The sequence below is a fragment of the Erpetoichthys calabaricus genome, chromosome 14 (genome assembly GCF_900747795.2).
Source record: "Erpetoichthys calabaricus chromosome 14, fErpCal1.3, whole genome shotgun sequence".
Lineage (NCBI taxonomy): Eukaryota > Metazoa > Chordata > Cladistia > Polypteriformes > Polypteridae > Erpetoichthys > Erpetoichthys calabaricus.
In genome coordinates this window covers 99,107,108-99,179,196 of record NC_041407.2, presented here as the reverse complement: position 1 = coordinate 99,179,196, position 72,089 = coordinate 99,107,108, and the positions used below count along the sequence as shown (strand labels likewise).

General features: G+C 47.0%; 1 protein-coding gene across 1 annotated transcript; it reads right to left on the bottom strand.

The window, feature by feature from the left end:
• Nucleotides 1-27,499: 27,499 nt before the first annotated feature.
• rapgefl1 (Rap guanine nucleotide exchange factor (GEF)-like 1) lies at nucleotides 27,500-62,237 on the bottom strand. The gene is made up of 15 exons (XM_051936216.1): nucleotides 61,077-62,237; nucleotides 56,737-56,877; nucleotides 56,276-56,451; nucleotides 53,075-53,172; nucleotides 52,623-52,735; nucleotides 50,374-50,541; nucleotides 49,975-50,072; nucleotides 49,763-49,885; nucleotides 47,089-47,267; nucleotides 46,889-46,979; nucleotides 46,755-46,805; nucleotides 46,313-46,400; nucleotides 45,494-45,558; nucleotides 37,889-37,943; nucleotides 27,500-28,417 (listed from the first exon to the last, which is right to left on the bottom strand). The coding sequence occupies exons 1-15, from the start codon at nucleotides 61,543-61,545 to the stop codon at nucleotides 28,293-28,295; spliced, it is 2,040 nt and encodes a 679-aa protein (XP_051792176.1). The 5' UTR covers nucleotides 61,546-62,237; the 3' UTR covers nucleotides 27,500-28,292.
• Between the last annotated feature and the right edge of the window lie 9,852 nt (nucleotides 62,238-72,089).

The window sequence follows — 72,089 nt, the reverse complement described above, 5'->3', positions numbered from 1 at the left end:
TTTCTCAAATGAGACCCTCCACCTGTGCCCTTGACCCAATACCAACAAATTTTTTCAAAGAAGTATCGGACGTGCTTAGTGATAATGTCCTTGACATAGTAAATTCGTCATTAGATATGGGGGTCTTCCCAGACTGTCTTAAGACTGCGGTAGTTAAACCCCTACTTAAGAAAAATAATCTCGATCCCTCTGCTCTTGAAAATTATAGACCCATCTCTAACCTGCCTTTCTTAAGTAAAATTCTAGAGAAGGCAGTCATTATACAGTTAAATGAGCACCTCAATAAACATGCTATTCTTGATAAATTTCAGTCAGGTTTTAGAACAAATCACAGCACAGAAACTGCACTCGTTAAAGTAGTAAATGACTTGCGGGTAAATGCAGACAGAGGCCATTTATCTGTTCTCATCCTCTTAGATCTGAGTGCCGCATTTGACACCATTGATCATAATATTCTTAAGAATCGCCTTAGTCAATGGGTAGGCCTCTCTGGCAGTGTCTTAAATTGGTTTGAATCCTACCTGGCAGGGAGAAAATTCTTTGTTAGTTGTGGTAATTATAACTCAAAGACACATGATATTCTATATGGTGTTCCACAAGGCTCTATCCTGGGTCCACTGCTCTTCTCAATCTACATGCTTCCATTAGGTCAGATTATCTCAGGGCACAACGTGAGCTACCACAGCTATGCTGATGACACACAGCTGTATTTATCAATAGCACCTGATGACCCCAAATCTTTTGATTCGCTAACACAATGTCTTACTTGTATCTCAGAATGGATGAATAGTAACTTTCTCAAATTAAATAAAGAAAAAACCGAAATCTTAGTGATTGGCAATAATGGACACAATGAGGCTATTAGAAATAAACTGGATGCATTAGGATTAAAAGTCAAATCGGAGGTAAAAAGCTTAGGGGTAACCGTTGATTGTAATCTGAATTTTAAATCGCATATTAATCAGATCACTAGGACAGCATTTTTTCACCTAAGAAACATAGCAAAAGTTAGACCTCTTATATCATCGAAAGATGCAGAGAAATTAGTTCATGCGTTTGTTTTCAGTCGGCTAGATTACTGTAACGCACTCCTCTCAGGACTACCCAAAAAAGACATCAATCGTTTGCAATTAGTGCAGAATGCAGCTGCTAGAATCCTTACCAGGAAAAGAAAATCCGAACACATTTCTCCAGTTTTGATGTCACTACACTGGTTACCTGTGTCATTCAGAATTGACTTTAAAATTCTGCTTATGGTTTATAAAGCTTTAAATAATCTCGCCCTGGCTTATATATCGGAATGTCTGACACCTTATATTCCAAATCGTAACCTCAGATCCTCAACTGAATGTCTCCTTAGAATTCCAAGAGCAAAACTTAAAAGAAGTGGTGAGGTGGCCTTCTGCTGTTATGTACCTAAAATCTGGAATAGCCTGCCAGTAGGAATTCGCCAGGCTAATACAGTGGAGCACTTTAAAAAACTACTGAAAACACATTACTGTAACATGGCCTTCTCATAACTTCACTGTAATTTAATCCTGATACTCTGTATATCTAATTTATTATAATAACTATTCATTCAAAATCTGTACTAACCCCTGCTCTCTCTTCTGTTTCCTTTTCCGGTGTCCTGTTGGTGGTGGCGTGCGCCACCACCATCTACCCAAAGCACCATGATGTTCCAACAATGATGGATGGATTAAAAGCCAGAAGTCTGTATGACCATCAGCATCAAGTGACTCCGTGAAAAGCCCGAACTACAAAGAGGACTATTTCATTTATGTTAGGTAGAATGCCCAGAGGGGACTGGGCGGTCTCGTGGCCTGGAACCCCTACAGATTTTATTTTTTTCTGCAGCCTTCTGGAGTTTTTTTTTGTTTTTTCTGTCCACCCTGGCCATTGGACCTTACTCCTTTCTATGTTAATTAATGTTGTCTTATTTTAATTTCTTATTTTGTCTTTTATTTTTCTTCTCTTCATTATGTAAAGCACTTTGAGCTACTTTTTGCATGAAAATGTGCTATATAAATAAATGTTGTTGTTGTTGTTATATGGAGAAGGTGGATCAAGCCTATCGTCCCCACATAGAAGTGGGAAAAGATGAAGAGGAGGAACAAGAAGAAGTCTTGGTGGAAGTAAGAACCCTAGCAGCAGAGTTCTGATCGGACTTCACTTTGTTAAGAACAGACTTTGAAAGACCAAACAAGGCATTATACTAGTCTATAGATGTAATAACCATACGGGATAACCAGTTTGAATCTGTTAAAGTCAAAAATGGTCGAAATCAGGCTAAAGTTCATAAATAATAAACTTTATACTAAAATGTGGAACAAATGACAGAGATGAATCAAATTAACACTCGGCTGAAGTCTGAACAAGGATACCATCAACATGGCCGGATTAAGGTGGGTGCTAATGATGCTGCAGCATTAGGCCCAATCCTTAAATAGGCCCAGATGAAAATAGACAAGAATTTTCCGGAAGCTGAACAGTTTTCCTTTTCTATTTTAACCTCAAAATAATTCTTAGAATGAAATTTGGAGTCCGAGTTTCGGATGCCTAGACACAGCATTACTTATTATACAGTTACTATTGTTCTTTGCGCTGTGACGTAACTATAACGTCGTTGTGTTCATTGTTAACCGAAGATTTCAAGTTAATGCTATCAATTTTACGTTAAACAGTTTACTTAGTAATTTAGCTGCGTTTTTTGCAATATCTTGGGGATTCTTGCCACTTTATTATTGTTCGGTAAGTGCCACGTAGTAAGTTTTTCACCTTGAAAGTTAGTTGTGCAGTAAAAATGGATGGCTATTTAAATGGTTATCTGTAAAGGTAAAACTAAAAGCCGGCCCATGGGCCAGGCATGGATGTTTAGAATTTTTTAAATCCTCAACAGGATTCTGGTCTATTATGAAATTTAAATCGTGGACAAATTTTTACCCCTGAACTGAGTCACTTTGACCCAATGTCTCTGCAAATTCATTTTTTCTTACTCTGTTTTCGTAAATGAATTTCAAAATTCTGTGTATTTCATTGTTAGGTTTTCACGTGACGTTACATAGTTTGATGTTAATTTTCGAGTTGTTGCAATACTACGTCATTATTATTATTAATGTTCAATAAAGGCTGGCTGGTTGGGTCACAAGCAATTAAGGCTCCTTGGTTGGTCTGAGTGCACATGTACAGTGAGTGTCGAATGCACATGCACCAATGCCAAGAAAAAATAGGCCTTTTTTGCGCTGCAGCATCAGGCCCAATTTCGTCTTAATCCAGCCCTGACCATCAACTAATAATGTAAAATGACCCATCTTAGCCAACTGAGACTTTTTCACAGTCAGTTGTTTCACTATTTAATTTTTAAAAACTGTATGTCGCAACTTGAAAACATTCAGACAAGCAATCCATATTACTAACCGAGAATGCTAAACCGGATGATGGACGCAGGCACATCCGGCAATGGGCCGTAGCTGCAAAAAGACGTACTGCGCTAGCTGCAAAAAGACGTACTGCGCAGGCGCAAAAAGAGTCCGCGAGAGTCGGCTGAGGAGCCGAGAAAGGCGGACGAAAGAGGGCGAGAGAGGCGGATGAGGGGCCGCGAGAGGCGGACAAGACCACAGAAAAAAGGAGTGAGCACAGGAAAAATGGAGAAATGAGGAAACGCAGGCAAGCACGAAACACATTGCACACGAAACTAGACCCAAAAAAAAAAAAAAGACGCTCGCGCACAACAGCAAGGCACCCCCCCCCCCCCCCCCCCATACAGGCACCGGACGGGACACACACCAAGAGGGGGATTCAACAAGCCCATGGAACACAAAAAAAAGAACACAAAACCACCCCACAGACCCTACAAGCAAGGGACGGGACACACACAAACAGGGGGATTCAACAAGACACAGGAACACAAAAAGAAAGAAGACGCTCGCGCGACAACAATCCTCAACCCCCCCCCCCCCCACACACACACATCCATAAGAAGTGACACCCAAAGCCACATATTCTAAAGTGAACATCAACACCTTCACACTAGACAGCATAGGTGTCAGCATTGGTGGATCTCCTTACAATAAAGCACTATTAAGCGTTCAACTGCAGAAAAGGAAACATATTAACAGTGACTGCGATCCTCCTTATTACTTATCCATATTTCGCATGCTGAGAAAGAAACAAGTCATAAATACACGGTCACGGGTACAAAACGAAAAGGAAAGGATAACAGGAACAAACACACTAACACGAAAGAAACAACAAAATAGACGGCTATGCAGCATAGGTGGATCTCATTACAATAAGGCACTATTAACCGTTCAACCGCAGAAAAGGCTCCATATTAACAGTGAGTGCAATACTCCTTATTACTTATCCATATTTCTAAAAGAAAAAATGACTCGACTCCAAAAACGCAAAGCTCAACTAAAGCTTCTAACTAACGATGTACCTAAAAGTAAAACTTTATGAACTGCATTAGATCCTACAATAGTTCATTTAATATGCACAAATCTACATCCTAGATCCACATGACGCAAACTATCAATCAAAGTGCTGCATCGCAACAGGCACGGATTCAAAACGAAACACCTCCCGTCTCAAACATACGTTGATGGCAGCGAAGGCTACAACGGGCTTCTCACACAGCACAGGCAAATCGATTACAGCTCCAAAACAACACGTCCCAAATACTACACATGCAACAACGCGCCTCTCAAACGGCACAAGCAAAACATACACCAGGAAAATTCATTCGGATTAATGAATGTCATTTGCAATCATTGTCATTCAGTTCACTTCCCTGAAGAAACAACTGGCAATACAAGTTATACATTTACACGTTGTTGTCAAAAGGGTCAAATTAGACTGCCTTCTTTACATTCATATACTGAATATCTACAGAAGCTTATAACTGATGATGTACCTGAAAGTGAAATCTTTATCAACTACATTAGATCCTACAAATCGGAATCCACTATGAACATTAACGGTGGCACTGCACGTGACATCCGTCTTGAAAAAATGTTTATTGATGAATGTTCAATGGCATGAACAAACGTTTATGAATAATAATATTCGATTTGGAGGAAAGGTACTTTTATGAGGAGGAGATTTTAGACAGTGATTAGCTATTCTTCCAGATGCCATGCACTCACGTATTGTTCAGTGCACCTTAAAATACGCAGACAATTGGCATTGCTTTCAAAACATACAGTTAGTAAAAAAGATACGATGTCCAGAACCAGATCATAACAATTGCTTATTACAACTGAGAGATGGTACACTCACCAATACAGATGGACTTCAGCGACATATTATTACAATTCCTCAAGCCTTTATCTGCGACGACTTAGTTACAGAGAGATTTGGAACAGCAATCTCATTAGACCAAATGCCCCTTTTAACACAACGCACTATATTATGTCCAAAAAATATTAATGTGGAAAACATAAATACCCAAGTCATTCCATTACTTCCTGGAAAGACACAACTCTTTCTAAGCTCTGACAAACTTGACTCTGATCACAACAATAACCATCTTAAATGACCTTACAAGTTCTGCGCTGGAATTACCTTTTACACTTAAACGGCGTGTACAAAGAAATTTTCAAATAAACCTTTACACTGTGCCACACACTTTATTGTTTGCTTTCTATTTGCATCATCTACACCGTCACACTATTCTATATCTCATTCATACATCACGCTCTTTGTCATTCCCAACACCAGGGGTTGGCGAGCGAAGCGAGCAGGGGGCGGAGCCCCCTAGTAAGAACAGAAGGTGGAAGCAATGTGGATGTTTTTGCACATTTTTTCTTGTGCGGTTATAGGATTTCTCACACTATCCTGGTTTAAGTTCAAAGATGTATGCATGTCATAAATGGGCCAGTTTGAATATGAACAGTAATACTACTAATAATAATGCATTTTATTTGAATAGTACCTTTCCCATGCTCAAATTCATAATAAAGAACAACAGCAGCATATGCAACGTTAGGTACAAATAATACAGTATGTGATGGTGCACGTTGGCGGGCATCCCAGTCAGGATGGGGCAAGGTTCCTTACCTGGATGGAAGGCCAGCCCTACAATGGTACAAGAAACCGAGTGAAGATCATCCTTCCTCAGAAGATGCCAGTGTGGCAGTGGGTACACTGGTATTCCAGCAGAGTTGAACCAAGGAACAATACCCAACCAACATGCCAGTGTAGTTGAAGGTCAGGAGGAGACGACCTGGCAGGATTCCATGCTCTCCCAACACACTAGGTGAAAGCCTCCCTTGGCGACACTACCTATTACAGGCATGCTAGCAACAGGACAGCATTGTTGGGTGCCGGGAGTGCTGCCAGGGGGTGCTGCAGGGATTCGTCATCCCTAATTGACCCAGAATTGCTCCTATTGGGCTATATCCTAGCACTTGCAGTACCCCCAGGTCCAAGATAAACGAGAACACTCAACTCTATCCAGGCAAGCCCTGACTCACTAAGAATGTGTACATGAAATCTGTGACTGAAAATACTGGAAAAATCATGTAATGTGACAGGGCCTTTAAGTGAAGTGGTAAACCCAGAGATAAACCAACAAAAACACGTGGACAATGTGCAAAGTCCACATTGTCGGTGACCTGACCAGGATCTGAGCTGCCCCTCCCTGACCTGTGAAACAGCAGCACTAACTGCTGCACCACAGTGCTACCATGTTATCTCATTTCAATCCAAAAAAACTCACAACGTTTACAGCTCAGTGAAGTGCCAGTCCTAAAACACCAAATGCTAAAGAAGACCCTGCCTTGTACATAATGCTGGACCTGTAGAGACATCTGGGAAAAGATTTAAATGCTATGATTCAACAATCCTGGGAAGAAACCAAGATATTCAATGCAGAAAAGCTCACTGGGTTTCCTAAAGTTGGCAAAAACAAAACACTTGGTGAGCGAACGATAAGTCGGAAATTGTGTAAGCGTTTCAATTTTATAACAATAAGGCTCAGTCATCCAAGACTGTTTTAACTTTGAGAACTGAGAAAAGCGCTATATAAATGTAACGAATTATTATTATTATTATTATTATTATTATTAACTGGCCTTCTACTCAGACAGATGCCATTTACCTAAAAAAGAGCAAAGTCACCAAAATAGTAAAACAAACACAAAGATCTAAATAAACCCGGATTTAACCACTCATTCTGTATTTCCTTTATCAGAAAAACCTCTCACACATCTGCTAGAATTTCACATTTCTTTAGCATAAATAAGTTGAAATGTGCCACTTGTCTTCTTATCCAAAATGGTTGCCATGATGTTACATGGAAGGCAATGGTGCACATGACATTTCAAAGCTGAGACTCAGTAGTTTGCAATGAGTTTCCAGTGACATTACTATCCAAATGTATTAGCGGAATAAGTTTGCTTTTGAACCCTGACTGTTTCCAACAATTGTTTTCTACTGTGGATTCAGGGCATAGATGGATAGATAGATATGAAAGGCACTATATAATAGATGGATATTATATTAGTTAGTTCTGGCGCCGCCGAGAGTGGCAGCCTTTTCAGCAGCTCCGTGTAATGTGAATTTCCCCTTGGGATTAATAAAGTATCTATCTATCTATCTATCTATCTATCTATCTATCTATCTATCTATCTATCTATCTATCTATCTATCTATCTATCTATCTATCTATCTATCGATAGCTAGAGCAATAGATGGATATAAATGGTACAATATAATAGATGGATACATAGGAAAGACACTATATAATAGGTAGGTAGATAGAAAGACAGATAGATAGGAAAGACAAAATATGATAGATTGATAGGTCAGGTTTTTAAGGCCAGCATTGATGTACAGAGCTGAGACACGGGCAGTAAAGGGAGTGCAGGAGAGAAAGCCAAGGGAGAGAAAGGCATCAGACCCGGAAAATATTTCTCAGGAGGAGGGATGGACATCCTGACCAGGAATTCCATACCCAGGTGGGAGGCCCCAGGGAATTGGAAGAGCATCCCATCCTGACCAGATATGTTTTAAGGATCTTCCCTGGTCAGGATAAAAGAAGAGGACAGGGAAGGACTATCTCTGAGGCGTATTTAATTACCCCAGGTGTTAGATGGTAGCAGCCCCCCATATTGGTGCCCATTTGGGAACCAGCAGGGAATGCTGGGAGTTGTAGTCCGGCAAAACAACCATTCTGGGGTCCATGGGTGTGGCAAGGGGGCGCTGCAGGGAAATGTGCACCCCAATTTATGGGACTTCCGTATGACCCAGAAGTACTTCCATCTGGCAGTAACCCTGGCACTGAAAGTATTCCCAGGTCATCAATAACAGGGACCGCACTCCCTTACCCAGGCGAGTCTCAGCTAGGAGGAAGGAAGGCAACGCTCGACTGGAGGAAGGCAGTGCAGTGGTGAGAAGGAGAGGAATTGTGTGGAGATTGTAAAAGTGATTACTTGAACCTGTGCTTTGTGTTTTTTGTCAACTTTTGAAGGTAATTGTAGTTAACAAACCATCTGCTGTTTGAACCCGGGACTGTGTTCATGTGATAGGGCTGACATCCCGGTTCCATCACAGGGCACTTATACAAAAGGTCAAGTTGAGGAGCATGCACTGGTACAACGCGTTGCCACACCCACCACATGACGAAACAGCTCAGGATCCTGGTTGGCAACCCCCCAGGCAGACACGCAGTCCAGTCCCACCCTCCAGAAATGACCCTCTATCTGCCGCAGCCAGGTGTTACGTGGGCGACCTCTTGGCCTGGTCCACCTGCTCGGGTCCTCAACAATGAGTCAGAACACCCTGAGGGAATCACACCACATGGCTGACGCTCCCTCATGATGCAGGTCATGTGCCTCATTCGGGACTCTGTGAGCAACACAAAGTCAAACCAGCAGGACCCAAGGATTCTATGAAGAGACACCAAAGGAGTCCAGACTTCGGCTCAGGTCACTGCATTGCGTCCATGTCTCACAACCATATAGCAAGACAGGAAGCACCAGGACTCTAAAGACTTGGACCGTCATCCTGTTGAAAAGATATCAGGAGTGCCCTTTCCAGTGACCTCAGGACCCCCCCATGCCCTCCCAATCCATCTACTGTCTTCATAGGAAGAATCACCAGAGACATGAATCTCACTGCCAAAGACACAAATAAAGAGTCTTAAATCTTAAGTATAGCTGTGATGGTCAGGTGTCCACAAACCTTTGTCCATACAGTGTATCTTTTCAGTCTCCTCAAGGATTCCAATTTATTTTGGACTCCTCGTAACTCCTTCAGCTCATAAAGAACAGACATCAGTGCTGGCAGCAAACGTCAACAAGCTGCTCCTCCGTTTGTCCAGCTCCAAACACTCACTTTCCTTCTTTCCTTGCAGTGGCCATTGTTCCTCACTCTATTGTGTCATCGTGTACTTTGTCCATTACCAGCTAACTCCTGCAGACACGAGCGTCCAAAGCTGCGTCCGGCGATCCACTATGATAAACTCAGACCTGCCATAGTAAGATGCGGAGTCCCCTGTCTGAGTCACTGGGGGTGTCACATCACACAGGTGACGGCACCAGGCAGACGGCTCAACTGTCTGTCTACACTTCGCTTTGATTTTCTTAAGATTATGCAAATGAAGGCTATGACTGGAAATCGTGGGAAAATTTATGTTGTGTGACGTCCGGCCAAAAAGAGGTGCATTTGCATATCTGACGCTGAGCCAAGTCCTTGTAAAGGACGCCTCTCGCCTCCTCTTCTCTCCTATTCATGCTTTTCATGCAGAGCACATCAAGGCGAAGCCAAGGCTTGGACGGCATCCAGTTTAGGGCGTCTGAAGATTCCATTTATGCAGTCACTGCTTGGTGTCGTTTCCTGGGCCTCATGGGATCACTAGAGGGATGCGATTGGAATGAGACAAACAACCTCCAAATCTGAAATCTCTGGGCTTGCAGTCTTCAGGTTAGAGAAGTATGGCGGTCCAAAGTGAAGGAGATCTAACACCTCGGGGTCTCGTTTGTGGGCGAGTTTGACAACAGATTGATTCAGCTTCGGCATGGTGGGTGTTTCACTAAAGTGGGACGTGTGCAGGTTAGGAGGCAATTATGAGGCTTACCAACAGACTGGGGCAGACAGTTGGTAGTACTTTGGGGGGTTAATCTTCTCATGTGGTTACAGTCAGCATGGTCAATCAACACTTTGATGGACTAGGACCTATCCAGGATTATGTCCTGCCTTGCACCCAATGCTGCTGGGACCCTAGTGACCCTTCATGGAGGTGGACAGTTGATAATAATCGGCAATCAGTGTGTCCCTGGTCTAAGCCTAAGATAATGGCCTTATATATGCATGTGCCCACTACAAGTGAACTTTTATGTTGCGTATTAGGAGCCCTTCACGTTCTGCACACTTCATCGTGTTGCAGGCTTCATTTTAAATGGACAAATCTGCCCATTAGATGTGTCCAGGACTTGACTGGACTCCTCCTGTGGCAGACTGAATTGTCATGAATGTGTGTCAAAGGGTCCCCTCCAAGTTCCTCCCAGGTATGTGATATCACCCTGAACTGAGACAGGGCAACTGACACTGCCCCTGCCGTTCCCTGGGCCATAAGAGCGTGACCACCCAGAAGAAGGCGGCACTTCCTATCTAAGCAACCCGAGCAAAAGAGCCCCACATCAGAACGAGTGTAAGAAGTTTATATGTTTAATATGTCACTGTGCTTTATACGAAAAATATTTTATAAATCTGCTTCTTCTCACATGTACAGCTAACACAAAGCCCGATTTAGCACACAGGGGTTCATCATTTAGAACTGCTAGGCAAGCATTAGAAGACAAGAAAGGGACAACTGCGAAATGGAAATTGTACTATTTCTGTGTGACAGAGTCAGCATGACATTGGATCTTCTTCTCCTTGTTTGGAATGGCATGACTCACCTAAGTGGGGGGCCTGCACATGAAGAAAGGGTATAAAACCTTGGAACATTGCCCAGCACACCTTTGAAGCCGACGGACGGATGGGAGATAACGTCATCCGATCCTGAAAATCCTTCCAGCGCAGCGATGAAAATGGCAGACTACACATTGAGCTCCCACTTCGGTGAAAAGTCTTGTCATTGGCTTCCTCGTCTGTTATGCCGCGTAAATCGTCATTAAAGAAAGCTAAGTTATTTATCCTATGTGATTTCTTACTGCCGTATCACTAAGGGAGGGGTATCACCTTTTAATATTATATCTATATCGTTTTGGGATAACTTAAGACGCCGCAATTAAAAAAGAACTTATTCCAACCAGGGAGCTAGTGCCCCCTGCTGGAAAACAACGAGTAAACAAGCCACTAAGAACGACTGAGCCACATTGCTATGGGGAGGCAGTTTCTGCTTTTTTTGAGTGTCTGCATGTGCTATTTTTGTTTAAAAACCTTAAGTAAACAGGGGGTGGATGGGTTGTCACCCCAACAATTTACTTGCGTATCAGCTTGTCATTCCCTCGGACGACCACACCATCTTTAAGAAAGTTTATATAGAAGGTGCCACAATTCACACTGCATGCCATGAGAAAAAAACAGCAAGGAACTCTCTGTAGACACCTATAAAAGAGTTGACAGCCATCAGAAAGGTTTACCTATTTATTAAAAAATCCAAAATTGAAATCTCTCATTCTGCCCCCTCGCTGTGGCACTCCAGATGTTGCTCAGGTATTTCCTGTTTGCTGTAATTCTCCTTGAGATGTTTCTAGAACTTGACTGGAGTCCACCTGTGGGCAAACTGAATTGACCGGACGTTATTTAGAAAGGCACACATGTGGCTGAGCGTATAGAAGACCCCACAATTCACACTGCATGACAGGACAGAAACCAGGCCATGAAGACCAAGGAACTGCTTGTTAACCTTCATGATCAGATTGCGACAAGGCAGAGATCAGCGTGAGGGCATCAAACCATCTGTAAAGCTTTGAGTCTTTCCAGTGGCCTCAAGAAGTTTGGGACCACCAGGAGTCTTTGCGGAGTTGGCCATTTGGTTACAACTGAGTAGCCAGGCAAGAAGAACCTCAGTTATGGAGGCGAACCAGACCCCTATGGCTACACCAGACCCCTAGGATTACACTAAGAATGCTTCAGAAGTTCTCTGAAGGGGCGGCATGGTGGCGCAGTGGGTAGCGCTGCTGCCTCGCAGTTGGGAGATCTGGGGACCTGGGTTCGATTCCCGGGTCCTCCCTGCGTGGAGTTTGCATGTTCTCCCCGTGTCTGCGTGGGTTTCCTCCGGGCGCTCCGGTTTCCTCCCACATTCCAAAGACATGCAGGTTAGGTGGATTGGCGATTCTAAATTGGCCCTAGTGTGTGCTTGGTGTGTGGGTGTGTTTGTGTGTGTCCTGCGGTGGGTTGGCACCCTGCCCAGGATTGGTTCCTGCCTTGTGCCCTGTGTTGGCTGGGATTGGCTCCAGCAGACCCCCGTGACCCTGTGTTCGGATTCAGCGGGTTGGAAAATGGATGGATGGAGTTCTCTGAAGGACCAAGGAACTGCTTGTAGACCCCTATGATCAAACTGTGGTGAGGCACAGATCAGGGCGAGGAGATCAAACCATCTGCAAAGCTTTGAGTCTTACCAGTGATCTCAAGAGGTTTGGGACCACCAGGACTCTTTGTAGAGTTGGCCATTCGGTTACAACTGAGTAGCCAGGCAAGAAGAACCTCAGTTGGGGAGGTGAACCAGACCCCAATGAAGTCCTCTGAAGCATCCAAGGAACTGCTTGTAGACCCCCTTGATCAAACTATCATGAGGCTGAGATCAGGGCAAGGACATCAAACCATCTGCAAAGCTCTGAGTCTTCGCAGTGGCCTCAAGAGGTTTGAGACCACCAGGACTCTTTGCTGAGTTGGCCATTCGGTTACAACTTAGTAGCCAGGCAAAAAGAACCTCGGTCAGGGAGGTGAACCAGACCCCTGTGGTTACACTAAAAGCACTTCAGAAGTCCTCTAAAGGACCAGGGAACTGCTTGAATAGAAAAATGTATCCTTGAAATTGGCAATCTTTACGTATTAGAAAAGAATTATAAGCACATGAAAAAAATAAATACTATATACTATAGTAAAGTAAGCTTTAAGATGTAAGAGTTAGGATTAATAAGACTTATACCTACATATTTTTATTATTCTGTATGAGCTAGAAACCAACAATAGTTCATTAAGCCAAAGGTTAGACGTGCAGGAGAGCTGGAGAAAGATGGGCCCCTCGCATAGAGAGAGAACGTGAACTCTGTGGCTGTAAATAATGGTAGTAAGGAAAGGCCTTGTCAAACACAAATGATGGACAGAGAGGGGTTTGACACTCCTCAGCTAAGAAATGTTGGTAGAGTTAATTAGAGGCAGGACTGGAGCAGTGAAATGCTAGGAGTCAGATGAGGATGAATAATGGCTTGTATGATAAGAATTGTAATAAATGTAAGAGATGCTCTATGGCTGCTCACTCATTGCCATCTGTAGTGAGTCTGTATGTGCGCCATACGATCCTGCTGCCTGTCCCGAGACTCCGAGTGCCTTCACTGGGGCTGAGAGTGTTGGTAGCAGCCTGTTTCTGCACTTGTAGACCCCCATGATCAAATTTTGGTGAGGGTGAGGAGATGAAACCATTTCTAAAGCTTGTCTTCTGAAGGACCAAGGAACTGCTTGTAGACCCCCATGATCAAACTGTGGTGAGGCAGAGATCAGGGCAAGGAAATGAAACCAATCGCAAAGCTTTTGAGTGTTCCAAGATTAACAGACCGACATGGAGATCATAGTGGGTGCTTATCACATGACAGCACATGCAAATGCACGCTAACTAATACAATTTGGAACAGTTTGACCTTTTAGTTTTGTCTTACGACTTTTATTTTTTTTTATAAACTTTAGGGGTGGGTGATTTTGGTCCTGATGATTTATTTACCTTCAGACCCCGGTGTGTTTCCTGACAACATGACACACTCCTCTCCTGGTCTCTGCTTTATCAGCCTTGGTGGTTCTCCTTCTTATTTACACAAACTTTCGATCTCCCAGTTTTGGCCTTCTGATCTCGACTCTTGGCCTTTTTCTTTCTTTCTTTCTTTCTTTCTTTCTTTCTTTCTTTCTTTCTTTCTTTCTTTCTTTCTTTCTTTCTTTCTTTCTTTCTTTCTTTGTCGTGCTGTTTCCACCATAATGCAGGAGAAATGAGTCACCCGAGCAGATGGAGCTCTCAGTCAGCTCGTCTGGCTAAGATGGTTGAAGTCCTGAGGTCACTCAGCCCGGGAGCTGAGGAGAAACAGCTCACGGTGGAAGTGATGGCCATGTAAAAAGAACCTGGGGGTCTCATTTATAAAACTGGATTCAACTGTGAAAATATGTGCAAGGCGAAAAAAAGAAAATGAGTATGGCCAAAAATTTTAAATCTTACACAATCTACCCTTTATCATTCACGATCACGTTGTAAATATGGATACGGTAAACGCCTGTCGAACGCCGCTCTGAAACATCCATATATGGCGTGTGCTATTGAACCTCATACATAGGCAATCACAATGTTGCAGAACTTCATTGGTCGGTAGAGCAGACACTCCCACCTGCTGCATCGAGACCCCGCCCCCTGTATTCAAAAGCATCTGGCTGTGCGTCACAACTGAGGGTGCAAGATCATGCGTGGCATTATAGCGCCTTTTCTCTGCGCTCTGGTGGTCAGGGAAAAGCATAAGATGCCAGCGTCTGAGCAAGTAGTCGCTCCCGTCTGTCAAACGTAATGAAGGGATTTCTGTCACAATGAATAGTTCAGGCCTTATGAAAAATGGAGGGTTCAGCCAGTTACTTTACCAACAAGCCAGCCACCACGTGCAGCACCGTCTTGTCTGATCAAAGCTACTTTGTCTCAAAATAAATGAATCACCGAGACATGACAGTTGTCAGTCACATCTGGGCATCACACATGACTTAGATAGATAGATAGATAGATAGATAGATAGATAGATAGATAGATAGATAGATAGATAGATAGATAGATAGATAGATAGATAGATAGATAGATACTTTATTAATCCCAATAGGAAATTCACATTCTCCAGCAGCAGCATACTGATACAATAAATAATATTAAATTAAAGACTGATAATAATGCAGGTGAAAAACAGACAATAACTTTGTATAATGTTAACATTTACCCCCTGGGTGGAATTGAAGAGTCGCATAGTTTGGGGGAGGAACGATCTCCTCAGTCTGTCAGTGGAGCAGGACGGTGACAGCAGTCTGTCGCTGAAGCTGCTCTTCTGTCTGGAGATGATCCTGTTCAGTGGATGTAGTGGATTCTCCATAATTGATAGGAGCCTGCTGAGCGCCCGTCGCTCTGCCACAGATGTTAAACTGTCCAGCTCCATGCCAACAATAGAGCCTGCCTTCCTCACCAGTTTGTCCAGACGTGAGGTGTCTTTCCTCTTTATGCTGCCTCCCCAGCACACCACCGCGTAGAAGAGGGCGCTCGCCACAACTGTCTGATAGAACATCTGCAGCATCTTATTGCAGATGTTGAAGGATGCCAGCCTTCTAAGGCAGTATAACCGGCTCTGTCCTTTCTTGCACAGCGCATCAGTATTGGCAGTCCAGTCTAATTTATCGTCCAGCTGCACTCCCAGGTATTTATAGGTCTGCACCATCTGCACACAGTCACCTCTGATGATCACTGGGTCTATGAGGGGTCTGGACCTCCTAAAATCCACCACCAGCTCCTTGGTTTGGCTGGTGTTCAGTTGTAGGTGGTTTGAGTCGCACCATTTATCAAAGTCCTTGATTAGATTCCTATACTCCTCCTCCTGCCCACTCCTGATGCAGCCCACGATAGCAGTGTCATCAGTGGCAGGACTCCGAGTTGTATTGGAAGTCTGATGTATATAGGCTGAACAGGACCGGGGAAAGTACAGTCCCCTGTGGCGCTCCTGTGCTGCTGACCACAATGTCAGACCTGCAGTTCCCGAGACGCACATACTGAGGTCTGTCTGTAAGATAGTCAACAACAACAAAAGTGAGTACACCACTAAATGAAAAATTGTCCCCAATTAGCCATTTTTCTCTCCCCGGTGTCATGTGACTCGTTAGTGTTACAAGGTCTCAGGTGTGTTACATTTGGTGTTCTCGCTCTCATACTGCTCACTGGAAGTTCAACACGGCACCTCATGGCAAAGAACTCTCTGAGGATCTAAAAACAAGAATTGTTGCGCTACATAAAGATGGCCTCGGCTATAAGAAGATTGCCAACACCCTGAAACTGAGCTGTAGCACGGTGGCCAGGACCATACAGCAGTGTAACAGGACAGGTTTCACTCAGAACAGGCCTCGCCATGGTTGACCAAAGAAGTTGAGTGCACGTGCTCGTCGTCATATCCAGAGATTGTCTTTTGAAATAGACGTATGAGTGCTGCCAGCATTGCTGCAGAGGTTGAAGGGGTGGGGGGGTCAGCCTGTCAGTGCTCAGACCATACGCCCGCCGCACACGGCATCAAATTGGTCGTCCCAGAAGGAAGCCTCTTCTAAAGATGATGCACAAGAAAGCCCGCAAACTGTTTGCTGAAGACAAGCAGGCTAAGGACATGGATTACTGGAACCTGTGGTCTGATGAGACCAAGATAAACTTAGTTGGTTCAGATGGTGTCAAGTGTGTGTGGCGGCAACCAGGTGAGGAGTACAAGGACAAGTGTGTCTTGACTACAGTCAAGCATGGTGGTGGGAGTGTCATGGTTTGGGGCTGCATGAGTGCTGCCGGCACTGGGGAGCTACAGTTTATTGAGGGAACCATGAATGCCAACATGTACTGTGACGTACTGGAGCAGAGCGTGATCCCATCTCTTCAGAAACTGGACCACAGGGCAGTATTCCAACATGATAACGACCCCAAACACACCTCCAAGACGACCACTGCCTTGCTAAATAAACTGAGGGTAAAGGTGCTGGACTGGCCAAGCATGTCTCCAGACCTAAACCCTACTGACCATCTGTGGGGAAGGTGGAGGAGCGCAAAGGTCTCTAACATCCACCAGCTCCGTGATGTCGTCATGGAGGAGTGAAAGAGGATTCCAGTGGCAACTTGTGAAGCTCTAGTGAACTCCATGCCCAAGAGAGTCAAGGCAGTGCTGGAAAATAATGGTGGTTACACAAAATATTAACACTTTGGGCACAATTTGGACATTTTTCACTTAGGGGTGTACTCACTTTTGTTGCAAGCGGTTTAGACATTAATGGTTGTGTGTTGAGTTATTTTGAGGGGACAGCAAATTTACACTGTTATACAAGCTGTACACGGACTACTTTACATTGGAGCAATGTGTCGTATCTTCAGTGTTGTCTCATGAAAAGATCTAATAAAATATTTACAAAAATGTGAGGGGTGTACTCACTTTTGTGAGACACACTCTCTCTCTCTCTCTCTCTCTATATATATATATATACTGTGGTGGGTTGGCACCCTGCCCAGGATTGGTTCCTGCCTTGTGCCCTGTGTTGGCTGGGATTGGCTCCAGCAGACCCTGTGACACCCTGTGTTCGGATTCAGCGGGTTGGATAATGGGTGGATGGATATATATATACTAGACTAGCTGTACTAGCTATATAATATAGACTAGCTGTACCCCGTGGCTTCGCCCACATAGTAATGAAACAGGACAAACTTTTTAAAATCAATAGACGTTGGCACTGTATCTGATCGTATTCAGCTCTGACGGGAAAGCGTTCCCCGCGTGGGAAGAAAAGCACATGGCCGTGATATCTCTGGCAATCAGCAGCTACCCTCTAAAACACACGGAGCCCTGATCTCTCTGTCTGAAACGTCAAACGTTACTCCTTAACAATCTGTAGATGATAATGTCAGCTGAACAAACAGGTATCGCTAGCTAAGCGGAGGCGAGGTGCGCTCCAACACGTGGCGAGACGCAGACCAACTCGAACAGAGGCTGGCGAGTGAACGAGGAAGGCCCCGCCCTCCTGCTCTCAGCCCACAGCCAGTCTTGTTGGATTTGCATAAATGAATCGGTACCGCAAGCGAACTATGGCACTTAGCGCGATGAGAGAAGTCGCAAAGTCAACCGGAAAGTTCAAGCCAGTTATACAAAACAACCAGATCTAAATCCGTTAAGTAATTCTCTCGTGAAAAGCGGACAAACCTACAAAGAGAATGCACTTGGACCACGAAATTTTTAAAACCGTTTCTTAGCGAGCACCTATGGGCCAAGGGTAACCTACATTCCAAATTTCAAGTCCCAAGTCCTCATGATTCGGGAAATTTCGTGATGAGTGAGTCAGTGGTATTTTGCTTTTATATGAATATAGATAGTTACATGTCAACTTCTTAATCAGCCACCAGATGGCGCTTCAGTAAACGTTCCGAGCGTCAACGGGATAACATACATGCAAGACCACAAGATTGTTACAGTCTTCTTTATATGAGTATTGTAATATTAATTAATGATAATATCCAAGTGACTATGGCATAACTTTATTTTGTTTGTTGATTAATCTGTCGAAAGCACCTTGAGTTGCAAGTAAATGTATGCTAAGGTGCTAAATAAATAACATGTATTATCATTATTATTATTATTATTACTAGCGGGCTCCGTAGCCCTGTTCAGTTCGCTTGCCCACCCCCAGGTTTGTTTTACCGGATATACAATTTAAAGAGATTGTTATTTTCATGGGATTTGTTACATATGCATTATTTTCACTTTTACTTTACAACTTTTGTAAAAACAATATTTGGAATTAACTTTTCTTCAAGATCGCATTGAATTTTGATTCCGTGTTTGGACTTTCATCGCGACAACACAACGTATCAGGTGAATATCGTTTCTTTCTCTCTAATAAATAAAACGACTTTCTCGAATGTTTGTCCATGCTCTTCGCTTTGTCCTTGATGTGTCGTCTAGAACGTATAAAATTATTATTATTTTTATTAATTTTTATTGTAATCATTCCATACAAATAGATCAATTTATAACCAAACAAAATTGAAGACAAATCAATCCCCACCCCTGAGAAGGAGAGCTTAGCTAAAGGAGAATTGCTTAGGGCTTTTTAATAAGACAACAATAAGCAAAAGAAAGGGAGAAATAAATATATATATAAATAAGAGATGGGGCAGGGTATTAAATGCGGTAATAGTTATTTCTCTTATTCTAACATAATATTGATTAGATCCTACCAGGTTTTGAAAAAAATTTGTACAGATCCTCTAACTGAGAATTTGATTTTTTCCAATTTCAAATAATATAAAACATCGGTTTCCCACTGACTTATCAGAGGAGAGCGTATAAAATTATTGTCCTGATAAAATTTATAAGAGCTGAGAGTGCACTAAGTGTGTCTGCCAAAAGCATTCACACGACTGAGGTTAGTTGACCGTCGTCTTGTTTGAAAAGAGTTGTAAGTAGGGCGTGACTTGAAAGAATCTCATGTTAAATGTTTCCGTCTCACGGGACTTCATACCGCAACAACGTTTTTGGAATCTTTTACTTCTCGCTGGCAACACGATCTACAAGTCTCCGGTTTAAAGTTTAAATCCGAACAATATATTCGATCTCTTTTCGCTGTTCCGTTATTTCACCGAGTAATAATTTCCATTTGTTTGCGCTAATGTGATCTTTCCTATCCTTTTTTGAACATATTAGAATTCTTTACGACGTTCTACTTTGTCATTTACTCTTTGTCCTTTATTTCTGGCCCCGTGCGTAGTTAAATCTCCTTCTTGCGGGATGTAGAACACCGCTCGCGCTGTGAATTGGGGGCGGGATGAACGCACGCTAAGGAGTTGCGGTCTGATCTTCTGCTGCTGCTGCTGCTGGCGATGTGCCTGTTCTGCTTGTCGCGCAGCACGTCGATCATTTAAAAGCTTGTACAGATGCTGGCCTTTTTTCTCACTGCTTTGTCTCGCGTGACGTCAAAGTGTCTTCCGAGAAGATCAACTCTCATCACCCTCCCAAGATTTTTTTTTATAATAGAGAGACGCAGCATTTTGGAGAAACTGGGAAATAGCGACACCGATCAAAGTTTCTCCAAAATGCTGCAGGAATCAGAGTCGCCAGAAATATACGTCCAACCCAAATCCCCCGTGTCGAGTTTAACTTTTATAAATCCTGACGTTCCTTCCGCACATTTCAAGTCTCCTTTTCTGCGTATGCGAGCTTTACAAACTAGGACTCTGATTACTCAACGTTGGGATTTGCCGCCGCGGGCCTCCACTGTTTTTATTTTTCTTCCTCCCACCCCTACCGCGGCTCGATTTATGTCCTGTCCCTGTGATTCAAGGACATTGTGCAAAACTAAAGTGACAGAACAAATGCAGGTCTCACCCATTATTGCCCCCCAGTTCCTTTCATCCATCCATCCATCCATTATCCAACCCGCTATAGCCTACCTATAGGGTCACGGGGTCTGCTGGAGCCAATCCCAGCTAGCACAGGGCGCAAGGCAGGAAACAAACCCCGGGCAGGGCGCCAGCCCACCGCAGCAGTTCCTTTCATTTTAGGCCAAAGTGGACTCGTGACTCCAGGGACTTTAGGACCGACCTACCCCTTCATTCTTACGGGGCTGAGATACGTGGGAACGAGCAAAGGGGTAACTTAACTGTTTCCCACGTCCTCTCTTTTTGACTCTCTTTATTTTTATTTCCCAGGCTCTGTTTCAGAATTCATTCAGCTAGCGGCCTGTGTGGGGCAGCAAAGTCAAACACACGGCAGCGCCGGCCATGCTGATCTCACAGTGATTCCAGTTTTTCTTCCCTAGGGTTTGATCTTTGATGCACAGGCGTGGACACGGAGATGTGCAGGCTGATGGACACATAGACACTCTGACGGATACACAGAGTCACACACACGGACACACAAAAACCCACCCGGTCGAGGGTCTGTCCTCTCACATAAAGGCGTCCATTTGTGTCAGACCCTCTGAGCAGCAAATCCAGCTGGTGTAGTGCGCCATTGCAGCTCGCTAAAGACATTTAAAGCAGGACATGGCAGACCACCTGCCAGCTAACTTGGTCACACTGTTCTGGCACAACATCAGGCAAATGGGAGATCGAGAGACTTGGTGTGCCGAATAGTGGTGGCTGCTGGAGGTGGTCACACAAGACCAGGGGTCTCCAACTCTGGTCCTGGAGGTCCGCAGTGGCTTCAGGTTTTCATTCTAACCCTTTTCTAAATTGGTGACCAGTTTTTGCTGCTAACTAACTCCTTTTCCTTTCATTTTAATTGACTTGTTTAAGATTTGTTCCCATGAATTTCTTTATCGTACCTCTGAGTTGCTTCATTTCTTTCCTTAAACGGCACCGAAACAGAAATGAATGTAAAGAATTATTATTATTATTATGTGTAGACAGTCACACAGACAAACACAAATAGTCACAAATGGACAGACAGACAGACAGAGAGACAAACATTTCATACCTGGACAGACAGACGTATACAGCGCTAAACACACACACAGCATCATACATGGACTGGCAGACGCAGACAGCATCATGCATGGAAAGACAGACAGACATACACGGAGTCATACATGGACAGACACACAGACACAAACAGAATCATACCTGCGCCAATAAACACACATGTAGACAGAGACACAGTCATACATGGACAGACAAACAGACTGAGAAACAAGCAGTCATACATGGACCATTAGATTCATGGACAAGCAGACAAACACAGAGTCATACACGGACGGATGGACAGATGGACAGACTGATACAGGCACAAACACACCCAGAGTCATACACAGACAAACACAAATAGTCACAGACAGACAAATAAACAGTCATACCTGGACAGACAGATACAGGAGCAAACATCCACGCAGCTAAACATGGTCAGATAGACAGACAGACAAATACAACCAGTCATATGTGGACAGACGGACAGCTACAGAGACAAAGACACACGGAATCCTTTTCCTTTCATTTTAATTGACTTGTTTAAGATTTGTTCCACTGTATTTCTTTATTGTTCCTCTGAGTTGCTTCATTTCTTTCCTTAAACGGCACCCAAACTGAAATGAAATGTGAAGTGAGGGAGCCAACAAAAGACCAACTAAGTCAGGGCCTCAAACGCCAACCAATTTCACTCCAACTGGTTGCTTAATGTTAGGGTTAGGGTTAGGGTTAGCTTGTTGCTGCTCTCATTGTGCAATAGCAGACATTTCTGAAAATTGTTGATTTTCTCTTTTCTAAGAGCTCTGGTCAGATGTTTTGAGGACCTGAGCAGATAAACATTCCTGAGACCTTCATCTTTCTTTATTTTCAGATATTGTATGATGGCCACAGTTTGCTGGTCGTGTTTTTGGCTCATTTTGTATCTCATGATTGTTTGGCTGCTAATTAAGGAAAAAGAAACAATTAAGGGGTCTGAGTCTTCAAGAGCAAATAGATTAAAATGAATTCAAAAAGAAGTTAATTAGCTGCAAAAACAGGTCACTAATTAAGAAAAGGGTTAGAATGAAAACCTGCAGCCACTGCGGCCCTCTGGGACTGGAGTTGGGGACCCCTGCACAATACACTGGAGGACAGTGGTGGACGGCTCTTGCTAACGGTCACCATTGCTCTTGTTTCGCTGTTGTTTTGTTGCTGTGGTGCCGTTCTGTTTCTCTGGCCTTCTCATTTGTTTCTTGTGATTTCAGTGATGGAGGTTGAAATGTCACTACAATGCTGGGTATTGCATTTTTTTCCTTCAGTATGTCACCAACACACAGGGACGGGCGGACAGACAGACAGACATAGAGACAAAGACACACAGGATCATATGTGGCCAGACAGACAGACACAAACAGTTATACTGTAAATAGACAGACAGACAGAGAGGGGAACAAATTCAAACTGTTGTACATCATGAACAGACAGACACAAACACACATGCAGACATACATAGACAGTCACACAGACAAACAGTTGTACATGGGCAGACAGACAGACAGTCATACATGGACCAACAACAACATGGACAGACAGACAGACAAAACCAGAGGCACACATGGATGGACAGACAGACAGACACAAAGACAAACAGAATCATGCCTGGGCCAACAAACACACACATAGACAGACAGACACACAGACAAGCACAGCCATACATTGGCAGACAGACAGACACACAGACAGATCAACAAACAGTCATACATGGACCAAAAGCTACATGGACAGACAGACAGATACAGACAAAAACACACACAGAGTCATACGCAGACAGACACACAGACAGACAAACACAAACAGTCATACGCGGACTGACAGACAGACAGAGAAACAAACAGTCATACATGGACCAACAGAGTCATACATGGATGGACAGACAGACAGACAAATGCAAACAGTCATGGATGGACAGACAGACAGCTACAGAGACAAAGACACACAGAATCCTACCTGGACAGACAGACAGACACACAGAGCCATACGTAGACAGTCACACAGACAAACACAAATAGTCACAAACAGACAGAGAGACAAACATTTCATACCTGGACGGACAGACAGGCGTATACAGCGCTAAACACACACAGCATCATACATGGACTGGCAGACACAGACAGTGTCATGCATGGAAAGACAGACAGACAGACACACACAATCATACCTGAGAATCATACCTGGGCCAATAAACACACATGTAGACAGAGACACAGTCATACATGGACAGACAGAGAAACAAGCAGTCATACATGGACCAAGAGATACATGGACAAGCAGACAAACAGAGTCATACACGGACGGACGGATGGACAGACAAACAGATACAGGCACAAACATACCTAGAGTCATACACAGACAGACACACAGACAAACACAAATAGTCACAGACAGACAGACAGAGAAACAAATAGTCATACCTGGACAGACAGATACAGGAGCAAACATCTACACAACTAAACATGGACAGACAGACAAATGCAACCAGTCATATATGGACACACGGACAGCTACAGAGACAAAGACACACAGAATCCTACCTGGACAGACAGACAGACACAAATAGTCACACACAGACAGACAGACATAGAGACAAACATTTCATACCTGGACAGACAGACATATACAGCGCTAAACACACAGCATCATACATGGACTGACAGACACACAAACATATCAAGAGACCAACACACATGCAGAAGTATGCAAGAACAGACTGATGGGTAAACACACACACACAGATGGACAGACAGACAGACGCCAACCTGCTCATCTATGGAGAGAGCTGCACACACAGAGCCCTACCCAGTTGGACTGACAGACAGCACACACATACGCACACACACACACACCCCTGTTGACAGCCGTCAATGAGACAGAACATTCCTGGGCAGCGAGGGGCGTTCCTCTGTGGCGTAGACGGCCTGTAGCCACACGTCGCTGGCTCATTTCCTGGTTGACGGTGCTCTCCGCCGTTTGTTTTCTTTGTGGCGGAGCCCTGCAGGCTAATGACCCCTTGGAGAAGGTTTAAGGACGCCTCCCACCTCCTGTCAGTCCCACTGATAATTCCGATCTTCCAAGTTACACCAATCCCCACCCCAATCCCAATGGCTTTCACTCCCTTTTATGTTTCATTCAGGGAAATCCACAGCACAAGAGCAGTGGGTGCAGGAGACCTCGCAGGAGTGTGGATGAGTGTTTATCACTGCGTCGTGACAGATCATGAAGGCATGAAGAAAACCGTTCTGCAAAGAAGGAATTGAGGAATGTGTTGAATTTACTCATAAAAATAACAAACATGAGAGGAGGAAACTCAGGAGGGGCAGGGAAGGTGGGCCACAGACAGTTAGGGGCAGCAGCTCTTGAGTGAAGATATAAGGTTACACTAAAAATACAAGAGCGTGGAGCTGGCTGTCTGCATTTAGGCTGCAGCGGTCTGAGGGGTCTGCCTTCTCTCTCCACTTCGATGGCAAAACAACATCAGCAAGACCTGCTTTTGAACCACGTTCACGCCATCCTTGTGTTCTGTAACGCTGTGCACTGTCTCTTGATGGGCTTTTCTTTTATGGCCCCTATGGAAGCGTTGACCACCTCAGAAGCTTTCACAACTTCTTAAGTTCTTCTTTCACAACTGAATAAGACCCTTTAATGGCAAGGTGAAGGCCAATCTCTACATGGTGGTCTACACAAACTACAAATCTAAAATACAAAAGAATTGACGGCCATCAGAAAGTTTTGCCTATTCATTAAAAAAATCCAAAACTGACATCTCTCATTCTGCCCCCTTGCTGTGGCACTCCAGATGTTGCTCAGGTGTTTCCTGTTTGCTCTAATTCTCCTTGGGATGTTTCAAGAACTTGACTGGAGTCCACCTGCGGGCAAACTGAATTGACCGGATGTCATTTAGAAAGGCACACGTGTGGTAGAGCGTACAGAAGACCCCACCAATTGACACTGCATGACAGGACAGAAACCAGGCCATAAAGACCAAGGAACCGCTTGTCAACCTCCATGATCAGATTGCGACAAGGCAGAGATCAGGGCAAGGAGATCAAACCACCTGCAAAAGCTTTGAATCTTCCGGTGGTCCCAAGAAGTTTGGGTCCACAAGAACTCTTTGCGGAATTGGCCATTTGGTTACAACTGAGTAGCCAGGCAAGAAGAACCTCGGTCAGGGAGGTGAACCAGACCCCTACGGTTACACTATGGGCGCTTCAGAAGTCCCCTGAAGGACCAAGGAAGTGCTTGTAGACCTCCATAATCAAACTGTCATGACGCTGAGATCAGGGCGAGGAGATCAAACCAACTCTAAAGCTTTTGAGTGTTCCGAGGCTAACAGACCAACATGGAGATCATAGTGGGTGCCTACCACATGACAGCACATGTGAATGCACAATAAACAATTTGACCCTTCTTCCCAGTGGACTCGAGAAGTTTAGGACCACCAGGACTCTTTGTGGAGTTGGCCATTCAGTTACAACTGAGTAGCCAGGCAAAAAGAACCTCGGTCAGGGAGGTGAACCAGACCCCTATGGTTACACCTAAGGGCACTTCGAAAGTCCTCTGAAGCACCAAGGAACTGCTTGTATAGAAAAATGTATTCTTAAAATTGGTCATCTCTGCATAGTAGAAAAGAATTATAAGCACATGAGAAAAGCGAAGACTATATTTTAGTAAGCATTAAGATGTAAGATGGTCACATCTAAGGGCGCTTTGCAAGTCCTCTGCTGAGGTGGAAGGACGGCCATCTCAGCAGCACTCCATCAATAAGGCATTTATGATAGAAGCCACTCTTGAGGTAAAGGTGGGTGACGCTTTAAAGGACTCGGAGAGCAAAAGAGTGTCCGGTCGCATGGGTCAGAACTAGAACTCTGGGTAAACCTCCAAGCGCTATGTGTGGCGTAGACCAGGCACTGCTGCTCAGCTGCTCAATGCCATCATTATAGCGACGCACTGTGGTGGCACCAGCAGACTATGGCGGTGCGTCTCAGCTTCAAGGACAGGTCTGAGGATGAATGCAATCAACCACTTGAAGAAAATCTGCTCCAGCATGCAGACCACCTCAGACTGGGGTGACGGTTCAACTCAGTGGTCACTGTAATACCCCCAACATAAAATAGAACAAAATATAAAAGACTCTGAGACAGGGGGTGTCCAACTCTGGTCCTGGTGGACTGCAGGTTTTCATTCTCACTCTTTTCCTAATCAGTGCCCAGTTTTCACTGCTAATGAACTCCTTTGCCCTTCATTTTCATAGCCCTGCTTTTAAAGATTCAGGCCTCTCAATTGATTTGTTTCTTCATTAAATGGCAGCCAAACAGAAATGAGGCGTGAGACGAGCCGACAGACGACCAGCCAAACTGGAATGTCAGACTCCAACCAGTTCCTTAATAAGAAGCCGATGCTTGCTGTTAATTATTGAATATCAGGACTTGTTGCTGCTCCCAGCAGACTGTTGATTTTTCTAAGACCACCGTCAAGATGTTTTGGTGACCTGAGCAGACCAACATGACCGAGACCTTCTCCTCTCTTTATTTTCAGGCGGCTCGTTTTGCGTCACCAGTACAACTCCAACACAGTGAGTCCTCCATAAAAAAAAAAACGCACCTGCCGCTTCCCGGGGTGGGCACAACATCAACATCGGCAACAGTGGCCTCTTTCCTATGCCACGTGTGATTTAGGAACAGATCTGTATTGCAGGGGCACCAACTTCCACCTGTGAACCACTGGCATGGCTACTCAATCAATCGTCTCAATGGCGCCTGGCCTCCAACTTTTGTGCTCAGTCACACTACTTGTGAAACCCCCTGGCACGAGATTAAAACGGGTGCCCGGCACGAGATTAAAACAAGTGCCCCTGGCACGAGATTAAAATGGGTGCCCCTGGCATGAGATGCCCACTCCCCCATGCCTTGTTGAGGAATCCCACCCATTGTACTCGAGTGCCACACATCTGGAGCTGCATGGGCTCAAATGTTGCTTGAACGACCCCAAGGCTGGCCATGCCAACCCTAACCCTCAACTTTCCGACTTGTGGCAGATGGCGGTTTAGTGTTTCAGAAACGTCGAAAGCAAGAAAGGACACGGAAGGCCACCGTGTTTGGACTCGACATTTTGTCTTTATTAAAACCCGTGTGGACGGAGTGGAGGAGGAGGAAGAGGCCGAGATCTGAATGAAAGGTAAAGAGGCGCCAACTCCGTGAGCCACCCGCCTGCCCTCCTCCGCCCTCATGTCCGACTGATTGTCCCACTTCAATGTCTAAAATGACCAGTAAACAAAATTAAAAAAAAAAAAAAAACAAACCAAAAACAATAACAGTTGAATATTTAAAGGCATCCACTTCAAGCATATTACAGCATTAATATTTACATCTTCAATATTTTTAGCCACTTGTTATCAAAACGTAATTTTACAAAAATCACTTTATATACCATCTTTTCATACATAAAATAAAGACTCCATCTTTGATTTTATTTACATATTTACATGACTATAATACAGGGGGGGTGTGGGGGGCTAACAACGAAGAGAGCAAAAAGCACACTGGCATTAACACAGACTGCCCCACAAGGCCTAAAGGACCCCCAACCACCACCACCACCCCCCACAACCCCCACCAGCCACTGGGTCACTATGGTGGTTGCTAAGTGCGGGCGAATGTACAAGGGGGCCTTCTGGGGGTCTCCTTATACATGCGGGACCACCACAGTTGAGATAGGGGGGCGTGGGGGGCTTGAGAGGTGTGGGGGGGGGTTCCGCTCTATGGGGGAATTCCACCCTGTGGAAACAAAGCTGTCTAGTTTTCAATTCACAGACAGGCAAAGAGCAAAATCAAATAAACTCAAACCGAAATAACGGTAATAAATACTCCAGTGAGAACCCTGATGTGATTCAAGCGTCTTTGGGCTCCAGTTTGCACGACATGGTGAACAGCAGATTCTGGTTGTCGATGACCTGCAGCTGTCGCACGTAGGCCTTCGTCTGCAAATGGGACGGCGACGACTCCGTGTCCAGGTCTTGGGAAGGAAAAGGAAGGGAAATGAGGAAGGGTGAGAAAAACTGGACGAAAATGATGACCACCCCACTGGTCACTCTGCTAGATAGTCTCCCACCACCCAGAACTTACTATAATAAAAGCTGGGTTGTCCCCACAGTGCCCCCCCCCCCCCGCTCAGCTAATCACTGCTTATCATGAACCTATCAGCAAAAGTTGAGTTTTGTTAGCCCCTCCAACATGCCCAAGGTTAGGACCCCACTCAAAAGAATGGGCCAGTCCATCAACACACACACACACACACACAGACAAACATGGAGCAAATTTATATTGGTCTATCTGTCCCACTGTATGTCTGTGAAATGTGGAGGGTAACCAGAGACCCCCGGAAGGAATTTGAGAAAACACAAAGTGAACCTGTAAACCCCCAATGACAAAGCACTGCAGCAGCAAGGATTCAAGACCGGCGGAGGAGCAAGTCCACCTGAGGCCCGGGTGTCGAACTCCGGTCCCAGAGGGCCGCAGTGGCTCCAGGTTTTCATTCTAACCATCTTCTTCATTAGTGACCAGTTTTTGCTGCTAATTAACTTCTTTTGTCTTAGTTTTAACTAACTTGACTCAGGCCCCTTTTTCCTTAATTTGCAGCCAAACAATAATGAGACACGAAACAAGCCTCCAAATGACCAGCTCACCTGTGTCCATCACACAATATGTGAAAATAAAGAAAGGTGGAGGTCTCAGGACGGCTGATCTGTCAGGTCACCAAAACATTTTTGACAATGTTCTTAGAAAAAACAGAAAATCAGAAATTTTGGAAATGAGAGCAGCAACAAGCCATAGAATTAAATAACGGGTTTAATTTACAGCAGGGGGCGGCACGGTGGCGCAGTGGGTAGCGCTGCTGCCTCGCAGATGGGAGACCTGGGGTTCGCTTCCCGGGTCCTCCCTGCGTGGAGTTTGCATGTTCTCCCCGTGTCTGCGTGTGACATGCAGGTTAGGTTGATTGGCGATTCTATATTGGCCCTAGTGTGTGCTTGGTGTGTGTGTGTGTGTGTGTCCTGCAGTGGGTTGGCACCCTGCCTGGGATTGGTTCCTGCCTTGTGCCCTGTGTTGGCTGGGATTGGCTTAAGCAGACCCCCGTGACCCTGTGTTAGGATTCAGTGGGTTGGATAATGGATGGATGGATGGATTTACAGCAAGAATTGGCTTCTCATTAAGAGACTGGTTGGAGTGAAATTGGATGGAGTTTGAAATCCCAATTTGGCTGGTCATCCATTGGCTTGTTTCACATCTCATTTCTGTTTGGCTGTCATTTAGCGAACAAAGGAATAAATTCAGAGGACTGAATCCTTAATAATAATAATAATAATAATTCTTTGCATTTATATAGTGCTTTTCTCACTACTCAAAGCGCTCAGCAATTGCAGGTTAAGGGTCTTGCTCAAGGGCCCAACAGAGCAGAGTCCCTATTGGCATTTACGAGATTCGAACCTTTCAATTGCCAGTGCAGATCCTTAGCCTCAGAGCCAACACTCAAAGACAAGGCTGTGAAAACAAAGGGAAAAGAAGTTAATTAGCGGTGAAACCCGGTCACTGATTAGGAAAAGGGTTAGAATGAAAACCTGAAGCCTCTGCGGTCCACTGGGACCAGAGCTGGACACCCCCTGACCTAAGGCATCACTGCACTATCTCTGCTCCCAAGATGGCGCAGTGGTAGTGCTGCTGCTTTGCAGTAAGGAGACTGTGGAAGATTGTGGGTTCGCTTCCCAGTTCCTCCCTGTGTGGATAGCGCTTTGAGTACTGAGAAAAGTGCTATATAAATGGAATGAATTATTATTATTATTATTATTATTAAATGTTACAGTGATCCAGCTCTACAAGGACTCCAGCAACCATACTGCCTGCACGTCAGACGAGGTCATCCAACCACCTGCAGCCAAGCATGGTCAGGCCCGGCCAGTACACTACTTGGGTGGCTGCTATAGAAGGTGTTGATGAGGCCAGCAGGGGGCGCTTACCCTGTGGTCTGAATGAGGATTCCAACAGGGCTGTTCTGAACTCCAACTCCCATGAAGCCCTGCGGTAATCTGTGGGACCGCAGCAACCCAGGCGGGTTGGCACCTAGTGACCCGGGGGAGGTAATGCCCTGAGTCCACTCTCTCATCTGGTCCACCAAAACAACACCCTGATTTCATTACAGAAATGAATGAGCTGCTCTCATCTTTCTGTACAACATCATCAAATGTACTGATTCTTGGAGATCTGAACATTCATGTGGACACCCCCTCTAATTATTCTGCTGCTCAGCTCTTAGAGCTCCTGGACTGCCGAAATCTGAGGCAACTTGTCGAGGTCCCCACTCACAACAAGGGCCATACCCTCAATTTAGTTATTACTGACTCAGTCCTCACCTCAGACCTCCAAGTACTTGATCTGGGTGTTTCCGATCACAAAATTGTGTCAATGGATTTACCCACAAATTCACTAATATACTCTAAACCTCAGCGCTGTATCCACTTCAGGAACCTGAAAAAAATTAATTTGACCGATTTAAATACTGACATTAAGATCTTCTCCATTGCTCCCCACCTTTCTTCTGTCAGTGAATTAGTCGATTACTACAACAATGGGCTCCACAACATCCTTGAGACCCATGCCCCAGTTAAATGACGAGTGGTCTCTTTTGTAAAATCTGCCCCCTGTGGTTTACAAGTGAGCTTCGACAGATGAAAACAGCTGGGCGGGCCCTCGAGCGGCGTTTTGTGGCAACCAGTTCAACGGTCCACAAATTAGCTTATCGGGAACACCAAAAAAAAACTACTCCATAGCACTGACCACTGCCAGATCTTCAAATTTAATCAACAACAGTCCTGGAAATTCCAAACAACTTTTTTCCGTGATAAACCATTTACTCAATCCTCACACCTATACGCTTGTAATAATTTCACAGAGGAGCAGTGCGATAATTTTATTGAATATTTCACCTCTAAAGTGGACAGCATCCACTCCTCATTGTCTGCCTCCAGCCCTCCATCGCTGGATGTTTCCACATCAAAGCCAATGGGCTGCCTCTCCCAGTTCCTCAGTACCACAATTAAAGAAGTTGAGGACATCATACAGAGGATGCGACCTTCAACGTGTTCATTGGACCCTTTTTCCTCCTCCTCTGATAAAAGCTAATGTATCAGATATAAGCCCTCTTATTGCTGATATCATTAATCACTCTCTCCAGAGCAGCTTGAAAACCGCAAACATTAGACCTCATTTAAAAAAAAAAAAAATCGTCTTTAGATCCTGAAGTGATAGCAAACTATCGTCCGATCTCCAACCTTCCATTTTTGTCTAAGGTTTTGTAAAAAGGTTGTTTTAGGTTCAGCTTCAGGATCACCTCCAAAAATTCAATCTGTTTGAAAAATTTCAGTCTGGTTTCCGAACTTCTCACGGCACAGAGACAGCCCTGGTCAGAATCACCAATGACCTCCTGATGGCTGCTGACCAGGGCTCTCCATCACTCCTTATCCTCCTGGACCTCACAGCTGCATTTGATACGGTAGATCATAATATTCTCCTTCATCATCTTCACTATACAATTGGACTTTCTGGCATTGCTTTCGAGTGGTTCAAGTCCTATCTTACAGACAGGGCTGAGTATGTGGCCTTACGGTGCTAAATCTCATACTCACACTGTCACCTGTGGAGTCCCATAAGGATCAGTCCTTGGGCCGACCCTCTTTAATATCTACATACTACCCCTGGATCACATCATCCGCAAGCATGGAGTTTCATTCCATTGTTACGCTGATGATACGCAGCTCTGTGTGAGACTGGACTCATCTCCTCTTACACTGCCATCAACTTTTTCCTCTTGCTTGGATGAGATTGAGGCCTGGATGTCCAAGAACTTCCTCAAGCTGAGCAGCACCAAAACTAAAGCTCTTTTAATTGGCACACCCCATCAACTTCGTTCCTCTGTAAATTGTTTTTCCTTTTGTGACCGTACCATTACCCTCTCCCATTCTGTTACAAATCTGGATGTCAAGTTAGACTCCCATCTGTCATTTGATACACGTGTCCATCACCTTTGTAAAATTGCATTTCTTCATCTGTGAAACATTGCCAAACTCCGTCCCTACCTCTCCCTCTGTGGCTGGTTCATGCGTTTGTCTCATCCAGACTGGACTATTGTAATGCACTCTTCATCGGGATACCCAACAAGAGCCTTCAAAAGCTCCAACAAATTCAAAATAGTGCTGCAAGAATCCTGACGAGGGTGCGGAAATATGAACATATCTCACCAATCCTTCGGTCACTTCGTTGGCTCCCCATCCATCTCCGTATCGAATACAAACTCACCAGGGTATCCATGGAAATGCTCCACAATATCTTAAAGAACTCCTTAAATTACAATCCACTGCAAGAAACCTCCGTTTTACAAACACCTACCGCCTTCGCCCACCTGTGACCAAACTTCATACAATGGGTGACCGAGCCTGTGTGGCCGCTGCTCCATGACTCTGGAATGTTCTACCAGAGAGCCTGAGAACACAGCAGATTGTGGGCTGTTTTCTATTAAGGAAAGCATATTAACAAGAATGCTATAATTATTGTTGTTAAATCTCTGTTTTTATCTTGCCTTACCTTTGTTTAATCTTTTTATGTTGCACTTTGAGATTTACTGCTAATGTAAAGTGCGCCTATAAATAAAATGCATTATTATTATTATTATTATTATTATATACACTGCCTGGCAAAAAAAAAAAAGTCGCCACCTGGATTTAACTAAGCAAACAGGTACGAGCCTCCTATTGGATAATTACTGCATGGGCGATTATCTTTCAGCTGGCAACAAGTTATTTAACCCCAACTGGTGCAATGAGTTGCTTCTCATTTCTTAAACCACCATGTCGAAAGACATGTCTCGTGGTCGTGGAAAAGATGCTAGTCTGTTTGAGAAGGGTCAAATCATTGGCATGCATCAAGCAGAGAAAACATCTAAGGAGATTGCAGAAACTACTAAAATTGGGTTAAGAACTGTCCAACACATTATTAAAAATTGGTAGGATAGTAGGGACCCATCGTCTTCGAGGAAGAAATGTGGACGGAAAAAAAATCCTGAATGATCGTGATCGGCGATCACTTAAACGTTTGGTGAAATCAAGTCGAAGAAAAACAACAGTAGAACTCAGGTCTATGATTTAATAGTGAAAGTTAAGAGCATTTCCACTACCTGAATATACTGAACAAGGGGGCTCCGCTCGCCTACCCCCGGTGTTGGGTAACCCGAAATACATTGATGAATGTATGAGATATATTGGAGTGTAAAGGTGTAGATGACGAACAAAGGAAGTACAGTAATCCCTCGCTACTTCGCGGTTCACTTTTCGCGGATTCACGACTTCGCGGATTTTATATGTAAGCATATCTAAATATATAACGCGGATTTTTCGCTGCTTCGTGGGTTTCTGCGGACAATGCGTCTTTTTACTTCTGGTACCTGCTATCTCAGTTGGTTTGCCCAGTTGATTTCATACAAGAGATGCTATTGGCGGATGGCTGAGAAGCTACCCAATCAGAGCACGCAGTTAAGTTCCTGTGTGCTGCTGATTGGCTCAGCGACGGAGTGCTGCATTAACCAGGAAGTCTCATCTCACTCATTCAGCATTAACGTGCTACTGCTTCAGGGGCCGTGTCCAAGCGCCAACAGAAGATGCAAATGATTGCAGAAAAGGTAAATGTTTTGGATATGTTGAAGGAAGGGAACAGCTACACCGCTGCAGGACACCATTACGGCATCAATGAGTCCACGATTCTTTTTATTTAAAAAGGAGGAAAAGCATATAAGATCTACGGCCGCAGTGTCCTTTAACCAGAGCGCAAAACGAGTTGCAAGTGGACGTGATAAGGCAGTAGTCTGGATGGAATCTGCTTTAGGAGTCTTTGCAACAAGGTCGACGACGTCATGACCGCCTACAAGCTGCTACGTGTACTTCGCTATACAGTAAGTGTAAACTTATCTACCGATTTCATATTGCTTAGCAGTTGTCCCCGTTATTAACAGAGTAAAGGGTGGGTTGTAAACAATACAGGGAGGGTTTAAAAACGTCCAAATACACATTACATAATTAAATAAATATGGTGTTCCTACTTCGCGGAAATTCAGTTATCACGGTCGGCTTTGGAACCTATCTCCCGCGATAAGTGAGGGATTACTGTATATTCATTAATCCTAATGAATGTTCACTAATAGTGGACTCATTACAGAATGCGTTGTCAGCTAATTGGCGGAATTGTTTAGCGGCCGTCTGTCGTTCCTTTCTTTTCTGTTTATCTATTGACTGTGCTGTTTGAGAGGCGTGTTGTAGGCGCCTACATTCATTAATTGTATTCAGGCGGGCTCGCTTCTGTATGTCCGTTAGTTGAGATGTTTCGTTTTAGAGCCGTGACTCCTTAGGTTGCGTTATTTGAGAAGCGCGTTGTAGGCGCCTGCGTTCATTTGTTCTATCCAGGCGGGCTCGTTTTTGTAGCCCTGTTAGTCGAGCTCTTTCTTTTTGGAGCCGTGTCTGCTTTGTTTGTGGCATTTCAGACGCGCGCTGTAGGCGCCTGCGTTCATTGATTTTATCCAGGTGGGCTCGTTTTTGTATCTCCGTCAGTTGTGGTCTTTCGTTTTGAACCCGTGCCTGCTTTGCTTCCGCAGTTTCAGATGCGCGTTGTAGGCGACTATGTACATTGTATTTGTCCATGCGGGCTCGTTTTCGTAGCTCCGTTAGTCGAGCTGTTTGGTTTTGGAGCCGAGACAGTTTTGCTTCCGCGGTTTCAGACGCGCGTTGTGGGCGCCTACGTCTATTGTTTTTATCCATGTGGGCTCACTTTTGTAGCTCTGTTAGTTGAGCTGGATCGTTTTGGAGTCGTGACCGTGACTCCATTAGTTATCCGTTGTCTACCGTTAGTAATATGGATAATTGCACTTACTGTTAATACGGAGCGTTTTCTGTGGTCTGCGGTGGGTTGACACCCTGCCCAGGATTGGTTCCCTGCCTTATGCCCTGTGTTGGCTGGGATTGGCTCCAGCAGACCCCCGTGACCCTGTGTTCAGATTCAGCGGGTTGGAAAATGGATGGATGGGTTTTTTGTGGTTGTACTGTTAACAGTGCATCACTGTAATGTGATTCACATATGCTATATGGTTTGGACGTGTGAGGATGCCGTACGTTTAATACGGAGAGTTCGTTTATTCTTATTACCCGGACCATGCTGTGTAGTGTGGACGTTTAGTTCAGAAGCGCGTTGTAGGCGCCTGCGCCTTTCGTACTCTCTTTGTGGACCTTTGCGGACCCCGTAGTGTCTTCTGTTTGACTCTGGGGTGCAGTGCAGAATCCTCTTTTCTGTGTGGCTGTGTCGTTAGTCGTTAGCTATGGGCGCGTTGTTGCTTCATGTCCTATTTATGTTAGTTGAGCTCTTTCATTTCTGAGCCGTAACTCCTTCGTTCGCGGTGAATCAGACTTCGCTTACGGTTTATGAGACGCGCGCTGTAGGCGCCTGTGCACTATGTCTCCTGGGTCCATCGCCATGTACCTGCGTCTGTGCCTTCCGGTTTACCATTCTCGGTTAGTAATATGGATGACCAGGTTATTCCATCAATGGATTTTTTCTTCCCTGATGGCACGGGCATATTCCAAGATGACAATGCCAGGATTCATCGGGCTCAAATTGTGAAAGTAGTGGTTCAGGGAGCATGAGACATCAATTTCACACATGGATTGGCCACCACAGAGTCCAGACCTTAACCCCATTGAGAATCTTTGGGATGTGCTGGAGAAGGCTTTGCGCAGCGGTCAGACTCTACCACAATCAATGCAAGATCTTGGTGAAAAATTAATGCAACACTGAATGGAACTAAATCTTGTGACATTGCAGAAGCTTATCGAAACAATGCCACGGCGAATGCGTGCCGTAATCAAAGCTAAAGGCGGTCCAACGAAATATTAGAGTGTGTGACCTTTTTTTTTTGGTGGCGACTTTTTTTTTGGTCAGGCAGTGTATATATATTATAAATAAATAAAACACTATGCTGTGGTGTCCAGTACCTCTGATCAATCCAACTGGTCACTTTGGCTTTATTGTGATTGGTCAGTTTGGAGGTGCGAGTGTGCGATGCACAGGGAGGAGTATCCCAATGCCTCAGTGAAGTGACGGGGACAATGTGGTGTACAAATGGATCCGTCCTTCGGATGTCACGTAAAACCGATGTCCTGACTCTCTGTCCTCATCAAAGATCCCGGGGCGTCCTTTGTAAAGAGTAGGGGGGTATCCTGCCCAACATGGCCTAGTTATTCTGACCTCCTAATCATTCCCGGTCTCTAAATGGCTAACTCACTCTCTTACCACTTGACCACCTAATGTGTGGTGAGTGCACTGGTGCCAAAATGGCTGCCGTCACATCATCAGGGTGGGTGCTGCATATTGGTGGTGGTTGAAGTGACTATGTAAAGTGCCATATAAATGTAAAATATTATCATCATCTTCTCACACCACTGAAACTATTTGAAAAGGAAGAACTGATGAAAAAGAAACAAACGTGCCAGAACTTTCCACCCTTTACAAACTGGACCCCCCCCCCCCCCCCCCATCACACAAGCATCTTTACCATATCTCAAAAGACACAAAGCTCTCTGAAACAGCAACTCATCGCTTAACCTGATTGGCAACTTTGGATAACCACCCACAGAAACTTTGCCACTTTATCGCATGCCAGTCCTGTTCTGCCCTCCTCACCAATGATGGCCTCACCTGGCCCCCTAATCCAGATTATGCTCCATCAGTGGCCACCCACCACTCTCTTCTAACTATGACTTTGCTCTGCAGGTCTCAGCTGGTGAACTTGCCACTGCTCCATGAATAACCAAAACCAGCCCCCTCTAAGCCTGATAAGAAGTGCCCACCCAGTAATTAATGCCACTTCTCTCAATACAGCTTGGTCTTCAATGCCTACCTTTCTGTGTCCCCCTGCTCAGCCCCTTCCCGATACCTAACTGCCATGTCTCTCATGCCCATTTCATATAAAAGTGCGAGCCCTGGCATGAAGATCCCCGCCAACGCTGCCCACACACACACCGCCCATATTCAACTGCCTTGTAATCCAAGCGCACGACTGCAGCACATAAGCACACTACTGTTGGGGGAGCGAAAGCTCTTATTGTTCTGCAGATGGAACATCATGGCGTGTGAAGCCGAGCCAAACTCCTCGCCCCACCTGCCAGCTGCGATTTTCTTGTTTTGCACGAGTCAGTGATAAATAAATAAAGATCTCAAACAATGCGCACAAAATCCAGAGCATACAGAGCAAGTTGTGTGGGCGGATGGACGGCCATGTTGCCAGCTCTTTTCTTTCATCAAATGCCTGTTGCTGATTCAGGCAGCTGCCACCGCCAGCCACTAGGAGGAGGTGGCAGTGGCGGTGGCAGCAGGTTACACATCACTGGTACTTGGTACTCACTTGGCTGGACGCTCCTGTATCTTCGGATCGTTCGCACCATTTCTGCCACTTTGTGCTAGAGGTGAGGTGGTAAGGGAGACAAGAAGAGAGACAGGGGGTAAACATCAGACCAGATTTCTCTTTCCAGTAACATCATTGGCAGGTTTTAGGGTGTACTCACGCTGGCAATTTGTTCTGTGCCCAAGCATGTTTATCCGCAAGTAACCCTAGTGTCTAGTTTGTTTGACGAGTGTAATCGCTCCGTGCTGTGCCCTGGCGTGCTTGGAAGAGGTGGGCCTGAGCATGGTTCAGTAGCATTAGTGGAACACAGACATGACGTCAATGATGTGACAAGTCGGTTAGTGCAATTCTCATGTCATTCGATATACAGGGTCAGGTTGGCAAACACTAGTGCAGCACGTTGTCGCACACACCACATGATGAAACGGTTCGGGATCCCAGTTGGCAACCCCCCAGGCTGACACACGGTCCAGTCCCACCCCCATCTATCTGCCACAGCCAGGTGTTACACGGGCGTCCTCTTCGTCTGTGTCCAGCCACTTGGGGCCCAGCGATGACCCTCGGGTAATCGAGCCTCATGGCTGTACTGCTGTAACTGACGCTCCCTCACAGTGCAGGTCATTAGCCTCATTTGGGACTCCGTGAGCAACACAAAGTCAAACCAGCGGGACCCAAGGACCCTCTGAAGAGACACCAAAGGAGCCCAGTCTTCATCTCAGGTCACTGGATAGTGGCCATGTTTTACAAACAGGAAGCACCAGGACTCTAAAGACGTGGACCTTCGTCCTTATTCAGAGATATCAGGAGCGCCACACACCCCTTTCCAGTGACCTCAGGACCCCCCATACTCCCCCAATCCGTATACTGACTTCATAGGAAGAGACAACAGAGACATGAATGTCACTGCCGAGGTAAGTAAACCTCTCGACGAGGTGACACTCTCACTGCTGATGGCCGTGCCCAAGAGCTCATTAACTCTTTGAGGGCAGAATATTTTCTCAGCGGCTGGCAGAAATGCGCAGCAGAGCAGCTGCCAGCCACCAGAGCTAAAGGCAGATCTGGCGAGACAGCGAAGCGAATGCACGAAACAAAATGCTTCGTAGACAACGCTGGCTGTATTATTGATGAATTGGACTCTGACTTATCACACAGGGCCATCTTAATGCATGGGCACCACACTAATCTGTGTATGGTGCGACTTGTTGATTACCGTATATACTCGCAGAGAAGTCGGGACTTGATTTTACCGTATAATTTCTGGTATTTTATAACGTCGGCCGTGTAAGTCGAATGCGGAAAACTCACGCTATTGGTCCAAGAGATTATGATATGCTAAAGCCCACCTGAGTGAGGGGATGCACACGGCCTTTATTTTCTGTGTATTGTGCCTACGTGACCACACGGTAATACCTGAACTATTTTCGAAGCGATGTTTGCACTGTTTTGTGTTTTCTGTATCTCACACCCTCATACACCTTTATCGTAAGAGCATCCCTAATCTACGATGGAGCGTTCGATCAGAAGAAAACATGAAGTTGTTGAAGTAGCAAAAATAAATTGGTAACTGCGCTGCTGCAACAAAATTTGATACGTCTGAGAAACTGATGACAGATTAGAGGAGGCAAGAAGATGTAAAAAAAAAAAAAAAATGTAAAAATTAAGTGTCATTTTTTTGAATGGGCGTATAAGTCGGGGTCTGATTTATAATCGATTTTTCAAATTATACGTGAGTAAATACGGTAAACCTTTGCTGTACAGCATGTTTTTTTTTATGCTTAAACATGGATTTTATTGGAAGTACCAATACATCCATCCATCCATCCATCATCCAACCTGCTATATCCTAACTACAGGGTCACGGGGGTCTGCTGGAGCCAATACCAGTCAACACAGGGCGCAAGGCAGGAAACAAACCCTGGGCAGGGCACCAGCCCACCACAGGGCACACACACACCCACACGGGCCAATTTAGAATCGCCAATCCACCTAACCTGCATGTCTTTGGACTGTGGGAGGAAACCCAAGCAGACACGGGGAGGACATGCAAACTCCACGCAGGGAGGACCTGGGAAGCGTAGCCAGGTCTCCTAACTGTGAGGTAGCAGCGTTACCACTGCGCCACCGTGCCGCCTCCAATACAATACATATACGTTTCATTTTATCGACCATTTACATTTTTATTCCCGTGAGTTGTCGTGTAGGTAGGGGTCCCAGTGCACTGCTTTACCCCGGGTGGGGGGGCTATAATGCTGTTAAGACAGCCCTGTTATCGCACTCTGATTTTGAAACAAGTGATCTGGAGATTGAAAAACTAAAGTGATGGACCAGCATCAGCCGACTGGTCCCCAGCTGATCGTAGTGCTGAACACGTTTGTGTAGCGGCCAGCGGCAGCATGAAGACACCATGATATATGTTGGTGTAAAGTCGACACCCGCTTCAAAAGAGTTAAAGGCCTTTTTACTGTAATTCGATACCATTTGAGTTAACAGCGGGTTTGCATTCACACCTCAATCATGAACATGAATTGTAGTTGGCAAGAAAGGCTGCAAATTCCTCCCTTAACGTCATTTGTCGCCATAAAACAATCTTCTCGGACGTTCAGCCCACTTATGCGGTGCTGCACACTCAGTAACTCTTCTGTAAGAGGGCACGGCGTGATCCCACTCTACACGACTCCAAATCAACCACAACATAAGGAAACTCATTTTCATGAGAATGCTGTCACTCCGCGTTCGGGTCTTGTTTTGGCTTTATACGAAGTCACATGGGGTGGTGATGAAAGCGGGCCTGGGCATGGAACGTTAAGCGCAGTGCCAGTCAGTAGGGAGGTGAAGGGGGAGACAATCGCGCTTGGGCCTGGTACGGAACACACAGGCCTACTGTGAGTACAGCCTTAAATTCCATCCAGCTCCATGCTATTAGTGGGCCTCTTATGGAAACATCATGTGACATTTTAACAGTTCATTTCCCAAGATGCAATTCAGCCAACCATCTCTTTCGACCTGCTGGGCACCACCAGCATGGCTTCCACCCCCCCTGCTTAACACCGCACAACTTCTGTAATGCAAGTCACCCACTCAAAGAATATGGTGACAGCCATGCAGAAAACAAAATGACGTCCCGAAATTCGGAAATAAAAAAAAAATGCATCAGAAATAAACACCTGGAAAAGATAAAAATCACATTTTTAAAGATTACAGGAATAAGAAACGATGAATTGTGCCAACTGTAATCCAGGACACCCTGTCTGTCTGTCTGTCTGTCTGTCTGTCTGCCTTCAATAAGGTGCTTTGGCTGGGCTGGCAGGAGTAGCTGGTGTCACCCACAGTAAGCCACCCGGGACTGAATGGCACCACGAGTGAGGGGCGCCACGGGGACGTTAAAGACGTGTCCTACTAGGCTATGATGACCTGCATCTCAACTTCCAGAGGAGGAAACCTCCCTCGGGTGCTGAGCTACATATCGCATATCTTACAAGGAAAGTATTAGCATGAGGCAGAATTAGGACAGCTATAAAAAAAAAAAAAAAAAAAAAAAAAAATGTCACAGAGAAGTGACAACACACACACCCCCCCTCCCCCCAATGTCGGACCTGCTCAGATATCCCCTTTTAAAACAATTTCTATTTGTGACGGATGGCCGGGGCCCATGCCTGGCCGGGACGCCCCTGCACCATATTTACCAGTGGGACAAGGGTGGGAAACCCATTATCTCCCCCTGGACGCTAGATGGCAGCCTCCCTGGGATGCAGTGGTGCCTCGGACCCCCCCCCCCCCAGGGCTTCATGGGGGTTGGAGTTCTGTGCAGCCCTGTTGGGTTCTGCAGGCACCGGGAAGACGTGCCCTCCAGCTCAAGGAAAATAAAATGTATTTGTTTTACACGTGCCTCCGTGTCAATCTGTAACAGGGCGGGCGCCATATAGCGCCTTTTCTTACACATTTGAAACCTGGCCAGTCACAATAACATGGACCACCTTGCCGCTACACTCACTTCCAAGAAATGCCCGCCTGTGGGCATAGTGGTATGGCACTTAGCAGTACCACATGACTCCCCTACACGCGTGGGCCTTCAGACCCTTCACTTTTGTCACATCTGTTGTGCTAAAATCATTTATATTTCATCCCCCCCTCCCCAAATCATCGAAATTTCATTGGAGCAACTCCAAATAGTACTCAGTAGTTTGTATGCCCCCCCCCCACCCCTGCACACGTCCTTGTATGCATGCCTGACAACATCCTAATGAATGTCCTGGGGATCTCCTCCAAGATCTGGACCAGAGCATCACTGAGCTCGTGTACAGTCTGAGGTGTCAGATGGACCGAAACATAACGTCCCACCCAGAGGTGTTCCATTGGATTGAGGTCAGGCGAGTGAGCGTGGGGGCCAGTCAATGGTATCAATTCCTGCATTCTCTGGCCACATGAGGCCGGGCATTGTCGTGCACCAGGAGGAACCCAGGAGCCACTGCACCAGCACAGGGTCTGACAATGGGGTCCAAGGATTTCATCCCGATACCTAATGGCAGTCAAGGTGCCGTTGTCTAGCCTGTAGAGGTTTGTGCGTCCCTCCATGGATATGCCTCCCCAGGTATACCTTCACTGACCCACCACCAAACTGGTCACGCTGAACGATGTTACAGGCAGCATAACGTTCTCCACGACTTCTACAGACCCTTTCACGTCTGTCACATTTGCTCAGGGTGACCCTGCTCTCATCTGTGAAAAGCACAGGGCGCCAGTGATGGATCTGCCAATTCTGGTATTCTGTGGCAAATGCCAATCGAGCTCCACGGTGCCCACTAGATGACATCGGGCCCTCAGGCCACCCTCATGAAGTCTGTTTCTGATAGTTTGGTCAGAGACATTCACACCAGTGGCCTGCCTGCTGGAGGTCATTTTGTAGGCTCTGCCAGTGCTCATCCTGTTCCTCTTTGCCCAAAGGAGCAGATACCAGTGGGTCCTGCTGATGGGTTAAGGACTTTCTATGAGGGTCCCTGTCCAGCTCTCCTAGAGTAACTGTCTCCTGGAATCTCCTCCATGTCCTTGAGACTGTGCTGGGAGATACAGCAAACCTTCTAGCAATGACACGTATTGATGGAGAAGTTGGACTACCTGTGCCAGCTCTGTAGGGTCCAGGTATGGCCTCATGCTACCAGTAGTGACACTGACCGTAGCCAAATGCAAAACGAGTGACAAAACAGATGAGGACGGAAAAATGTCAGTGGCCTCCACCTGTTAAAGCATTCATTCCTGTTTTGGGGGGCGTCTCATTGTTGCCCCTCATGTGCACCAAAGCAGCTGAAACTGATGAACAAGCCCCTCTGCTACTTAACTGAGTAGATCAACAGCCCACAAGTGTCACTGACTTGGTGCTATACTCGGGATTAAAAAGTGGTCCTTTAATTTTTTTGAGCAGTTTTATTATAACCCATTTTGCAGCCAGGGAGAATGTACGGGTGGCTGCCCCAACCTTTCTTTGGCTTCTTGGTCCTATTATTTGTGACAGTACACAGCTGTCTAGAGAAGTTCCCACAGGTGACAATGACCAAGCCACAAGGTTGAAAGAACTGCCTGCAGGATTGGGGTCAAGGCGCACATCTGGGAAAAGCTGCAACACTGAAGGTTCCCAAGAGCCCAAGTCTGGACCAACCACAACTCTCAACTCTTCCTTAAGTTGGCCACCCAGCTGAACTGAGCAGTCGGGAGAGAAGGACTTTCTTGGGTAATTATAGGTGGACCCAAGAAGCCGATGGTCACTCTGGTGGCGGTTCAGTGAACCTGTGTGGAGTTGGGAGAAACTTCCAGAAGGTCAACCATCACTTCAACACTCTAACCAATCTGAGTGGCCGGATGGGGACCTCTCCTCAGTAAAAGGACACCTGGGAGTTCTGCTTGGACTCTCAACACTGTGAGAAACAAGATTCTCAGGACTGAAGACAGAGACTGAACTGGATGGCCCCAGTTCTAAGCATTATGTCCACTCATCAGCTGTGCAATGCCATTCCAACGGTGAAGTGTGGCAGTGGCAGCATCAGATTCGAGGGACAGGTGACTGGAGCAAAGTCCAGAGATGTCCTTAATGAAGACCTGCTCACAGTGCTCCAGGACCTCAGACTGAACCAATGGCTCACAAAGCAAAGACGACACTAGTGTGGGCTTAGGGACACCTCTGGGAACGTCCACGTGTGGCCCAGTCAGAGCCCAGACTTGAGCCCAACTGGACATCTCTGGAGAGACCAGGAAAACTGAGGTCCACCAATGGTCACCACCTAACCTGACGGAGCTTGGGAGGCTCGGCAGAGAAGAACGGCAGAAAATCCACAGATCCAGACGTGTGAAGCTTGTGGCGTCAAAGCCGAGAAGAAGACCCAGGATGGAATCAACAAAGTCCTGAGTAAAGGTTCTGAATACTTTGCATCAATGGGATATTTCATGATTTGATTTTTACTCTAAAATCTTGTTTCCATTTTTTCATTCTGGGGTGTTGAGTGCTGCTTGATGCAGAAAAAAGGAATTGAAATGATTTTATTGAAACATAACAAAAAGTGAAAGAGTAAAGAGGTCTGAATACTAGCTGAATGCACTTCAAAGGGTTTAAAGACCCCATGCTTTACATCTGCTACCCCGACTTTGCTTACACGAGCCTTTCTAGTGCTGCAGGGCAGATATGAGGACACCTGGTGGAGGGTGACCAAAGTGCAGTGTGCTTCATTAGGGTCACGCTCTGATTTCAGCAATTGATTTGCATTGCTGTGGGGACTTTCACTGGATGAAGCTGCCACCAACGTCCTCTACGGCTCAAAATCTGCATAAGACAGACAGCCAATACGGCAGCATGGTATCTCCTAAACACATCCCACCCCGAGACCTATGAGATTCAAGACATCGCATATGCCAGCGTGGTACCCCAGAGCACATCCCACCCCAAGACCTAGGAGTTCCATGACATCCCATACGCCAGCATGGTACCCCAGAACACATCCTACCCAAGACATCCCATAGGCCAGCATGGTACCCCTAAACAAATCCCACCCCAAGACCTAGAAGATCCAAGACATCCCATATGCCAGCATGGTACCCCTAAACACATCCCTCCCCAAGGCCTATGAGTTCCATGACATCCCATATGCCAGCATGGTACCCCTAAACACATCCCACCCCAAGATCTATGAATTCCAAGACAACCCATACGCCAGCACGGTACCCCTGAACACATCCCACCCCAAGACCTATGAGATCCAAGACATCCCATATGCCAGCGTGGTACCCCAGAACACATCCCACCCCAAGATCTATGAGTTCCAAGACATCCCATACGCCAGCATGGTACCCCTAAACACATCCCTCCCCAAGGCCTATGAGTTCCATGACATCCCATACGCCAGCATGGTACCCCTGAACACATCCCACCCCAAGACCTATGAGATCCATCACTCATATCTTTTGGGTTATTACGACGTGTCCACAGGGGGATTGTTCATCTTGCTCTCTGTCTGATGGTTAGGGTGGGGTTAAAGCAGGGGAGGGGTGTCTCTCAGGGTCCTGCCATTCCTGTCCATCCTCTCTGATAAGCTCTCTCACTCAAAACTTTCAAGATCAACTCACCATTTTCTCAAAGTTGACCAAGCCGTCATGGAAGGTCTTGCTGCTTTCATGCAGGAACGTCAGGTCTGTTGGCAGAAGAGAACACACAATGTGAGGAGTGGTAAGCGCGGCAGGCGCCTCTGGATGTTTCAGGAATGCCGAGAATGTGTGGCCTGAAGAAGGCCGGCTCTGAAGGTGTGAAGAGGAGGGCGTGAGACGTCACCGCTGCTGGGTAACGACTCACCTGCACGGCTGCACGTAATTCCTACTAATTCTCCTACAATGGACTAATGGGGGGGTTGACCAGTGGCGTCTGCAAGCCAAAACCCACCCGTATTGCCGTTACTAGTTAGGGTTGGCCGTGCTAAGCTGAGGGGCTTTGAGTCACGCATGCCTGGGGGGAGTGGGGGAGGGGCTCTAACATGGCTGGTCACGCCACAGCCCTCAGATACACAAAACAAAGCCAGGCACCCCCAGATTAGCATGGGTTGGGGGGGCTGTAATGATGGGGGGGTGGTTGGATGCTTCACCAGTCAGCTCTAATTAAGGTTGCTTTCTTTTAGTGCTGAGCTGACTAATGGGGTCTGGCAGGGGTGGATTTTGGGGTTGGTGGGTGTGCTGCAGTCTTTCATTAAGGTTCATTGTGTCGAGATGACTGATGGTCAGCCATGCCATGGGGTGGGCTGGCTGGAAGTGAAATCCAAAACAATAGAGGGGCTTTGGCCATGACACTGCCCTCCACTTCTAGTACAGAAAATAAAGGACAACCTAAGCCCTCTGCCCCCCCCACCCCCCAACCAGGCCTCTTCCCGCCATCCAGGAACTGGAGAAGACCCTTACCTTTGAGCAGCAGAGGGGTGAAGGGAATGGCAGGGGGTCGCAGGCTGGATAGCAAATCCCGGTAGGCCTTGTGGTTCCGAGAGGGGTCCTGTCAGTCACCATAAAGATGGTGGGAGAGGAGGAGGAGGAGGAGGAGGAGGAAGCAACATTCAAAATAAAAAAAAAAAAATGTCAAAAGTAAATAGAAAAGAACAAAAAATAAATAAATAAATACACTGCCAGCCAGCAAATGTGTCAGAGAGGTGAACGCCCTGGCGGCACGGCACAAAGAAAAGCAAATAACACACGGCCCGAGTCGGCTGGAGGGGGCCGCGCCGTTGAGCAAGCATGCCCGGTGGCACTGTGTGTGTTTGCCCAGTCCAACGCCCTTCCCCTGCCGTGGAGATCTCCCCAGAATGTGCCACATCACCCCTTACTTTGCCCCGGACACAGGCTTCCTTACCACAATGCTCTCAAACTGCTGGAACTGCTTCTTGAACTTCCCGGGCAGCCCCTGGAGGATATCAAGGCACAGGTGAGTCTACAGAGTAGCAGGCCCACCACACCCTGCCCCCACCAAACCCTTAGCCCCCTTACCTCCCAGGTGAGCCTCAAGCGACTGATGGCTGGGTTGCCCAGTCCGAGCACCACGGAGAAGAACGTCAGCAAATCTTGGTGCTGTTTACACCTGCCAGAGAGAATCACACACACGTGCAGCAACATGTGAGTTTTGATGATCAGACCCCCGCCCCCCCCGAAAAAAAAACCAACTCGACAAATACGCCCTGTCAACTCACAGGGCAGCGATCTTGACAAACTTCCTGAGCAGCTGAATTCTCTTGGGCAGCGACTGGCACTGAAGGATCTCGGTGCAGACCCAGTGCTGAACCTCACTGCAGCGCTGCAACACCAGCTCCAGGTTGAGAGGCCGCCAGCGGGCTTCCTCACCTCGGAAAACGTAGCGGATGAACTCCACCTGCAAATGATAGTGGGAGGGGATTGAGCCAGTGGTCAGATATACTGGTGTGCCACCAGGAACCCAAAGATCTTACATTCACTCCACGAGACCCTCTTATTGTTCAGTTCACTTAGTAATCAACCCACCTCCATCCATCCATCCATCCATCCATCCAAGGCCACATCACATCGCGCACGTTTTCCAGCAATTTTCAAACGTGGCCTTCATTTACATAATCTTAGTGGGTTTGAGGGCAGTCCTGGTACACCCCCTTGAATAAGCCAACCACAGTCGTGCAGTCTGACATCTCCAGGGTTTCAAGACCAACTGATTTGATTTTGAGTGGTGACCCCCTGTGATACCAGTTGCCTAATGTGACTGACCAATTAGTGTGCAGCTCCAACCGGTTTGATCTTGTCTTAAGTCGCAGGTTTGAGCTCGGTGTGTGTGAGAGCAGGCGACCAATGAATGCTCATCCCGAAGCACAAAGCACATAATGCAGCGATGCAGAATAAAGAAGAGCTGTGGACCTCACAAACAGAGGAGAAGCTCATCTGTCTAATGTGTCGTGTTTAATGGCCTATGGCAGAATGGAAGAAAGAGGGGCAGCGACTGTGGCTGAGCCCACTGTAGTGGTTAACCCTTCGTGTAGCCCCAGCTAACGACCCCGTCACGTCACACTATACAATTTTTCCAGCAGTTTTCATTTGCAGACTTCTTTTACATAATTTTAGAAATTCAGAGACACACCTGTGTCCTCCCCAGTAATGTAATTGGACATTCCCACCGACTCAGTCCAACCGGTCTGCGACTCATTCCGAACTGGTTTGACTCGGTCTTAAGTCACAGGGGTGGGCTCTGACTGCATGATACCTGACAACCCATGAGTGCTCGGGCGAAATGACACCACATAACAACGCAGTTGACAAGTTCTAGTAGTGTATAAAAAAAAAATCCTCCTGATGCTCAATCATGCAGTTCCAGTCTAAATAAAAGCCCCTCCCACTATCCAAAACACAAGACTACAAATCCCTCCCACTACCCCAGACACATGAATACAAGCCCATCCTACAGCTCCAGTTTCATGACCACAACCCCCTCCAACTGCACCAGGAACATTTTGACAAGCCCCTCCCACAATTATCAAGCATTCTTTGACATGCATCTTCATTTGAATGCAGAACACTTACAAGGCAGACCTCTTCAAACAACCCTCCCATTAGGTCAGGTATTTAGGGAGCCCCTCCCACTGTCCCAGGCTCATGGCTACAAGCCCCACCTACTGCACCAAACATACTGAAAAGCCCTCTCACCACCACAACACACTCTACTTTAGGCTCCTCCCACAATATCAGAAATTACAAGCACCTCCTAGTGGATCCAGCACAGCCCCTTCCCAAGAAACACCCCTTTAAACCACTCCCACTACATATGCACCTCCTACTGCTCCACACCCATGACTACTGCACCAGGCACATTTTGACAAGCCCCTTCATCAAGACCAGGATTTGTTAAAAAGCATCTCCTAGTGCATCCAGCAGAGCCCCTCAAAACACACAAGAGAAACCTCTTTAAAACCCTCCAACTACAAGTACTCAGTGAGACTGTCCCCCCCACCACCAGGAATTCTTTTATAAGCACATTTTAGTGCATCTAAGAAAGCCCCTCCCAACACGCCTCTTTAAATCCCTCCTACTACATCAAGTACTGAGTGAGCCCCGCCCACAATATCAGGAATTCTATTATTAAGCACATTTTAGTGCATCTAAGAAAGCCCCTCCCAACACACCTCTTTAAATCCCTCCTACTACATCTGGAGAAGAACTCTCCTCCCCCAAACACATGCCTACAAGCCCCTCTGACTGCACCAGACACATTTTGACAAGCTCCCCTCGTACCCTGGGCCACAACACACACAACTTTAAGCTCCTCCCACAAAACCAGGCAATCTTTTACAAGCACCTGCTACTGCTTCCATTAGAGTTCCTCCAAACACACAATACACACTACTTTAAACCCTAAAACTTAAGACTACAAACAAGCCCCTCCAAGTACACACGGCACACTTTGACAAGCCCCTCCCACAATATCAGGCATTTCTAGTGAATTCTAGTGCCTCCCAATACACACATGTCAAACCTCTTTAAACCCCTCCCATTACATCAGCTATCCACTGTTCCAGACTTATTAATACAAGCCCCTCCTACTATACCAAATCCTCCCACCACAAGAACTACTTTAAGCTCCTCCCACAAGACCAGAAACTCTTTGACAAGCACCTCCTAGTTCATCTAGCAGAGCCCCTCCCAGCACATAAGACCCCCCCCCCTCTATACCAGGTACTTAATGAGCCACATGATTACAAGTCACCCCACCCCCCCACTGCACCAGATGCAAACAGCAGGCACACTGCTACACCCAGTGGCACACTACTTTAAGCCCCTCCCACTGCAGTACATAGGCACCTAGAAGCCCACTTCAGTGCCCCCCGTTTCTGAGCAGTCACCACTGACCTCATGTACACAGCTGAAGAGCTCCCAGTCAAAGGCCACCAGCTGAACGGCCACCTCCTCGGCACTCATGTCGTGCAACTTACTGTCCCCCGGAGTCCAGTACCCTTCTTCCGGCAGGGGAAGCTTTGGAATAAAAAAACAAATGTAAGAAAGCCCAGTCCCACCAGCTAACTGGCACCTCCAGTTCAGAGGGACAGTTCCCAGTAACTCACCAGTGAGTCCAGTTCAGCAGGCTCGCAGGCAAACAGGTGGGTGTTGACTCCCAGGGTGGTGAACACCGAGTCGTCACTCGGCCGGAACATGATTTTCTCTGGAAAGCAAAGAAATCAATTCAGAGCTGAAATGCGCGTCTCTCATGCCACAAAGGCCAGCAAATCTAAGAGAGCCTCGTGAAAGCAATCAGCAGCGTGCGTCGCCATCCAGGCTGACAGAAGTGCAGCGTTTCACCATGGCAACGGGCTCTTCGACAGCGTTTTGGAGAAAACATTTTCCACCCACGCAAACCAACATGGCACAAACAAGGAGACGAGGAGGCATGGAGCAGGCAGGAGACTGCAGCCCAGGTGCTCCCAGAAGTGCTCAAACCACCACAAAGGAGGACCCCCCCTTACCTCCGGACGATGTGACTGCGACCAACACCAGAGCGCCATGCTGGCTGTCCTGCTCCTCCGAAAACTGCAGCTTCTCCGCCACCTGGGCCAGGATCTCCTCGACGGTGGAGGACAGTCGGCTGCGGATCGTCACGTAGGAGTGGTCCGGAGTATAAACACGGCAAAAGACTGCAGGGAACACAAGGGGGAGCCGTCAGAGCAGCGCCACCATGTGTCAGAAAGTGAATACAAAGACAAATGGGGGCTGATTTGTGGAGGAGGAGACCTTCCTTTGCAGCCTTTCTAATGAAGATGGGCAGGCGTTGATGACTTAAGCTGGCACACCTATAAGGGGGGTGTTGGACTTCCTTCACTCAGAGAACAAGCTCGGGTCCATGAGGTCACCAAGGTTCTGCTCGATGAAGATATTCCTATCAAGGTGGGGAGTAACCTGGAGGGGTTGAGTCGAATCCACCCGAAAAAAATGGCAATTCCTGCTCTTTCTGAGCAGTGGAACGTTGGGTCTTCTAGAAGATGATGAAGCACCAGCTCTCATTAAAAGCGGGGCTATGTCTTCCTAATCAATGCTGACATACTCTTAAGCCAACTCACCCTGAAGTGACCAAACACAGGTCATACTGAGCATGGAGTAACCCTTACAATACAAGAAACTAGGCAATGGGTGGGTGGCTTCTCCTCAAGTTGATTGACCAGGTGAGATGAGCTTGAGCTTCCTAAAATATTAGATTGGGAGCATGCACTGACGAACCACCTGGACTGGAACCCGAGTGAAGCGGGTGACGGCATCCCAAATTGACCAAGGGTCATTAGGGTCCTAAAGAAGGGGTCTTCTGTACTTTCCTAACTCTGTGCGCACCCAGCTGATGCACACCTCACCAAGCTGGGCCAGGCCTTCCTAAATTGCTCACATACATGAGGGTCACCACACACTGGCCAGACCTTTCAAAGCAAAGCTATTCTGTACCTTTCTCAACTCCGCCTAAAGAAGGCTGAAAGACTCTTCACCTACACATGGACCTGGTCATTCAAAAATGGGTCAGATACAGAAGGTCACCCCTACTGCCCTGGACCTTCTCAAACAAGGTGACGAGGGGTCTTAAAGCTGGCCAGATACAGTATGTTAGCCCACCTGTCTAAACAAAGCTGAAGAACTCCTCAACCAGTTGGGCTAAGCCTTTCTAAAACGGGTCAGATAGAGAAGGTCACCTCTACTCCCCTGGACTTTCTCAAACAATATGATGAGGGGTCCTAAAACTGGATAGATGTGTTAGCCCAGGAGAGTAAACAAAACTGAAGAACTCCTCAACCAGTTGGGTTAGGCCTTCCTAAAATGGGTCAGATAGAGAAGGTCATCCCAAAATTCCAGGACCTTCTCATACGAGATAATGAGGGGTCCTAAAGCTGGCCAGATGTGTTAGCCCAACTGTCTAAACAAAGCTGGAAAACTCCTCACCCAGTTGGGCAAAGCCCTCCTGAAATGGGTCAGGTAGAGATAGGTCACCACAAAATGCCTGGACCTTCTCATACAAGGTGATGAGGGGTCCTAAAGCTGGCCAGATACAGTATGTAAGCCCACCTGACTAAGCAAAGCTGAAGAGCTCCTTGACCAGTTGGGCTAAGCCTTCCTAAAATGGGTCAGATACAGAAGGTCACCCCTACTCCCCAGGACCTTCTCAAACAAGGTGATGAGGGATCCAAAGGCTGGCCAGATGTGCTAGCCCAGCTGTCCAAACAAAGCTGAAGAACTCTTCATCCAGTTGGAGTAGGCCGTCAGTCATCCCCAAACGCCTGGACCTTCTCATACAAGGTGATGAGGGGTTCTAAAGCTGGCCAAATATATTAGCCCAGCAGTCTAAACAAAGCTGAAAAACTCCTCTCCTCAGAGTTGGGGTAGGCCTTCTCAAAATGGGTCACTATGGAGAAGGTCACCAGAAAATGCTTGGACCTCCTCATACAAGGTAATGGGGGTTCCTGCAGAAGACCAGTCTGGCTCTTAGACTAAGCAAAAGTATTCCACTCTCTTATGGGCCAGGTGTTCCTAAAATCGAACAAACACAGTATGTCATCCTACAAGGCATTAACTTTTGGAAAGGATCACCTAGGTCCTCCAAATGTGGAGGTAGAGGCCTCCTAGAAGACCAGATCCCCCCAGGTCATCAAAGCCATCCTAAAAGCAGGCTAAATCTTTTAATACCAACTGGGACAGGACATCCCAACGATGGCTCTCTAGGTTTCCAGGAGTTACTCACTCTCGTCGGATCCTCGGAAGGCCTCGCGAGGCTGTAGGCAGGCATCGATGCGGCGAAAGTGCCGGAACAGTGGACGCACCTGCCTCTTCTTGCTGTCACTGTCCTCCACCACCCTGTGAAAAGTGCAATGACAGGGGTGAGACCGAAAGGTGAAGCACACTTTGGTTGGCACTTGAATGACACCCAGTATTGGGTAAGTGGGTATGGGAGAGATGGGCGAATAAAAAAGCTGTTCAATTTATAAAGCCAAGATCCTCAGAAGGATGAGGAAAGGTTGACCACTGCCCATTGGCTGGCTCCGTTGCCCCCTAAACATGCTAATTCAATTATAACACTGGAGTGGACGTGGCATGTGGCAGACACTTAGTGCATCTCACTAATAAGAGTGCAGCGCCACTAAGCCACCCACAGCGCTATCCCAGAACACCCCATTCCTCTACCCAAATACTCACTGTTCCTCCATGATCTCGGACCACCGCTGCAGCTTCAGGACCTCCTCCACCAGCTCAGGGTAGCGGCTCAGTTCCTGCGCTGCCAGCACATACAGCTCCTAGAAAACAAAGCAAAGAAGCCTTCATAGGGCACCTTCCGTGGTACATCTCACCCTAATACAAGCCAAGCTGGCAGACGTTAGGTGGTGATAGTCACATGGGACAGCGAGGGGGTGGAGTCTGACTCTCTGCCTTGTAGCACATGTCACTGAGATGTCACATAAATTAAAATCTGTGACACCGATAGGAAAGACTGGCCCATCTTCATTCCTGTGGTCTACTCCTCGTAGTCTTGGATTCTTAAAATGAATTTTTCCTGTGCCACACCCACACTTTTAAAAATGCATATTATTAATGGTGCCACTTCTGAAGGGTACTTGTGTGGAGTTGGCCATGTTCTCCAGGTACTCTAAAGATGTGGACACTTGTCTAGCACGCACTGACCCCTTATGATGGAGTGTGGGTGGAGTGAGTGCCTAAGTGTGCCCTGTCCAGAGTGAGAGCTTACTTTGGAGACGCTGCAGTAGATAAGCAGCTTTGCAGAATAGATGGATGTCTGGATGGGAAGTTCTCTACAAGCAGGGGTGAGACTGAAAGGTGACACACACTTTGGTTGGCATTTCAATGATACCCTGAACTGGACATGTGGGTATGGGAGAATAAAAGCGGTTCAATTTATAAAGCTAAGATCCTCAGAAGGATGAGGTGGGGTTGACCATTGCCCATTGGCTGGCTCCCTTGTGGTGGGACTGGCATTTGATTTGCATGGACCAATGAGAAGGCCTTGTATTAAGACTCCTTGCTTCAGTGGGATGGGCTTTTGATTGTGCCTGGACAGTGGGAGAGGCTTATAGTATTGGGCCTGCTACAGTGGGTGGAGTCTGCAATACAGTACCCGAGGTAAAAGTGGGAGGGGCCTGTGTTAGTAGCTATTACAGTGGAAAGGGCTTTTGATATGCCTGTGCCAGAAAAATGGGCTTGTATTATAGAGTGGGAGGGGCTTATATTAGAGTACCATTTAAAATGGGAGGGGCTTTTGTTAAACTGCCTTCTATAGTGGGATAAGCTTGCATTAGAATGCATTCTGTAATGGGAAGGGCTTATATCTGAGCATCTGCTGTGGTGGGAGGAGCTTGTGTAAGAGTGCCTGCTAACGTCTTTGATTAAACTATAAGCAATGACAGGGACTATTTGGATGGACTTCTATGGGAGTGCTTGCTGCAATGGCAGACGCTTTTGATTGTGCCTGTGAAAGTGGGAAGGTCTCATGTTACAGTACCTGCTAATGTGGGAGGGGTTTCTGATTTTATTAATACAGTAGGAGGGTCTTGTATTAGTGTGCTTGCTGCAATGGAAGGGACTTATGATTCTATTAAGACTGTGAGAGAAGAGCTTGTGTCAGTGAGCCTTCTGCAGTGGGAGGTGCTTTGCATTAGATTAAGACAGAGGGAGGGGCTTGGATTAGTATGCCTGCAGCAATGAGAGGTGTTTTGGAATACATTAAGACAGTGGGAGGGGCTTGTATTAGTGAACCTGCCTGCTGCAGTAGGAGGGGCCTTCCATTGCTCTAGATTACTTTAGGGATCCAATACAGAGTGAGCAGCTTTGTATTAAATTAGGGCAGAGGGAGGAGCTTGTATCTGCATGCATGATGCAATGGGTGGGGCTTTTAATTAGATTAAGAAAGTGGGAGGGGCTTGTATTGGTGAGCCTGCCTGTTGCAGTGGGAGGGGCCTTTCATTGTTCTCTGATATTTTTAGGGGTCCGTTATGCTCTGACCCTAAAAGGTTGTAATGCGAAAAGACAATAAAGTCTATCAAAATCAAAAATACAGTGTGAGCAGCTTTGTATTAAAGTAGGTCAGAGGGAGGAGCTTCTATTTTTAAGCTTGATGTAATGGGTGGGGCTTTCAATCAGATTAAGACAGTGGGAGTGGCTTGTATTAGTGAGCCTGCCTGCTGCAGTGGAAGGGGCTTTTCATTACTCTGAGCTGTGTTTAGGGGCCCAGTGAGTGAGGGGCTTTGTATTAAATTAAGACAGTGGGAGGAGCCTGAATTTGCATGCTTGCTGCAAATGGGAGGGGCCTTTCATTGCTCTAGGCAAGTACAGTGTGAAGGGCTTTGAAGTAAATTAGGGAAGTGGAAGGAGCCTGCCACAATGGGAGGGGCTTTTGATTCTATTAAGACAGTGGGAGGAGCTTTCATTAATATGCGTTTTGCAAGAGGAGGGCCTTTTCATTGCTCTAGATTATAGGTATGGGCCCAATAAACAGAAAGGGCTGTGTATTAAATTAATGCAATGGAAGGAGCCTGTACTATTATGCCTGCTGCAATAGACTGCAGCTGCGGACCACCAATATTATACATCAGTGATAACAACAGGCTACACTAACGTTAAGATTAGGGTTGGGGTGGGGGGAGTTATCGGACTCAAGTCAAGTAAACCACGTGACAAAAATCTGCAATCCAATTGGCTGTCCAGTGGAGCTACTGAAGCTGTGGAAGTCTGCAGCTGGACCCCTAATGCCTGCTGCAAAAATAGGGGCTTCTGAGTCACACAGGGCGGCAGGATTGGCTTCGATTACTGTGCCTGCTGTAGTGGGAGGGACTTGCATTAGAAAGGGGAGGAGCTTATACTGGAGTGCCCACTGTAGTGAAACAGGTGTTTGATCCACCTGGGCCAGTGGCGGGGCTCACACAGAAGGCAAGACTAAGAGAGACTTGCAGCTCCACTGCGACTATGAGAGGGTCTGCACACAGTGCGGCTGGAGAGCGAGGGTCTCGTATTTGGTTCCACAGTGCAGTACATAAACATCATAGACAAACATACTGTACATGCACATGCAAATCCATCCGCTTTTTCCAGTAAGTACGATAAGTTTGCATAAAATAAGAACAGACGTGACCTTAGACCCCCCCCCTCCATCCATCTGCCCCCCCCACCCCCCAGTACGCCAGTGCACACAAGACAGTGGCATACACACGTTTGGCGTACACGCACACAAATCCATATTGAATAAAAATACAGCTGCACTTTACAGGTCTTGCGGGGGTCTGCTTGGACCGATGCCATTTTTAAGGCTGGACCTCCCCCCCCCCCCGCCCTCCCCTTCTGCTGTGACTTACTAGAAATGAAGCATTCGGGTAATCTGTGCCCACTTACCTTAGGAAATGCCCGGGAACGCTCGCCCTCCTCCTGCAGCAGCTCGCGGTACATGTCCAGATAGCGGAAGGTGACGCTCAGCACTGCCCTCTTCCTGTCGCTGCTGTCCCACGCGCCCCAGCCGTTGGCTTCCTTTTTGTCCACGCGGAATGTGGAGAAGTCGGTGTTCAAGGAAAAAATTTAAAATGACTGGCAACAACAACAACATGGGGTCGCTTCTATTCACTGGGGGGGGGGGGCTCACATTCAATTCTATATAGCGCCTTTCACTGTGTTATTGGATCACTCACACCACCTGCTACCAAAAGCCTTAAATGGCAAACTTTAAATCAACTGGGGGATTCCAGCTGGCATGCAGAGGGAGATTTCACAGCTATGGTGAAGTCTCGCCTGATTTGGGGGTGGGGGGTTTGTGAAAAGGGGGTGCGTTTTACTGTAACTGAAGGTGTCACCCACCGCTCACACTGAGCCCGTTCTCACCCGCTCTACTGTGATGTTGGCACTCACATTCTGGGAAGGATATTGTTGGAGAAGGACCTGCTGGAACTTGTCGGCGGGAAGGAAGATGGGGTGAGTGAGCATTACGTCATCCAGGAGGATTTCTGCAAGACAAGAAAACAAACACGACACTAGTCAAGGACAGGTGGGCACCGTGCGGGTGAAACCGAGCTCTGACGGCGCTGCTCTCACCGCTGGGCGCCACCCAAAGGAAAAGGGGAATCATTTCCAAAAAAAAAAAATAATAAAACTGATGATCTTCTCTCCCTCAGGTGTCTTTCAAGAAAAACCAGTGCCACATCCAAGAGTGGACATTGTGGGCCCATGAGAAGCGTGGCTGGCACGGCCAACAACACAAAGGCTGAAACAGTCGGTGGCCATGTTCCCGATGCTAGAACTGGGCACGGTGGGCTCATAAAAAGGGACGTAATAAGGGGCTAATCACCCAGCCACAAAGTGGCACTTTGATTTGTGAGCGTCTCTGGAAGCCATAAGGTGGGCATTTTAAACCAGCGGATTGTGCCAACCACTAGAAGCACAAGGCGTCTGTGTAGCCTGTCTGCGTCTCTCTAGAAATAAGGGCACACGTGACAACTTGTTTCCCATGGCACTTAGTGCCCACCCTGGTTGAGCCCCACCCACAGTTATCTTCATAATGTTGGCCGGGGGGGGGCACCAAGTTCTGTTTATCATCATCCAGCCTTTCTCCTCACACAGACAATTCTGGCACACTGAGTCAGCATGGCGCTGCCCCCCTAAACCAGGACCCATTTCTTTGGCAATCCTTCAGACGCCGTCACTTCCTCACCTCACCCTCTGCTTCCCGCCATCGAGCCTGCTTTTCAGGTTACCGCGCCGCTCTTATCGTCTCCACATCGTCTGCTGTAGGTGAGCTGAGGGTGGGACTGGCGGAGGAATCTCATGACACCAACAACAGGGGACTCACTACCAGGTGCCACCTGGGGCAAAATGCTGGAGACCACTGGAGCCCCCCGCCCTGCTACTGGCCTGAGGTCATGCAGTGCAGTGTGTGGGAGAGAGACAGAAGCCACTAGCCTGACAATTGAAAGTCCTTGGGTCACACAGCGCCCCCTATCTGCACAGTTCTACCAGTGTAGGACTGAAGATGATTCTTTCACCTCAGAGGCCAAGCCTGAAGGCCACTGGGCAGGAGCAGCCGGGCACCCAGCTCTGTGCCCATTCCTGGTACCGCCGACTCTGCAGCCGCTCTCTTTTGTCTTTGCTCTCAGGACCGTTGCTAAGCAAACCTGAAAGGACTATCGTCACCGATCCTCGCGTCATCCCCAGTGTGCGTGGGCAGCGTGGGCACATGGCAAGTGGGGGTCCAGGCACTTGGTTACATAAAGCACTTTGACACAGCTAAGAGGCCCTCACTCCTACAAAAAACTCTAAAACCTGAGCAAAAACATAAAATGTAAATACATGCCAGCCTTTGCTGCCACCGTGGCACTCACCTGGAAGGTTCACCAGTAGTGGCTGACCAGGCTCAACCCACCTCACCTTAGGGAAGTTGGCAAAAAACACCCAAATCAATTCGTGGGCGACCTTTGGAGTCTGGGAAGCTCATCTGGGTGCCCCAGTTTCTTGAGAGGGTAATAATAATAATACATTTTATTGATAGAGCGCCTTTCCCATGCCAGTCAAGGGTACTGAGCTGTATATTCCAGCTGGACACGCGTGGGCACAATCCATTGTGTCAGAGCCTGCCTGTCAGCGAGTACCCATCTTGGAGTACACCCAATTACCTGTTTCACTTTCTGTTTGACTCCATATGCCAGGCTCCCTGCTTCTATTCACGGCTATACTTGCAGATGCCCAGTGGCACAAGCTTGGTTATGGAATGCCCATCAATTGGGGGGAGGGGATTACTATGTGGTTACCCAGCTGTCAGTGCTTACCTGTCTCTATCAGGACCTGCCTAGGTGCCCAACTTTGTACACACATCTGGGTCTTCCCAGCTGAACCCCCTGTGAGAAACACATTGGGCACCTGGCCATGGGTGCCAGTCTTTTAAAGTGCCCACCTGGCACAGGTCGGTGCATAACACAACCTGTGAATTTGCAAAATGACATTCCTTTTTTTTCCCAAAAGCAAAACACATCAGCGGCGCCAGAGCATTATGCAATCAGCAGCCAGCCTGCAGCGTGGGCGTCTCGTGCCCACATTTGCCACACACATTTGCCACAGTGGCTTTCTACAAAAACGAAAATGACTGGTCGGATGGACTCCACAACTCAGCCCATGCCAGCGATCACAGCATTGACACGTCAGTGCCCTTGGGCAACAGTTCAGATGGTGTGCCCCCACCCCCCAATTGGCACTAACACAATGCGCCAGGCTTGTCCGGAACTTCAAGTTAAAAAGTAAACAAATGAAAGTGTAATTAGACGAGCAGGGGCTAGAAAGACACTATATAAAATCAAGCCTGTCAGACGCTCAGAACTAAACCCCCCCCCCCACCCCCCATGGCAGCAGCGGGTATGAGTCCCGTCAACACTGTGCGTGAAGACACAAACTGGAATGCCCTTTGAAGACCAATTTAAAAAAAATAAAAGAAATGCTGCCAACTTCTCTGCAAAGCACAAGTGACGCCCACAGTATGGTGCAAATGTCCCTGTACTCCTCCCTTCTGGCCTCATCAATACAAAATATGCCAGGGAGAGAGAAACTTGGGGGGGGGGGGGGCCTTAGTGGCGGGGGGTCTTTGGAGATGTTAGAGGTCAAAGAGGTCACTCGCAAACCCGCCAAAGCCTAGTACTCTTTTTATGGAAGACGCAATACGATTGGTTAACAAACCACCAATGAAATGCTCACATTTTGCTTTCCAGTCAGCAAATCCGACCCCACAAATGCCAGGAGGTAAAACCCTCTCGGTGCCAACTGAAAGATGTATGGTGCACAATGTTGCTCCTTCTGCTTAAAAGTAGGGCACGAGAATCAAAGTTGCATGCCAGCAGGAATCTGAAAAGAGATGCCCACTGGGCAGGCAAGCCTTGCCAGTAGGTGCCCCCAACCCCCCCGCCGTGGAGCTTCAGTGGAGCCTTTGAAATGGGCACTGAGCTGCCAAGAGAGGTGGCTGACCAGCAGGAAGGAAATACGTTGAGATGCCAGGCTGATAAAGGGGGTGTGGAACCTGGTGGGGAGGGCACAAGTGATGATCTTAAGATGGTGGGCACTGTGAGGTTTCTGTATGAGCTGACCCTCTCAACAGAAAGAAGAGCAATGCCAATTGTGATGGGGCAACAAGTGATAGGTGGATGTGAAGGAGGACCCCCCCATCTGTTATGAGCGACCCAAAGTGGGCACTGTACTCCAGAGGACAAGTGGCATGGCATACCTTAAAGGAATAAACATGATGGGTACCCAACGAGTGGACAACATCGTTCTGTCATTGGCAACACAATGAATCTGAGGAGGAACTGCCATGTACCAAAGTGAAAGTGGTAGATGATGCCGTGCATGCCAGCTGTGTGACAAATGGGAATGGACCAACCTACAGGTGCACTGATGCCCAACGCAGTCTTTGTGGATACTTTGTGACGTGGGTAACCTGTCAGGAGGTGTAATCGGTTCAGTGGGAAGAGGTGCCACTGTCATTGAGGTGCCAAGGGTGACAAAAAAAGGTCAGGCTGGAAGAAACTGATGGTGCCCACGCAAAGGGTTACTGTAAAAACGCCAAACATCGTGCTTTGAGGGATGGAGGAGGTGCCCCATGACGAGGGTTTTGGGGATTTCCACCCACCCGGGATGCCCTGCTTCTTCGGCAAGACCCAATCAGAATCTGCTGGCGCGCTTAGTAATTGTCACAGGGAGGTGGCAGTCAGATTGCAGAGTGACCCCTGGAGCAGCCAGCGGCGTGGCAGCACTGGTGGGCGCGATCTTGGTGACATCAACAATGGGGTCTACTCATGGGCATCAAGCCTGAATGTGGTCCAAATGAAGGGTGACCTCACCTGTGCCCTGCTGACAAGGTTAAATGGGTCACATGAACTCATCAGTGCCACTTGTGACAGGTGGTGCCAGGGCACGTGTGATGCCCAAACTGATAACTGAATGCAGTTGGCAGGACCCTCTAAGTGCTCTGGTACTTGCAAATGGGGACCCCCCCACTGTGGGCATCCCGACGGTAGCGTTGTGTGAAACGCCTTGAGTGGGTAGACGTGATGGGTGCCCCCTTTTGATGAGCTGGTGATCCCGGGTAGGCGCGGTGGTCGTGGTAAGTGACCCCCCCCAAGCGCCGCGGTGAATTCCGACCAGGTGACAGTGAACGAGTCTTTCTTACCTGCGCTGCTGACGCCGCTGCTGCTGCCGCCTCCTCCTCCGCCGCCACCGCTGCTCCCGCCGCCGCCTCCTCCACCACTGCTGCCGCTGCCACCGCCGCCTCCTTGTCTCCGGCTGCCCGCTACACTGTCCAGGAGTGCCAGCATGACGTTCTCGGGGGTGTCGGGGGGCAGCGGTGCCCAGGGGGGCTCCACGCAGCCCTCTGAGCTCTGCTCGTCGCTGGAGAGCGAGGGGCTCCTGGTATCCGCCGCGGCGGGGGGCCAGCAGGGGGGCTCCTCGGCTTCGGGGCTGAAGATCTCCCGGGGGGCGCCAGACTCGGGGGACAGGTCCCGCAGAAAGGGCAGCACGCGAGACACGCTGGATCGTCGCCGGGAACCCGCAGGTCCCTTCTCCCCGAAGCCGCCCGCACGGCTCAGCGCCGACGTCTGCTTCTTCAGGAACTTCTCGAGCGGCTTCATGCCCGCCGGCATCGTCCAAAGTGCAGGGCTTAGGGTGACGGGCTAGGCTGCGGACACTTCACAGGGGAGACGGCGTCTTCTCGGCTCCCATGGGTGCAGGGCGAGATAATCGGAAACTGCAATCCACAAATGACAGAAATGGGGAAAAAAACACGAGACGGGCGATAAAATAAAAATTGAGAAATGGGAAAAGAAGACACCCGTTGAGGTAAAAGCAGAGCTACTAGACGAAGGGACGGCCGCTGGGGTGCACCGCCGCACCCTGAGCCTCCTCGGCGACCCCACGCGTGGGCTCCTCCACCCGAGTCACCATCTTCCAAATAAAAAAAAGGGGAAAAAAAGACAGCGTATTGTCTGACTGCTTCCCTGCTCGGCGCCACCAGGAAGGCGCGATTTTAAAAATAAATAAAAAAGAATGAAAGCGACGGCTAAATGAGCGATGCGGACAGGGAAGCGGGTCCAGTCAAATCGTCTTCCCGCAGGTGCCTCCTGCTCCGTACGACTCGGCTCCGCTCAGCTCGCCTATCGGACCGCACTGCTCTGTTGTGATCAGTCGACAGCAGCAGCAGCCGCCGCAGCTCCTCCTCCTCCTCCTGCTCTGGAGCGATCGTAGCGCCTCCCCCTACACCGCCCGGCAGGAGCAATACCACGGGCTGCCACACGGGGCGCTGCGGCTCTCTTGCGTAGAAGTCGAAGCTGACGATGAACTGCCACCGCAAGCCCACTTCAGATGCACGGCTCCTGATTTCTCATTTAGAAGGACAGATCACTGCGCATCAGTACAAATGAACTCTCGGGCAACCGCTGAATCCGCGTGACGGCAGACTTGGGTCGCGTTAGATGTGAAGCACAGAACGAGGGCACCCCGCACACTGCCAACCTTCGCGGCACGGTTGACTTAGTACAGAATGAAACATCCACCAGAGCACCAGTCTTGTGCCCGTTTAGTATGAAGGGGGAGACGGAGTCAATCGCGACGGCATCGATAGCAAGGCAGGATACACCGTCACCCACTTATACTCCACTGACTCCTACTGGGGCCAAATTAGAATGTAGAGACATGCGAGTGACACGACAGGAACAAGCGGCAAAGGCGAAATAGAAAAGAAGGACCGCAACCCGGGGAGATTAGATAGATAGATAGATAGATAGATAGATAGATAGATAGATAGATAGATAGATAGATAGATAGATAGATAGATAGATAGATACTTTATTAATCCCAATGGGAAATTCACAAAAAAAATTAGAAATCAACTTCAGTGACACTTCGCGTTAGCGCCATCTCATTCACTTTCATTCAGCAGCTTGTGAACGAAAGCTCCATGGCGATTGTTAAGGAGGGTGTTTTTGAGTGTTAGTGTCCAGAAAGGGATACATAAGGTGTCACTCTTTTAAAAAAAGCTGCGACGTACTTAGTGGAAAGTCGCATTTACACTGATAGCTACATAACAAAGGCACTATATGAATCGCTGCGTTTGTGCACGAGTTACTATACAAAAATGGATAGAGTTTACACTGATGAAAGACACTATATTATAGATAGCTAAATGATATGAAAGGCACAATATGCAATATTGAGATTGTTCATTACCTCATTATACACATCAATAAGTAGAGGAAAGGCACTGCATTATAGACGGATGGATGGACAGGAAAGGCGCTACATTGTTTATTATTGTAGGCTCCAAATTACACACATTAACAGGTGGGTGAAAGGCACTGCCTTATAGATAGAGAAATAGTGGCGCACAGAAAGTACTGATAGACAAAAAAATGAACAATCAAATTATATAGATTAAAAGTTATTGAAAGCCACCGCTTTATAGATAAAAATGAAAGGCACTATATAAACTAGTGAAATTGCTCATCTTTTGTATACTTTTCTATATAGATAAATAAGCAGATGAAAGGTACTACATTATAGATAGATATGAAAGACAACATAAAAAATTGAAGTTGTTCATTAGTTTGTATACTTTATTGCATGGATAAAAAGATATGAAAGGAACTGTGCAGAATACTGAGATTGTTCATTATTTTGCATACCTTAGTATATTAATAAGTGGGCGAAAGGCAATGCATTAAAGATAGATACATAGATGTGAAAAGCAAATTAAAATATAAATTGTTTATTATTCTGTATAATTATATAGACAGGTAAAGAGGTTTTTAGATTATTTACATTAATAGGTAGATTAAATGCATTGCATTATAGACAAATGGATGGATATGAAAGGCGCTATAAAATACTGAGATTGTTTATTATTTTGTCTAATTGTTTAGATAAGTAAGTAGATAAAAACAGTACATTACAAATAGATTTAAAAGGCGCTATATAACATACTGAGATTTTTCATTAATTTACATTATATGAGTATGAAAGGCGCTATATAACATACTGAGATTGATCATTAATTTAGATTATATGGATATGAAAGGCGTTATATAACACACTGAGATTGATCATTAATTTAGATTATATGGATATGAAGGGCGCTATATAACATACTGGGATTGCTAATTAATTTAGATTATATGGATATGAAAGGCGTTATATAACAAACTGAGATTGATCATTAATTTAGATTATATGGATATGAAGGGCGCTATATAACACACTGAGATTGCTCATTAATTTAGATTATATGGGTATAAAAGGCGTTATATAACATACTGAGATTGATCATTAATTTAGATTATATGGATATGAAAGGCGCTATATAACATACTGAGATTGATCATTAATTTAGATTATATGGATATGAAAGGCGCTATATAACATACTGAGATTGATAATTAATTTAGGTTATATGGATATGAAGGGCGCTATATAACATACTGAGATTTATCATTAATTTAGGTTATATGGATATGAAAGGCGCTATATAACATACTGAGATTGATCATTAATTTAGATTATATGGATATGAAAGGTGTTATATAACATACTGAGATTGCTCATTAATTTAGATTATATGGATATGAAAGGCGCTATATAACATACTGAGATTGCTCATTAATTTAGATTATATGGATATGAAAGGCGCTATAAAACATTCTGAGATTGATCATTAATTTAGATTATATGGATATGAAAGGCGCTATATAACATACTGAGATTGCTCATTATTTTAGATTATATCCATTAATAAGTGGATGAAAGGCACCACATTATAAACTTTCAGTTATTCAGAAAGGCACGCGCAGCTCACGGGTTTGTATTTCGCTGCCTCCTTCAGTTTGATTCTTCCTTCCAGTTCTTTACATTCCCCGCGGACCTGCTGACCCTGAAGTTCAGTATTCGGCCCCAATCTTTTATTTGTTTCGTGAAGTTGAAGTCCTTGAGCACAGCGCTGACTTGCGCTCCTTAGCCTTTGCCGGTGAGTTGTCCTCTTCCCCTAAAGCTGACATGTCTTCCATTTTCATGCACAGCTCATCCCCGGGTGCACAGGGGGGCGCTTTATTCCTTTCGTTGACTTGGTGTCTATAATTCTGTTCAAACCCAAAGCCACCAGCACTGACAGATCGTGTGTGTGTGTGTTTTAATTCCTTCTCGTAAACTAAATGTAAGGTTTCTCCAATCTGACTGACAGACGTTCGCTCGTTTTCCATGCTTATAGTCGGTTGTGGGATTGAACTGGCAGCCTTGAGGGGTTCAGTTCGCCGCCTTAAGTTACACTGGGCGTTTCTCGCGGCCGCGCTGTTCTGATTGGCTTTGCCGTCACTGCACGTGTCCGCACTCCGCCATTGTTTAGTTCTCTTTTCATGGGTTCCCCAAGCGCAGCTCCTCTTAGCGCTCCTCTTCATTAAACGACACACAGTCCCTGCTCAAACACGAATGAGCGGACCTCATTTCATAGGTTTGTTTCTCTGTTGTATGTTGCAGGTAAATTACAATTATTAGTCAGTTAAAAAAGGGACAAAAACAAAGAAGCTTTGAGTTGTATCGTCACTGCTTTCCCTTTTTATAGTATTATTAATTATAATATTCATAATCGTCCATCTATTTTCTAAATACACATCCTCAATTAAAGGGTCTTGTTAAGCCAGAGCCACCATTTTAAGCATGGGCACCAAACAGGCATCACTGACACCTCCCCTCAGTCACCATCGTTAGCATCGACTGCCCCCAAAGGTGGGATTTGGGAAACATTAGTAAAGTTAAAGAAGCGCCTCTGCTGATGCCATGCAGTGTAACTCAAGGCCGTCAGTCGATGTGTTGTGAGGAGGACTGTTTGTACGTGTCGTCAAAAATCGCGCAGAAGAAGAAGTACCTCCGGTTTCAGACAAAGAAAATGCGTCAATTTTGGTTTTTTTGAGCTATAACACATTCATTATTTGAATCGCAAATAAATCGAGAAAAGTTGTGTAATTTTAAGTTTATGACTGCTATTTGTTACCACAGAATTAAAAAAATACCTTATTTTCCCTCATTTTATTCTTTGATCAAAAATCAAAATCTGAACATTCCTTTCATTTTCGTTTTTTTCATTTTTGCTTCTAAAATGCAATTTCAAATACCAAAAAGTACACGGACCGTTTTTACATGTTCCAATTTGTTTCTGCATTTCCAATTCGTTTTTGCGTTTCCAATTCATTTTTGTGTTTCCAATTCGTTTTTGTGTTTCCAGTTCGTTTTCATGTTTTCAATTCGTTTTTACATGTTCCAATTTGTTTCTGCATTTCCAATTCGTTTTTGCGTTTCCAATTCGTTTTTGTGTTTCCAGTTCGTTTTCATGTTTTCAATTCGTTTTTACGTGTTCCAATTTGTTTTTGCGTTTTCTGATTTGTTTTTGTATGATTTAATTGCTGTTGCACATTGCACTTCAGGGCCACTGTAGTATACGGTGTACCACACGGTCCTACTCTGGGTCTGCTGCTCCTTTTGACCCCCCCTGCCTCCATTAGGTGAGAAAGCACGAGGTGAGCTGCCACCGCCATGCAGATGACGCGTGGCTCTCCTTATCGATAAGCGCCTGATGACCCTGATGCTCTTGACTCTCTGATCCAGCAACTTAGCAGTGTTTCTGATTGGATGAGTACTAACTTTCTCAAACCAAGTAAGGAGAAAACAGAAATCTTAGTGATTGGCAGACATGGTCATTACAAATAAACTTGATCCCTATAGGTTTAAAAATCAAGGCGGCTTAATTTTCATATTTTTTTTCTCTTCATCATGTAAAGCACTTTGAGTGAAAACATGCTATGGAAATAAATGTTGTTGTTGTAAAGAATTTAGGGGTAATCATACTGACTAGATTCTTAGGACTGCGTTTTTTCATTTAAGGAATATGGCAAAGGTTATCCATCTTATAACTTTGCAAGACGCTGGAAAACGAGTTCACGCTTTTGTTTTTTAGTCGATTAGATTACTGTAACACACTCCTAACGGGACGACCTAAGAAAGACATCAGTCACATACAATTATTGTGCGGAAAGCAGCAATGAGAATCTTAAGTAGAAAAAGAAACTTTGAGCGCATAACACCAGCCTTAGCATCATTGCATTGGCTACCTGTGCCATTTAGAATTTACTTGAACTTTAAAACACTGCTAATGGCATACAGAGCCTTAAGTAATCTGGCACCGTCCTGTATTTTGGTGCCCGTCCCCCTTACACTTCAAGTTGTGACCTTAGATCTTCTAATGGTGGTCTGCTTATAAAACTCGTTATTGTAATTTGGTAGCTACACTTCAGCTGTATTCCTGATGGACTATACGGGCACAGAACTATCAGGGATCTGCAATTTGTAGTAAACCCCACCATTCTCTGCTGTCTTTTCTGGTTCTCCTCCGTAGTGGCATTCTGTGCCATCACCAGCTGATCAAGGCACCATGGAGCCCCCTGAGACGATGGAATGAAGGTGGGGGTCTCAGCTGTCCACTTCATCAAATCCTATCATGTGAAGCATGAAAACTAAGACAGTACTCACAGCAGTTCAGCGTTTCTCAACCTTTAAGTATTTGCAACCCGAGTTTTCATAACAGTTTTAATCGCGTCCCCCCCCCAACATTTTTTGAAAGGAGTCCACTAATACCAATTTGTTCTTTTTTAATTAATGATATATCCATCCATCCATCCATCCATCCATCCATCCATCCATCCATCCATCCATCCATTGTCTCCCACTTATCCGAGGTCGGGTCGCGGGGGCAGCAGCTTGAGCAGAGATGCCCAGACTTCCCTCTCCCCAGCCACTTCTTCTAGCTCTTCCGGGGGAATCCCGAGGCATTCCCAGGCCAGTCGAGAGACATAGTCCCTCCAACGTGTCCTGGGTCTTCCCCAGGGCCTCCTCCCGGTTAGACGTGCCCGGAACACCTCACCAGGGAGGCGTCCAGGAGGCATCCTGATCAGATGCCCGAGCCACCTCATCTGACTCCTCTCGATGCGGAGGAGCAGCGGCTCTACTCTGAGCCCCTCCCGGATGACTGAGCTTCTCACCCTATCTTTAAGGGAAAGCCCAGACACCCTGCGGAGGAAACTCATTTCAGCCGCTTGTATTCGCGATCTCGTTCTTTCGGTCACTACCCATAGCTCATGACCATAGGTGAGGGTAGGAACATAGATCGACTGGTAAATTGAGAGCTTTGCCATGCGGCTCAGCTCCTTTTTCACCACGACAGACCGATGCAATGCCCGCATTACTGCGGATGCCGCACCGATCCGCCTGTCGATCTCACGCTCCATTCTTCCCTCACTCGTGAACAAGACCCCGAGATACTTGAACTCCTCCACTTCGGGCAGGATCTCGCTACCAACCCTGAGAGGGCACTCCACCCTTTTCCGGCTGAGGACCATGGTCTCGGATTTGGAGGTGCTGATTCTCATCCCAGCCGCTTCACACTCAGCTGCGAACCGATCCAGAGAGAGCTGAAGATCACGGCCTGATGAAGCAAACAGGACAACATCATCTGCAAAAAGCAGTGACCCAATCCTGAGCCCACCAAACCGGACCCCCTCAACACCCTGGCTGCGCCTAGAAATTCTGTCCATAAAAGTTATGAACAGAATCGGTGACAAAGGGCAGCCCTGGCGGAGTCCAACTCTCGCTGGAAACGGGTTTGACTTATTGCCGGCAATGCGGACCAAGATCTGACACCGATCGTACAGGGACCGAACAGCCCTTATCAGGGGGGCCGGTACCCCATACTCTCGGAGTACCCCCCACAGGATTCCCCGAGGGACACGGTCGAATGCCTTTTCCAAGTCCACAAAACACATGTAGACTGGTTGGGCGAACTCCCATGCTCTGCTAAGGGTGTAGAGCTGGTCCACTGTTCCGCGACCAGGACGAAAACCACACTGTTCCTCCTGAATCCAAGGCTCGACTATCCAACGGACCCTCCTCTCCAGGACCCCTGAATAGACTTTTCCAGGGAGGTTGAGGAGTGTGATCCCTCTGTAGTTGTAACACACCCTCCGATCCCCCTTCTTAAAGAGGGGGACCACCACCCCGGTCTGCCAATCCAGAGGCACTGTCCCTGATGTCCATGCGATGTTGCAGAGGTGTGTCAACCAAGACAGTCCTACAACATCCAGAGCCTTGAGGAACTCTGGGCGTATCTCATCCACCCCCGGGGCCCTGCCACCAAGGAGTTTTTTGACCACCTCGGTGACCTCAGTCCCAGAGATGGGGGAGCCCACCTCTGAGTCCCCAGGCTCTGCTTCCTCATTGGAAGGCATGTTAATGGGATTGAGGAGGTCTTCGAAGTACTCCCCCCACCGACCCACAACGTCCCGAGTCGAGGTCAGCAGTGCACCATCCCCACCATATACAGTGTTGACACTGCACTGCTTCCCCTTCCTGAGACGCCGGATGGTGGACCAGAATCTCCTCGAAGCCGTCCGAAAGTCGTTCTCCATGGCCTCCCCAAACTCCTCCCACGCCCGAGTTTTTGCCTCAGCAACCACCAAAGCCGCATTCCGCTTGGCCTGCCGGTACCATTCAGCTGCCTCCAGGGTCCCACAGGACAAAAGGGTCCTGTAGGACTCCTTCTTCAGCTTGACGGCATCCTTCACCGCCGGTGTCCACCAACTGGTTCGGGGATTGCCACCACGACAGGCACCGACCACCTTACGGCCACAGCTCCGGTCAGCCGCCTCAACAATAGAGGCACGGAACATGGCCCATTCGGACTCAATGTCCCCCACCTCCCTCGGGATGTGGTTGAAGTTCTGCCAGAGGTGGGAGTTGAAGCTACTTCTGACAGGGGGCTCTGCCAGACGTTCCCAGCAGACCCTCACAACACGTTTGGGCCTACCACGCCTGACCGGCATCCTCCCCCACCATCAAAGCCAACTCACCACCAGGTGGTGATCAGTTGACAGCTCCGCCCCTCTCTTCACCCGAGTGTCCAAGACATGTGGCCGCAAGTCCGACGACACGACCACAAAGTCGATCATCGAACTCAGGCCTAGGGTGTCCTGGTGCCAAGTGCACATATGAACACCCCTATGCTTGAACATGGTGTTCGTTATGGACAATCCGTGACGAGCACAGAAGTCCAATAACAAAACACCGCTCGGGTTCAGATCAGGGGGGCCATTCCTCCCAATCACGCCCTTCCAGGTCTCACTGTCATTGCCCACGTGAGCATTGAAGTCTCCCAGCAGAACGAGGGAGTCCCCAGAAGGTATGCCCTCTAGTACCCCCTCCAGGGACTCCAAAAAGGGTGGGTACTCCGAACTGCTGTTCGGTACATACGCACAAACAACAGTTAGGACCCGTCCCCCCACCCGAAGGCGAAGGGAGGCTACCCTCTTGTCCACTGGGGTAAACCCTAATGTACAGGCTCCAAGTCGGGGGGCAATAAGTATACCCATGCCCCCTCGGTGCCTCTCACCAGGGGCAACTCCAGAGTGGTACAGAGTCCAGCCCCTCTCAACGCCCCGGAGGACCAGAAGAGGGCTTAAGCCTTCCCCAGACCACATGGGGGTGAGCGCGCTGGTACCTATGGGGACCACGGGTACAGAGCTTTAAAGCTCAACCCTGTAGGGGCCCATGGGTGCCCCCAATGCCTTTGGAGCCCTGGACCTCAGCACTTCCGCCACACCTGGAAGTGCTGGGGGGGCGAGGAGCGGGGACACGTGGAGTGCTTCCGGGTGCGCAGCTGGCACTTCCGCCACACTGGGGAGTGCCGGTGGAAGATTGCTGGGAAGCACCTGGAGCACATCTGGGTGGTCATAAAAGGGGCCGCCTCCCTCTGTTCGTTGGCTGGAGTCGGGAGGATGAGTACACAAGGTCTTGGAGGAGATGCAAGGAGGCGGCCGGAAGAAGTGAGGCATCCTGGACTTTGGGGACTTTTGGGGGTTTGAGGCGCACTTAACTGTAAATATTAATGTAAATAAACGTGTGTTGGATGACATCAACGTGTCTACCTGTCTGTGTCCGGGCCGGCTTCCACACTACTTAACGTTTATCGACATTTATCTAATTCTATATTTATTTTTCTAGTATCAGAATGTAGTTTAAGTTAATTTGTTTTGGTGTCAGTAGATGTATTTTTCATATTTTTGATTCTTATTTTCTGTTTTTAACATCTTTGCGCCCACCTAGGGGGGCTCGCCCCACAGATTGAGAACCACTGCACTAGGCCCATGTGTCCCGTACTGCGACCGCGTGTGATTGTGTGAGGTGAGAATACAAATCCGTTGTTAACTCAAATGGCGTTGAATTCAAAAGGCCTTTAATGACTTCTTCAGACCACGGCCATCAGCAGTGCGTCTGTCTGCGGAGAGAGTGTCACCTCGTCGAGAGGTTTACTTACCTCGGCAGTGACATTCATGTCTCTGGTGACTCTTCCTTTAAAGTCAGTAGACATACTGGGAGAGCATGGTGGGTCATGAGGTCGCTGGAAAGGGGTCTGTGGCGCTCCTGATATCTCTGGACGAAGGTCCAAGTCTTTACAGTCCTGGTGCTCCCTGTTTGTGAGACATGGCCGCTATCCAGTGACCTGAGATGAGGACTGAACTCTTTTGGTGTCACTTCAGAGGGTCCTTGGGTCCCACTGGTTTGACTTTGTGTTGCTCACGGAGTCCAGAGTGAGTCACATGACCTGCACTGTGAAGAAGTGTCAGTTACGACACTACGGCCATGTGGTGCGATTACCCGAGGGTGGTCCGGCTCATTGTTGAGGACCCAAGTGGCTGGACCAGGCCAAGGGGATGCCCACATAACACCTGGCTGTGGTACATAGACGGGGTGGGACTTGACCGTGTACCTGCCTGGGGGGTTGCCAACCAGGATCCCAAGCTGTTTCGTCATGTGGTGGGTGCAACAACGCTCTGTACCAACGCATGCCCCCCAACCTGAACCTGAACCTGACCCCATATTGAATTAAATGAGAACTGCACTACCTGACTTGTCACATCATTGATGTCATGTCTGTGTTCCACATTTAGTGATCATACTGTTCCTGGGCACCAAGCGGGCACCGGCACGGAGCGATCGCACCAATCAAACAGACTAGACTTTGGGGGGCTACTTGCTCAGGCACAGAAAAAATTGCCATTGTGAGTCCAACCTAAGAAGTTTAACTGAGGAACATTTATGT

What these genes read in the sequence shown, in the direction of transcription:
- rapgefl1 (XM_051936216.1), bottom strand. Translation starts at nt 61,545, where the DNA reads ATGCCGGCGGGCATGAAGCCGCTCGAGAAGTTCCTGAAGAAGCAGACG. An exon ending in CAGCGGCGTCAGCAGCGCAG is followed by an intron (nt 56,878 to 61,076) that starts GTAAGAAAGACT and finishes CTTGTCTTGCAG; the next exon opens with AAATCCTCCTGGATGACGTA. An exon ending in CTTCCGAGGATCCGACGAGA is followed by an intron (nt 50,542 to 52,622) that starts GTGAGTAACTCC and finishes TGTTCCCTGCAG; the next exon opens with TCTTTTGCCGTGTTTATACT.